We start from the raw sequence: 72,089 nt of genomic DNA, 5'->3' as shown, positions 1-72,089 counted from the left end.
TGGATTTCACAGGTTGACTCATATGTTTGTTCTAGCAAAGTCACGTTGATCTTGTATAACTTCTCAACAGTCACCTATGATGACTTTCTTTTTTTACCAAAGATTGTATCCAGCTCTTGTAATTGTTTTGATACTGGCCTCTTTGGATCTTTTGAAGAAATAAGAAATTAACTTTATCTTGAACTTTGCTAGCCACTTGAATCGCTGTTGCATTAGGTCTTAGTTGTTTGAAACAATGCCTTTACTTAAAGATTTCTGGAGAAATACAATAAGTCTGAGAAGGAACTCACTCGGGTTTTATACCGATGCCTTTACTTAAGGATTTCCGGAGAAATACAATAAGTCTGAGAAGGAACTTACTCGGGTTTTAAACCGATGCCTTTACTTAAGGATTTCCGGAGAAATACAATAAGTCTGAGAAGGAACTCACTCGGGTTTTAAACCGATGCCTTTACTTAAGGATAATTCAAAAATTCAATAAGTCTTGAAGGAACTTACTCGGGTTTTAAACCGACGCCTTGCAAAAGGAACTCACTCGGATTTTCATCCGATGCCTCGACTTAAGAAAGTCCAAAATTTTCCATAAGTGTTGAAGGACCCACACGAATTTTCATCCGATGCCTTATAGTTGGATCTTGTTCTTGAATGTGGTGTATGATGCCCCCCAATCAAAAGATAGTTTGTTGAAAGCCAAAAATTGCATTGATTGAGTTGAAAATGATTACATCGCGAACAAAATTGAGATCATCCTCAAGGATAAAACTTTTTGAGATGCCTAGCATTCCACGAATGATCCAACTCTTTCTGGGTGTTGATGTTCTTCAGCCTATAAGCTCCTGAACCGACCGGTTTCACAACCATATAAGGTCCTTCCCAGGAAGGGTCTAATTTTCTTTGGTGACGCGGGTCGGAAGCTAGGGTGTTTCTCAACACCAAATCTCCGGCTAAGTACCGACGATTCTTCACTCGAGTATTATAATGAGACGCTATCCTTCTTTGATAATGTTGAGTTCGTGCTATTGCCTTTGCCCGAACTTCGTCCAACAAATCAAGACTATCAAGCAGCCCTTGTTCATTTGCTTTTTCCTCGAACTCACGATCCCGTAATGTCCCCGCCATTATCTCCACTGGTGCCAATGCTTCGGATCCATATGCCAACCTGAATGGAGTTTCTCCTGTGGGTGTTCGAACCGTAGTTCTATAAGCCCACAGTACATTATGAAGTTCTTCGACCCAAGAAGCTTTGTCGCTTCGAGTCTTCTCTTTATTCCTTCCAGTATCGTTCGGTTAGTAACCTCTACCTGTCCATTGCTTTGGGGGTATGCCACTGAGGACATACGATGCTCGATCATATATGTTCCATAGAATTGCTCAAATTGTGGACAGTCGAACTGAGTACCATGGTCAGTGACAATAATCTTTGGAATCCCAAAGCGATATATGATTGATTCAAGCACAAATTTCTCCACTTTTTTCTCGCAATTGCCGCCAGCAGTCGGCTTCTACCCATTTTGTGAAGTAATCAATTGCTACTATCGGATATTCCCTGTCTTTGATGCCTTGGTGAATTTGCCCATGATATCAATTCCCCACATTGCAAAGGGAATGGGATTTAGAATTGAAGTCATAGTTTCCGCCGGGCGCTTCGACACTGTAGCATGAATTTGACAGTTACCACATCAACGAACGTACTCCATAGCAGCCTCTTGGACCTTAGGCCAATATAACCCAAGTCTCAGAATTTTGTGAGCCAGGGCTCGTCCACCCATGTGTGCTCCACAAATTCCTTCATGAACCTCAGCCAAAGCTGATTTTGCTCCTTCGAGGCCTATACATCTCATAAGGGGTCCAGCATAAGATCTTTTGTATAGTCTCCCATTCTGAATGACAAATCTAGCTGATCAAATCTTGATCAACCTTGCCTCTACTGGATCCTCAGGTAATTTGTCATCCCTTAGATACTCGATTATTGGATCCATCCAAAGAACGTTCGCTTCAATATAAGAAATTTCTCATGATAACTTGGAAAAGTTATCTCTTCAATGTAGACCGAAGGGTCTAGATTCTTTTCCTTGGCATTGGCTAGTCGGGATAGCTCATCTCGCCACCGAATTTTCATTCCTCGAAATCTGAGATATCTTCAAATTCTGAAATTGGTTTTGAAATGCATGCACTATCTCTTGATATTTCTGCAAGCGTGGTTCTTTAATACCATACTCCCCCTGGACTTGGTTGACTATAAGTTGAGAGTCACTATAAATAGTAACATCTGCAATAGATAATGCTTTTGACAACTGAAGTCCTGCTATCAGAGCCTCATATTCTGCTTTGTTATTACTTGCGTCAAATGCGAATCTCAAAGCATATCGAATAATAAATCCCGCTGGACTTTTTAATAGAATTCCAGCTCTGCTCCATCTTTATTACTCGAACCATCCACATATACCTCCCAAGTGGTTGGTATAATGGGATCCTCAATGGTGGGTTCCACTGGTGCAGTAGTTTCTACTACAAAGTCGGCTAATGCCTGAGTCTTGATTGCAGTTCTGGGCTTAAAGCTCACTTGGAACTCGCTGAGTTCAACTGACCAGGACACCATCCTTCCAGACAAATCAGGTTTGTTAAGAACTTTACTAAGAGGAAAAGTTGTAAATACCTCAATTGGATGAGCCTGAAAATATGGCCTTAGCTTCCTGGCGGCCATCATGAGAGCCAGAGCCTGCTTTTCAATCTGTGAATATCTTGTCTCCGCATCTAGCAACATGTGGCTTACATAGTAAATCGGCCACTGTTTTTTTATCTTTTTCCATAACAAGTACTGCACTGACCGCCGAAAGGGACGTCGCTAGATATAGCTGTAATATTTCCCCTTCTCTCTCGTCTCCGGACAGGATCGGTGGTTGTCCAAGTGCTTCTTTTAATTCCTCGAAAGCTTTCGGGCACTCTTCAATCCACTTTGCTTCCTTACGCCCTTCAGGTCTTTAAGTGCCTTGAAGAAAGGCAAACATTTTTCTCCAGACTTGGAGATGAATCGATTTAAAGCAGCAACTCTCCATGTTAAACACTGTACATCCCGAACGGTTTTGGGAGCCTCCATATCAATCAGAGCTTGTATTTTGGCAGGATTAGCCTCAACTCCCCTCTGTGATACCATGAAGCCCAAAAGTTTGCCCGAGGAGACTCCAAAGGCACATTTTTCTGGGTTTAGCTTCATTTGATGTTTCCGCAGATCGAGAATACCTCAGTCAAATCTGCAATATGATTTTCTTTTGTAAAGCTTTTCACTAGCATGTCATCAACATAAGCTTCAACATTCTTTCCTATCAGCTCTTTGAAAATCTTGTTGACGGCCCTCTGATATGTTGCTCCTGCATTCTTCAGGCCAAAAGGCATGACCTTGTAATAATAGCTCTCACGATCAGTCATGAAAGCCGTAAACTTCTCATCCTCCTTATTCATAAGGATCCGATTATACCCCGAGTAGGCATCCATGAAACTTAAAGTTTCATATCCTGCATCGCATCTATCAAGAGGTCAATCCGAGGCAACGGGTAGCAATCTTTTGGGCAAGCTTTGTTAAGATCTGTGTAGTCTGTACACATCCTCCACTTCCCATTCGCCTTTTTTACCATTACCACGTTGGCCAACCAAGTTGGGCACTCAATTGGTTCTATGAAACCAGAATTCTTAAGTTTTTCAACTTCGCTTCGAACGGCTTCATACTTTTCAATGGAGAAATTTCTACTTTTCTATATCACTGGTTTCGCCTTAGGGTCTATCCAGAGTTTGTGCTCTGTAATGGCCCGATCGATTCCGGGCATGTCCTCAGCAGACCATGCAAATACATCTTTATTCTGTTGAAGAAAAAACTTCAACTCATCCTTAAATTCTTCCAGCTGTTCAGACCCGATATAAGTAATCTTTTTCTCATCCTCGGTACACAGCTGGATTTGTTCCAGCTTCTCCACTGGTTCGGGTCTTTGCATCTCTGTCTCTTCCCGATCACCTCGAACTTCTATGGGGAGGGCAGTTACCTTCCTCAGGCCCTCCTTGTCTTTTAAATAGGCCACATAACACTGCCGAGAGATCTTATGGTCAGAGGAGACTTGACCAGTTCCCATATCAGTTGGGAATTTTATCTTCAGGTGCTTTGTCGAAACAATAGCACCTATCTTGGATAAAGATGGTCGCCCGAGGATCATATTATAAGCTGGCAGTTCCTGAACCACCAAAAAATTGATTCGGACAGTTGTTTCCTTAGGAAAACTTCCAATGGATAAATCCAACTGGACCGATCCTTCCGCCACTACAGATGACCCTACAAAACCATATAGATGTGTGGATGAAGGTTTCATCAAGTCCTGATCCACCTTCAATTTTTGATACACTTCGTAGGAAATTAGGTCAGCTGCAGACCCTGTATCAATCAAAACTCTATGCACTTCCTCGCTAAAGGTGATAGAATCTTCACCATTCAGCTTCTTCCGCTTCTACGTCTCTCCGGTTCCAACAAATTTGGATTTTGTTTTCAGACTCCGAAGTGATTCGGGCTCTGGTCCCCCGAAGATGGTAAGGATCAGTGACCGAGTAGCTTCAATCACCTCCTTGCCTTTCTTAGACTTCGGGGCCTCCCTTGATCGTTCCAAACTAACCGAACGATCCCTTTTAGGAGCAGCCGCACGTGGCTCACGTGGCTCCTCCCTTCTTCTGCTAACGAAACTAGATAGATGTCCCTGAGATATCAATCTCTCAATATCTTCCTTCAGATGACGACAGTCATTAGTATAATGACCATAGTCCTTGTGGAATCGGCAATACTTTTCTCGATCCTGCTGCTCTCCGTGTTTCAAAAGAATTTTAGGCAGCCACTTTAAAATATTTTTTCTTTTGAGGATATTTAAAATATCAGCCCGAGGAGCATTCAATGGAGTGTACTCACTTTTACCGGGGGACCTTTGGCGCAAAGGCTGAGATTTTCCAACCCGATCACGAACATTTTTCTTTGGCTTCTGCTTCTGCTCAGGAGCCTTCTGTTCCTTATTGGAGACTTTATTATCTCCTTGGCGCGCATCTAGAATCTCCATGACTTCAACCTCGCTTCGGCATCTCTCGTACCAACTCGAGCATAAGTCGCAGGGCATATCCCGTAGTAATAACTCCGGGAGTTTCCGATTAGTGATTCCCGTGAATAGAGCAGTTTTGGCTACTTGTTCATCCAAATTTTCTATCTCCATCGTCACTTTGTTGAATCTTATCAGAAACTCTCTGATTGATTCGCTCTTTCCTTGTTTGACAATAAACAAGGTTTCTTCCGTTTTCTTGACCTATATTCCACTCTGGAATCGCCCTATGAATTGGTGCGCCAATTCGTCAAAGTTTACGATCCTCCCAGAGGGGAGGTTCGAAAACCACTTTTGTGCTGCTCCAGTAAGTGATGAACCAAAAACCCTGCATAAAATTTCATCAGAATTACCCGATCTTGCCATGGTCTGTTGGTAATAGCCGATGTGAGCTGTTGGATCTCCGGAGCCATCGAATGTTGAAAAGGTAGGCAGACGGAAGTTACGGGGAAACTGATATCCCGCAATTGGCTCGGCAAAGGGAGTCTTCCGAATGACTGAGTAAATATCCTTAGTTATTCTTCCCTTAGCCAACTGCCCTAATTTCTCATTGATGTTGGCCAATTCCTGACCAATCTGGGTCGGGCGATCTTCAGCAATATGATCACGACCTCGATTAACACGATCATCCTGTGCTACTCGATCATCATGAAGTGCCCGTCCTTCCCGAGCATTCCTCTCGTCGCGAACTGCTCAATCATCACGAACGGTTCTTCTGACAGTGGGTGAGTGAGTTCTTACCCCTGTATCCAACCTTGTGTTTGAATCAGTTGTACTCTCTTGCGGTCTGTCGAACAGATCGTCTCGCCTCGGTTGATCATCGATCCTCCTAAGTCCTCGGTCTCCTTCATGGAAATTCTGATCGATATTCCGGTCTTCAGCCAATCTCTGGTCACTTGGCAATGCACGTCTCCCTGAATCGCGCTGATCAGGCTCTTGTGGTAAAACCACTCGTCTAGCATGCGGAGTGCTTGGCTCACCTCCAAGAGTTGAATCTTTACCTGATCCAATTGATCTTGGATTGTATCAGGAGGAGGATTACGTCCTCCCTGGCCACCATCTACCTCGATAGGATTTTGGCTTTCCTGGGGAATATCTGGATTATTCACTCCAGGGATCTGAACACCGGAATTGCGTTGTGCAGCGGCTGCTGCGGCTGCTGATCTAGTCACCCTGGCTTTTCAAGTTGTTTCCCACAGACGGCGCCAATTGATGCGTCCAAAATCTACTCAGCCCTTAGATCTCCTCGTGATGTCCTGCAAAACGAAAGCGTCAGATGTGGCCCGACCGCTGGGTTCGGGAGTCCACCTCCAAAGGCTAAGTCAGTTGATGAACTTAATCACAAACGGCTCTGCTAGAAGCGCAAAGCTTAAGGAATGAAGAACTGGGAAGGGTGATCTAGATAGCAGATCACTGATAGTTTAGGTCTATCAGTATGTATCTGAACTTGAGTCTCAGATAGTATTCTTTTTCAATCCCACACCTTGTATGGTAATGAGGTTTATATAGAGTGTACCTTCGAATCTCCTTCGTTGGATGCACTTGAGCCTTCTTCGGGTAGTCGTTGGATCTTATCAGTTAGATCCGTTGAGCAATAGACTTCTACTAGTTTGGGCTAGTAGAGGACTCCTGAGATAACCTTTAGGTTATGCGATGATTATCCCTTCGATAATGATTATCCGCAGCCGTCAATTCGAGTCTGCCATCATTAGGGTGATTACCGGGCACGCTTGCTGCCGAATAAGCTTTCTTCTTCAGCGAGCCATCTTCCGGATCCGGTTCGCTCGGGAGCGAGTCGGATCTCTCCGTCTCGACCGGGGTCAAGGGTCAGACAAGGTATGAACCCGGTCTGATCATAATCTCTCCATATCAGAAAGAAGAGAAAGCAGTTTCTGATACTCGGGTGAAGTCTTCTAAGGAGAGAATAGCCGACCTTGAGCTCGAGAATGTAAAGCTTAAGCAATCCTTGGAGGCTAAAGATGTCTCTTTTGCGAAGCTCGAGCAAGAGAAGTTGGAAAAAGATCAGTACATAAGAGATCTGACCGACCAGATTTCTCAAACTTGTTCTGCTTCCTTCGAGAACCTTACCGAAGAGTTAAGGCATGATGTGATTCGTCGGTGGGTTCGTACAAAAGGATGTATGGACTTTGTCGCCAAGGTAGCAGCTCCTGGTTTCAAGTATGGTTGGCGGGATGCTTATTCAAAAATAATTGACAAGTTCCCGGAAATCAACCTTGAGCCTTTGCAAAGGTTTGTTGATCCTGGAATATTTGATGAGTTGAAGCTTCCCCGTCCTTCATGGGCGGTAGGCAAAAAGGCCTTTTCTTTGCCGAAGAAGGTGGATGTCCAGGATTTTCTTAACTCCGATTGGGAACCGCCCCTGAGGAGGAAGATGATGCCGGTCTCTCAACCAACACAGAAGTTGTGGCTACCGACCATGCGAATGTTGATCAGTTGTGTTCGTCTTCTGTAGCGATCGAGTAGATCCTTTTCTTTTGGTAGTTTTTTTATATGTAGACCACTTTACGTATGCTAGCTTTAAAACAATGACAGAATTTTTTGTAATGATACTCTTTATTTTGGACAAGTCTTCTTGCTTGATACTGATGATGAGTTATTTTTATTCTCAAGTACGATTATTGGTATCATATTCTTGTCTGGTCGGTATGATAGGATCTGTTCGTTCGTACCATGCATTTGTATCATATCAAGCCATGATGTTCGATGTAGTAAGGTTTGTTTGATCATGAATTAAGTAGTTGTCCGTCAACAACTGCTAGTTCATAACCCTTACCTCCCGGGCATGATTATGAAGTTTTCGTGCCTAAGGAATGTTAGGGCTTTACTGCCTATTGAGTGTAGGTCTTTTTCTGCCTAAGTAATATCTTAGGTCTTTTATGCCTTAAGATTTGTAGGGCCTTCCTAGGAATCTCAGGTCTTATTTGCCTAGGTCTTTTTTGGCCTGAGAATTTCAGGTATTTTCTGCCTGAGAGTTTCAAGTCTTTTCTACCTGAAAGTTTCAGGTATTTTATGCCTGAGAATTTCAGGTCTTTTCTGCCCAAGAATTTAAGGTTTTTTCTGCCTGAGAATTTAAGGTCTTTTCTGCTTGAAAATTTCAGGTCTTTTCTGCCTGAGAGTTTCAGGTCTTTTTTGCCTAAGAGTTTCAGGTCTTTTCTGCCTGAGAATTTCAGGTCTTTTCTGCCTGAGAGTTTCAGGTCTTTTTTGCCTGAGAATTTCAGGTCTTTTCTGAGTGTCCTATTGAAGTTGAGTAGTAATTTGTACGAATGTCTTTATTTATATATAAAAACTAATCTGACCTCTTGGGATTATGAATCTCCCATGTTGTCGACACACTGAAATAAATAGCAAAAATGGAATAAAACGCTCAAAATTTGTCATGTTCACGACTTTCTCAGATACTATTCTTATTGATAGTATTTCCTGAGATTGTTTGAATTCCATGATCGGGGGATCCTATCGCTCGTTTCCGGATCTTGTAAATGATATGCTCTGGGGGCGACTTGTCGTATGACTATGTATGGTCCTTCCCAATTTGGGGATAACTTCCCTTGATTGGTTGGATCTGAAGCAGCTATTTGGCGAAGCACCAGTTCACCGAGCAAGTATTGTTCATTTCGAACCTTGGCATTATAATATGTCGCTATCCTTCGTTGATATTCTTCAAGTGGGAATTGGGCTTTGTCCCTTACTTCGTCAATCAAATCCAGATTGGTTCGCATTCCTTCGATTTTTGCCTCTTCTTCGAATTCTATTTCTTTAAGTGATCCAATTTGGATTTCTACTGGGACTCTAGTCTCTGCTCCATATGCTAGTCGGAATGGGGATTCTCCGGTGGTCGTCCTGGGAGTTGTTCGGTACGACCACAGTACACTAGGTAGTTCATCTACCCATCTCCCTTTGAGCTGGTCAAGCCTCTTCTTGAGCCCGTCGAGCATGGTTCTATTAGTAACCTCGACCTGGCCGTTACTTTGGGGATAAGCTACTGAAGAAAATCTATGCTCGATCCCTTGTTCTTTGCAGAATGTTGAGAATGCTGCATTCTCGAATTGTTTTCCATGGTCGATTACTAATATTTTTGGAACTCCATATCTGTACGATATGTTATGCTTGACAAAACGCTTCATCTGCTCGGTATTGATAGTTGCAAGGGGTTCAGCTTCTACCCACTTTGTAAAGTAGTCTACTGCCACTACCAACTATTCTCTCCCTCCCGATGCTTTAGGTAACTTCCCTACCAGGTCTACTCCCCACCTTGCAAAAGGTATTGGGGATAGAGTTGATGTCAAAGGAACTACGGGGATATGGGAGATCTTTGCTTGTGCCTGGCACTTGTCACACTTCTTAATGAAGTCTTTGGCATCTTCTTCTTAGGTTGGCCAATAGAATCCTTGGCGTATAATTGTATTAGAGAGTGTTCGGGATCCTACGTGAGATCCGCAGGTCCCTTCGTGTACTTCTTTTAAAACATTTGTAGCTTCTAATGGTCCTAAGCATCTTAGAAGTGGTCGGGTGAAGGATCTTTTGTATAATAGTCCGTCCCTGATCGTGAACCTAGCTGCTCTTTGCCTTATTGCCCATTCAATTTTTTGGTCTTCTGGGAGCTAGTCGTTGTCAAGATAATGTATGATCGGCTCCATCCACCCCAGCTCGGTTGAAATTTGCATGTGGTCGACCTTGTTTATGCTAGGACTATCAAGCTCTTCAAGGTAGATCACTGGTGCTTGCACATCCATTACTTCCGTAGCCAAACGAGATAATGAATCAGCCTGGTCGTTTTCAACCCTTGGTACTTGAGTTATTTCTAGCTCTTTAAAGTACTGTTTGTAATTGTTGACCAGGCTCAGGTATTTCTCCATCCTTCTTTCTTTGGCTCCATAAACTCCCTTCACCTGATTTACAATCAGCTATGAATCACTTTTAATTTCTAGATGTTGAATGCTTAAAGCTTTGGCCATTCTGAGTCCTGCTAACATGGCTTCATATTCAGCCTCATTGTTGGATGCTTTAAACTTGAAGCGAATGGCATATTTTATTTTAAATCCCCCAGGACTTTTCATTAATAGGCCTGCTCTGCTTCCTTGCGAATTGCTCGATCCGTCCATGAACAAAGTCCATCTTTTGATCGATTCTACCCCTTGCCCGTCCTCCTCTTGACTTGTTTCTTGTTTTTCAACAATGAAGTCTGCCAGGGATTGAGCTTTGATGCTTGGTCGGGGTTTGAATTTTATTTGATGTTCGCTCAATTCCACCACCCATGTCACAATTCTTCCGGCCAGGTCTGGTCGGTGAAGGATCTTTTTGAGTGGTAAATTCGTCATCACTGTAATGGGATGAGATTGGAAATATGGATGGAGCTTTCTGGCCGCTATAACCAGTGCCAGGGCTTGTTTGTCCACTTCTGGGTAGCGAGTCTTGGCATCATTCAGGACATGACTGACATAGTAGACAGGTCGTTGTATATTACCCTCTTCTTGCACGAGAACCGCACTAACTGCTACCGACGAAGCGGCTAAATATAGTTGTAGCTCCTTCTTGCTGGTCCGCATAACGAGCAAGGGTGGTCGGGATAATTTGTCCTTTAGCTCTTCAAATGCTCCCTGACATTCATCATTCCAGATGTTTCCTTTTTGACCTGCTACCTGCTTTAAAATTTTAAAGAATGGCAGGCATTTCTCCCCCGATCTAGAAATAAATCTATTCAGTGCTGCCACCCGACCAGTTAGGCATTGGACTTCTCTGATGGTTCTGGGTGCTTTCATATCCAAAATTGCTTTGATTTTCTCAGGATTGGCTTCGATTCCTCTTTGGGATACCATGAACCCGAGGAATTTTCCCGAAGACACCCCCGAAAGCGCACTTTTCAGGATTGAGCTTCATCTTGTATTTTCAGAGTACTTTGAATACTTCTGCCAGGTCAGTTAGATGATCTTCTTTTGAGATGCTTTTCACCAGCATGTCGTCCACATATACCTCCATATTTCGACCAATTTGATGTGTGAAGATTTTATTTACCGCTCTTTGGTATGTTGCTCCTGCATTTTTTAGACCGAAAGGCATTACTTTATAGTAATAGTTGTCCCTGTCAGTCATGAGTGCTGTATGCTTTTCATCTTTAGGGTGCATAAGGATCTGATTGTATCCTGAATATGCATCCATAAAACTGAGCATTTCATGTCCTGCTGTTGCATCTATGAGAAGATTGATTCTTGGAAGTGGATAGTGGTCCTTCGGGCAGGCTTTGTTGAGATCTGTGTAATCAGTACACATCCGCCACTTCCCATTTGCTTTTTTGACCATTACCACATTAGCTAGCCATTGCGGGTGGTCTGTGCGCTTTATGAAGCCAGACTGTCTTAGCTTTTGCACTTCAGTTTGAATGGCTTCATGTTTTTCAATGGCGAAATTTCTTCTTTTCTGAACAATCGGAATTGCCTGTGGATCAATACAGAGTTTATGCTCAGCCACCTCCCTGTCGATCCCTGACATGTCTTCAGCCGACCAAGCGAAAACATCAGAGTTTTTCTTTAGAAACTCAGTGAGCTCTGATTTGAAATCTGCTTCTTGCTCGAAACCGATCATGGTACCTTGCTCCTTCTGGTCCGGATTGAAGTGGATTCTTTCTAGCTTTTCCACTAGTTCAGCCCTTTGCAAAGTTTCTTCATCACAGTTGTCCCTGACTTCAATAGTCATGGTCGAGTTTGTCCTTCTCTTCTTCTGCATGTAGTTGTTGTAATTTTGCCGGCTACTTTTCTGATCGGCTACACATTCTCCAATTCCCTTTGTGATCAGGAATTTCATCTTCATGTGTAGCGAGGAGACCACGGCTTCGAGTGCGCAGAGGGTTGGTCGTCCTATAATAGCATTATATGCCGATAAGTCTCGTACGACCATAAAATTGGTTTGTACAATCCTATCCCTTGGGTGCTCTCCGATTCGTAGTTCTAATTGGATCGTGCCTTCTGCTCGGGTCGTTGATCCTGTGAAACCATAAAGCTGGGTTTCGCATGGAACAAGCCTACTCTCCTTCAACTTCATCTTCTTGAATGCCTCCAATGACAGTATGTCTACAGAGGATCCAGTATCCACTAGAACTCTATGGATCTCAGTTCCTTCTAGGAGAACTTTGATTACTAGGGCATCATCATGAGGGATAATGATGTTCCGTAGATCGTTGGAAGAAAAAGTTATTGACTCAGAAGATATATTTTTATTGGTTTCAGTATTCCCAATATATCGTGCTTTTCTCTTTGTCTGCCGACTTGATTCTTCCGTTGGGCCTCCAAATACAGTATACACTGGACTTCTTTTTCTTTGACCTTCATCTGCCTCAAGTCGGCGTTTGGCCGGACTTCTTCTTTCTTCCCTGTGGTCCGACCTTTCTCTCTTCGGGGTAGGTTTGTCTTGTGGTCGGCCTTCTTGCTTAGGTTGGATATACTTCTTTAAGTGTCCTCGAGAGATTAAGTTTTCTATCTCCATCTTTAGATTTTTGCAATCATCCGTCCAATGACTGTGATCCTTGTGATATTCACAATGAAGTCTGCCAGGGATTGAGTTTTGATGCTTGGTCGGGGTTTGAATTCTATTTGATGTTCGCTCAATTCCACAGCCCATGTCACAATTCTTCTGGCCAGGTCTGGTCGGTGAAGGATCTTTTTGAGTGGTAAATTCATCATCACTGTAATGGGATGACATTGGAAATATGGACGGAGCTTTCTGGCCGCTATAACCAGTGCCAAGGCTTGTTTGTCCACTTCTGGGTAGCGAGTCTCGGCATCATTCAGGACATGACTGACATAGTAGACAGGTTGTTGTATACGGAATATCGCTCGTCCTTCCCTGTCACGAACCTGCAAGATACAAGCTCGACCTTGGGGGGTCAAGGTAGGTCTCCGACGAACAAGTCAGTACCAATAATATGATCTCAACTACTCAATGGAGAATTCAAGTAATTGATCACACAAAGTGTGAAATCCCGCCTAATCCTAACCTTGTTGCTGTACCAAATGCATACCTACTATATACATATTGTTAGATTGATTCTCTGTTGTATGAGTTGCCTAGTTTCATTTGGTAGAAGTTTATTCAAAGCTAATATTTTTCCCCTGCTAAATTCTTCCCTTTGATGACTGAGTAGATGACTTGCATTGGGCTAGGCTTTACTGTGACATGCGCCAATACTCATACCAAATGGTGATGTGAGAGAGCGGTGACCGATTCCCTTACCATGGTTTTTGAGATGACTTTACCGATATTCCCCGGGCATTCCCAAGATATGGAATGGGAGAGTGACAAACGACCCAGAGAAGTATGGTGCTATGACTTAAAGCATGTCTGTGAAATCCCCCAGATTTCTACCCCTTTAACCCGTGGTTTTAAGACCGAGAACCTGGGCCTTGATTCGGCGACAATTGTGGACCATTCAATTCGAGCCCGAAGGATTGGAAATTAAACAAATGTTAGTAGATGACCCTTATAATGACTCAAAAACTCTCCTAAAGTTTAAGTGAAGAGAGAAGATTAGTCTCGATAGTGTAAAAGGGTAATTTTGGAATATCTGTAGATCAGTGATGGAGAATCCAATTGACGTAAATAAGATATCAAATCGAAGATCGTTGAAAGACCTTTCCAACGAGCCAAAGATCATCAAAATCGGAGTTCGTTTGGGGGTCCAATCATGGACGGAAAGTTGGGCCGGTTGGGTGAACCAATCCCCCACCCTATTTTCTATTTAGGGGCAAAAACGGAATTTCGGATTCTTAAACCCTATTTTATGTTTTAACTCATCCGTAGCCGCATTTTATTTTACAAGAACGACTCTGAGGCTGCGGGAAGAGGAGAAACGAAAGAGGGGGCGATTTCCATTCTTCCGGAGGCATTCTGTGATTCGAATCTTCAAGAAAATTTCAAGAAAGGTTAGTTTTATTTAATTCTTCTATTACTCACAATTTTGTGAGTATTTTCTCTCCTTCCCTTTTGAGGAATCTTGAAACGGAAGCATGTTTAGGTTGATAGCTTATTTCTCAATTTTCATTTTAATGTCGCTTTCTAATAAATGAGTTATTGGTGCAATCCCATGATAAGGGTGATTCATTTTGACTCTCTAGGTTACCCACGGGTGATTTATGAAAGCCAATTTGGGGCACTTTGATTTAGGTCAAATTAAATCAAATTGAGAACACCCTTGTGATCTCTTTATTTCCAATTAATTTTTCCCCACAATTTCATTTCATTTCGACTTCAATTAAAGACAAAATTATAACTTTTAGCCGATTTAGGTTAAAAGGGTGAGTTAAAACCTAGAGTTCTATTTGGGGTTGTTACGGGAATATTTTTACATATTTTACTAAACCCAAATTAACTCTTATTTTTATTTGGTTAATCCTTTTGCATGATTAGGATAAATTACCCAAAGGTTATTTCCTTGTGGGAAGAGATATTGATCTGTGGAGAAATATCAAAGTAAAAGGTGAGGAATAACCAACCCATTATATTGAATTGATTGTTGTTGTTTTATATCTTTTGATAAATATGAATTGTCATAATATATGTTTATCATTATTACTTATGATGTTGCTTCTTGCTGTGAAGTATATTAATGTTGTTATGATATGGAATGTGAATGTATGTGAAGGGAGAAGAGAAATATTATTATTTCTTCTACCTTGTATTATCTGTTTGGGTTGTGGGTTCGCCCATCGCCCTAGTTATGTGATTGCTTAGTTGTGGTTGGAGAATGGGGAATGCCCTTTTGGCATTTCTGCCATAGGATACCAGAGGAGGCGGTATGGGACGCATTCCTATGGTGCCCTTGGCGCTTTCCCTAACTACTTGGTTGGCATATTTAGGGCATGTCTAGAAGTGTTGGGCTAGGTGACCTCTTGAGTACTACTACTCTTCCGGCAGGGGTATTGAAGCCGGTTAACCCGTGATGGTAGTGGCTGGGTCCTGTGTCGAGCAGGCCCACTATCATCATTGAGAGGTAGGGTTGCATATAACAGATAAGGGCTCATGGGCACTCAAGACCGGTGAAACGACCCGTGAGAGGACATGGAGATCATCCCGTCTATCTATTATATGTGGATGATCACCGGGTTAAGGGATGTAATCCGACAGATGCCTCCCTTTGAGGATTACATTCATAGGTGGGAAGGTATTGAACCAACAGAGCACTAGGCGTGAGGGGAGATATCCGGACCATTGTAGTACGAGACTGTATGACCCTGCACTGGGCTTAGGTTTGTCCCTGACACGCGCCAGATCTTATACCAATGGTGATGTGAGAGAGTGGAGACTTAATCCCCAACCATGGTTCGATGAGACTTTACCCAACAACCGCGGAGAACCCAACAGACGTGCTTAAGTGCCGTGAGGGAAGAGTGATGAGACTGCCCAAAGAAGACTGGTGTTTGACTTAATGCGTGTCTACCATAGAGACTTCATGATAGAGTTAGGAGCATAATTATTCACATATCATATCATTATCATTAATTACATTATTGATATTCATGTTATATGTGTGGTGTGAAATCTTGAAAATGAATGTGTGATATGATGTTGAGTTGACCTCACTGAGTTCTGTTGAACTCATTCCTTTTATATGTCTTTTTCTATTAGATTATACTGCAGGTTATGAGGACTTCTTCCAAATGGAGGATTCGTTGCTAGTATATCTTCTTGAAGGAATGACCGAAGAAGAAGTTGACGCACATGGAGCTTCATGCCAGTATCAAGACTATTCTTTTGGGTGGGATTCCATTAGAGAACTAGTATACTTTAGTTTTCCGCTGCGTTGAAAATTACTCTCTTTTCTTTTAAAAACTCTGATGTTATATTTTTATTTTGAAGTAATGGATGATTGTAACCATTATTTCGGTTTTGATAACTTAGTATGATAAACTTGATTTATTCTTGTCCATTTAATTATACTATATCATGTTTTGTATGGATTTGTCACTGAACCTAGATCTTGCGGTGTATCACCCCCACGGGCATTCGGGTATGACCGGACCCGGCTGGGTGGGGTGTGACAATGTCTACCTTAGAGACCAGCATTCATAGAGTTAGAACCATATTTGCATCATATGTTCTATATCATATTGCATCATGTTATGGCTTGTATCATATGGTTTATATTTTATGGAATGACTACCTTGCTGAGTTCTTTTGAACTCACTCCTTTTGCAACATATTTTGTTAAACTTTTCTACAGGTACTACCACTGTTGACTGTGACAGTCAACCCTCTGGAGGCCGAGTTGAAGACTTGAATCATACTGGTGGCAATGAACCAGTTGATCAAGACGAGTAGACCGAGATCGGTACTTGTTTGTAGAAGTTCAGCATTATATTAAAGTGTTAGGGATGGGATGTCGCCTCATTCCCTTTTTGACCTTTTATTTGAATTGTCAAGACTATAGCTTAGTTGTTTCACTTGTTATTTGGTGAATCGGTTGTAACCTTTACTTTAGTCGTTTCATCTTTCGCTAATATTATAGGATGGGTTTCCTCCCTCCTTTTCACACTTGATGGTTTATCCTAATTGAATCATTTCCGCACTCTGATGTTATTTGTGAATCCTTCTAAGATCTTTTATCGACTTTTATTATTAAATTAATTGAATATAAAGAATTGTTCTTGCTTTTGATTATATTATTGTGCTAAGTGACTATGATCGTTCCTAAACTTGATCGACGGGACCGTAATTCACTCCCCAGGTAATCCAGATAGGGTACCCTTAGGGTGGATGTGACACAAAGTATGAATACCTACCTCATAGTGTTTACCTGCGGTCCTTATATAGTGTATGTTGATAGAGTTATATTCGAAATATGACTCTGATATGAGTTGTACTCAGAATGTAACTCCATAAAGAGTCCCTTTTCCTAGTTAACTCTCTTCTCCAGTTGTTAGATGATAGGAGTCTAGCTTCGTGGGGTTTCCTCATCCTACTTGATGAATATGCTTACCACTGTGGTCGGACCTACCATGAACCGCCTGGTCGAACCTTGCTAGGTAACGAACCTGGTCGGATTGTGCAACCGCTGGTTCAGACCGGAAGATATAGAATGACCATTTTAGTCATTAACAATTATAATTAAACAAATGAGTTGTAGTGGAAGAAAACACATTAGAGATGGGTTGCAGAGGGAGGAGTATTGGTGGAGAGAGAGAGAGAGTATATATATATATATATATATATATATATATATATATATATATATATATATATATATATATATATATATATATATATATATATATTTACAAATAAACCCCCTCCATTTGATTCTCAACTGTTCGATCTTATTCTGATTACATGGCGCAATCACCACCATTGGCAGCAGGCAGCAACAACTACTATAAATAAAAATCCCCTTTACCCTACTCACAACCCTTTGCTTTTGTCCTCTGTGCCCTTGAAAACTAAAATTTTCATAATTCAATTTAGAATATTGTCAAAACAATATCATTACATGCTTTTTTCTAAGCAAATAATGGTTTTTTTTATCGTACGAACATGAAAAAATGATTTTATACAAACATATATTTTTGATTTATACAGGCTAATATTCTGTCCATTACTAACAAGGGAATGAATCATCTATTTTCTTGTAGATGTGTGACATGTGTCCCAACATCACATCAAAAAGTTGAGGTCTATTTACAAGTTACGTTATTTTATTTTTTTCAAATTTTATCACAACTCTATGATGTGACTTATAAATGGATTTCATCCAATTAATGTAATGTTGAGACACATGTCATACATCTACAAATAAATGGATTAGATAAATTTTCATTTGGATTGTGCCCAACAAGAAACTCACTAGGCCCCACATTTAGTTTATTTTGTTGGCATTGCTCTTTAAAAAAGATTCACATTGCCCTATGAATCTCTCTATTATATATTGCAGAGCTTATAAGACAGGAAATTTTATCAAGTCCATCTATTACAAACCATCCATGTCCATTAGTCACATCTAAAGACTCAGATTAAATTAAAATAAAAAAATTTATGTTTTTAAATTTTATCTCAACCTTTGAATGTAATTAATGGAATCTTGTTTTTTATCAAAAGGGAAATAATGATCCATTTAATCACGATGAGTGGTTCAGTTGGCAAAGACCAACGCATCCATATAGGAGGTCAGTGTTCGAATCCCCTCGGGCCAGGGGCGAAAACCCACCTATATTAATTATAAAGCGTATTGATGATGTAGTCGTGGTGCGCGCAAACTGGCCCGGATGAACCTCATTCCCAAAAAAAAATCGACCCGATAAACACCCTATAACAAAGTAGTCATTGAAAGGCAAGAGACGGGACAAGAGACGCAGGCATCGGTTGGTACAGTCATCCGAAACTGGTGACGCTATTGAGCTCCCCCTGAGATGCGACGCCCCTTGCTCCTGGATTTGCCTCGAAACCTGCGCCCACCGACAGTTATCTTTTCCTTTTATTTATTTATTTTTTCTATTTCATTTCTGGGGCTCCAGCGAGTCAGCGACAGAATCATCGAATAGCCAATTCATGGATTTGTATCAAAACCAGGGGCCCCAACCAGAAGGAGGCAATCCAAAGCAAAACTGCGTTTCTCTCGCCACTTTCCACTTAAACTCCTTTATATATCCATGCCTGAGACCAACCATCTCTCCCTCTCTCAGTTCTCACTAGTCAATCCAAAACCCGAAAAATCAAACCCAAAAAGAAGCACTTCCTTCTTCCTTTCTTTCTCTGTTGGTCTTCCATCTCATTAATTTGGTCGGTTAAGTAGAGAAATTGAGTGTTGTATCAAGCAGGGATGCCAGCGATGCCAGGAATTGAAGATCAAGCCTCCATTAATTGTGACTCTAGACTCAAATCTCTCAACCCCTCTTGCTCCTCTGCCAGTTCCTCTTCTAAACAGGCAAGTCGTTTCTCGATTGCCCTGAATTCCACTGCTTTCAAGGACGACAAGATTGGGGATACCAAGCTGACGCTGAGACGAGCAGAGGAATCCCTCAGAACTGTTATGTATTTAAGCTGTTGGGGCTCTAATTAAAATCTCTTTTGTTCCTTTTCTCCATCTATCGATCTCACTTGTAAGTTGTAATTCGATGATTTGGAGATTATACTATGCTGCTTGCTGTACATAAAATTATCCCCTTATTCCAGGAGAAATTGTTTTTAATTATCACGAAAGAATATTAAGAACTGCTAAACCTGGTAACCGGTTCGGATGAATCTACATGCTTTTCTTTCTATTTTGAGTCAAAAGATAACAGGATCAACCCCGATGAGCACCCAAGCAGCCCTAAACCGAAGCAAGTGGGCATGGCCTTAGCCTTGTTTGTCATGTGGCATGCCGCATGCCGCATGCCCGACTAAGGGTCAGCGTAGAACAAAAAAAAAGATGGCCCTATTTGATTATCTAATCCAGGGTTTTAAATCCTAGATTCAAGAAAATTTATACCAGTTTGATTATAAAACATCATTGGATTCATGAAATTTAAGGATTTCATTTTTTGGCCTAAACTTAAATTAAGTTATTTTTTAGGTATTAGGTGAATGAAGGAAATTTGCAGATTCATGTAGAGAAAACCTTATGAACTTCAATAGATTTGAAGCTAATTAAATAGTTAATTTTTTGAACCATGAATCATAGATTTGAAATCTGTAAATTTAAAATCTCATTTCATTTCAAATCCCTAGATTCATGTAACCATAGAACAAAATTTCGTACATATCGCCTGATTCGTTCATATCTCGGCGATATTTCACCATCTGGTTCGGTTAATTTCACCCCCAGTTTCGGGGGGGTATTTTTGGTCAAAATGAGCTAAAATTTGGTGGGTAGCCTAATTTGATGCCAATAAACACAGTGGAATGACTGGTTTTGTCTAAAAGCTCACCCAAATTGGTGTTCTTGATCGGCATATACTTGATTGTATATACCGGTAAAACTATAATTCTACAACATTATTTTAAACAATTAAACTAACATAAATATGCACAATGATAATAGAGTGATAAACATCATTAAAAAAACTATTATATTAGTAACAAATACAAGTATACAATACGTACCATTCAATACTCAATACCAAATAGTATGCCTTAGTGGATCCACGTCCCCAAGCTCTGTGTCCGTTGATAGTTGGGTACAAAGCCCAAAGGCTACAATGTTAAACTTACGCTCCATTATTTTCTTGAAGTCACTCCAAGATGTGTCATGCTGATGGTTGTTGACATACAAAGAAACTAGGCCTCTGTAATTTTCATCATCCATGACTGTAAAACTACCTCTCAGGGGGGGTAACGTGAATGGAGTTCTTCAATTGACATCATATGATCGAAAAGATATCGGTATGTTGCCTCCAACATAGCGGTTCTCTGCGAGCCAAATGGAGGCATAAGCGGGACACCCTGATGCTGATAACCCTAACTATCATTACCCCAACCACCATACGTGATGCCTTCCTATGAACCCAAGCTCATGGAAAATCCATCATTATATCCATGGTAGTGCAAACTCCTAGAAGACAGGTGTGTATCATCGTGTCCATAAGCAGAAGGGACACCATAGCCCATAAAAAGGTGTGGAGCCTACAAACTACTCCAAGGTCATGGACCCCATCACTCCCGACAACCTGTCCATCGGATCGAAATGGCCGTATAAGCCATACGATCGAGTATCGTCACTATAACCAAAGCCATATGACCCATACCCATGCATGTGCTACTGCTGCTCCCCCCATGAGCCTCCCCCCTCCCTGGCCGATTGTAGCTCGTAGGACGACCACGATAAAGCTCACCACCATGATCATCATCCTGGGTGGCATGTGTGTACTGAGTCTCTCTAGTGTATCTTTGAGGGGGATGCTATGCCTTTGATAATGGAACATGATATCGCTCATGTACTCCTCCATCACCACCACCACCACCAAGACCGTCGTCGTCGTCATCATCCCTCCAAGTATGACTGGGACTAGGAGCAAGGGTGTCATATGGATCATCATCCTGTGTGCCAGGCTGCACCATCCAATCCTCATCCGTCGTGGCTACAACTGCCTGATGTACCTGCCCCTCTCGAGATGCCATGTACTCATCTACATCAACTCCTACAGCTTGAGCAATGACTGGGTCTTGCCTACCTCCAGGCTGGTCTAACACTGGCTCGCCCCTATCCAACAACCAATCAGTGAGTGGATGTTGGTCATCTGCATTGAGCTTGAAGATATCATTGAGCTGGATGTCCCTGTCTGTTTTAGTGTTAGCCTTTAAACGGGTATTCTCTAACTTCAACCTCATGTTGTAGTGACAATACACGAGGTCATTCAGGCGTTGACTTCCCAACCTATTCCTCCTCTAGTAGTGAATCATCCCAAATGTACTCCAATTCCTTTCACACCCAGAGGTAGAGCAAGTCTGGGAGAGGATCCTCACTGCCACTTTCCGGAGGTTCATTGCATCGCCCCCATACAGAACCCACCACTCAGTTGCATTATCACAAATAAATTAAGTTAATACTTTAATGTTTAACAAAAATCCTACTTATATAATTATACACTTATATGTAAAATGTAATCATGCAGCTAACCTGGATCATAATTTTGTCGGTTTTGAGCAGCAACAACTGAACCAAAGGTCCCCCAGTGCATCCCTAAAGTATTTAATCTGCAATAATTTTTATTGATGGTTAGCTAAATTCTTTCACAAATAAAAAGCAAGTACTAAGTTCTAAGTTTCTAAGTTCTAACTTCCATATGGCAATTTGATTAGACCATTGGTTTGGCTCTAACTTCGTAATAACCTCCATAACGGCACCGAGCAGGTCTGACCTCAACCCCAAATTTTCAATGTACTAATATTTTGGATTGAGATAATAGGCTGCACAATTCACAAACTCACAGTCAAAGAATTAATATTTACTACAAGTTACAAATTGATAATAATAAGTAGTAACCCACACTAATTACTTACCTATGCATCGGATGCATTAGATGAGCGGTCCATCTAGCATCAACAATGTTCGAGTACACAATGCAACCTCTGGGGTTAGCTCTTTGGATTGCTACTTTCATTTGCTCGAGGGCTGAATTTATGTGCGGCATAGTGGGCCCCCTAAGGGAGGAATCAACTATACGTAAGACCTTTATTATGGGATCTAAGGTCTCCAGCATAACTGTCACATTCCTCCAAAACTCATCAGACGAGATTGTCATCTGTGCGGTGCGCCCATTACTAGTACTGAATTATCACAAACACATTAAGTTAGTAATAAATACTACATACTAGATATTCATATTTCATAGTATAAATGTATAAGAAGTTAACAACTTGTTAAATCAAATAGTAGAGACTAGGGATAAAAAAAAATACTTACTTTGATCCAACCCATGAGAACCACTCCTCTGATGAAAACATCGATCTCAAGTCTGCCTTCCGTTCCTGAATACTGCGGGCGACGAAATTGGTGGCGAATCTTGTAGGATCGGGTCGCACTAGCTCACCACCGCATGCTCGCCTCATCATATGCAGAGCAACAATATGATTGTAGACGAAATTTGTTACCTGCCTTGCCCTCTCCACTGTGCTCTGGATAATATTGATCTTGCCAATGTCCTTTAACATGAGATCGATACAATGAGCTGCGCAGGGTGTCCAATATAGGTTTATCTAGCTGTATTCATCAGTACCTCACCGGCTTTCTTGAAGTTGGCGCCATTGTTAGTGACAATCTGCACCACATTCTCCTTCCCAACTTCATCAATCACATCCGGCAAAAGCCCAATAATATACCTGTGGTCTTTTGTATGCCCAGTAGCATCCACAGATTTTAGAAACACAGTCTTCCAATCACAATACACCATAAAGTTGATGATAGACTTTCTTGTCAGACCGGTCAATCCATCACACATAATGGTGCATCCATATGTCTCCCAAAATATTTTCAAACTACTGATGTACTGCTACAGCTCCTCCTTCTCCTCAGTCAGGAAGCTGGTCAACACCTCGTTAGGGGTAGGACCACGATATCCAGGACCTGCCTTTGCAATAGTGTCAACCATATTACTGTAATAAGGACCCTGTGCCGTATGTGCTGGAACCGAACTGTAGTACATCCACTTCGACACTTCCCTCTTCACTTTCTTCGCCATCCCTTTCCATGCACCTGTGATCTTGGGCTGCTTGGCCCCCTTATTTTTGAAAATATCAGGGTCTTGCTCTAGGATAGGATCCGACATCTTTGGATAGTCACGTGGACGTGATCCCCGTACATTAGCTGTAGAAGGGACCCTCTGACTCTGTGATCGGCTGAACAAACCACGTATACCACCCCTGTCCCTAGATTCAGATGCTCCAACCCTTGATCCAGATACTCCAGCCCCTACAGGCCTAGAGGTACCAGCTCCTGTAAATCTAGCTCTGGCCCTCTCCTCCTCCTGGTACTGCATCGCCCTACTCTCAGCCATCGCCCGTCTAATGTCCCTCTCCTCCTGCTCTCTCAAATCAATGAGATCAACCTCCTGATTAGAATCTGAATCAACTCTGTAAAATGATGGTGCCCGCAGCTGTCACACCCCACCCGCCGGTCTCGGTTACCCGCCCGACAACCCGTGGGTGCGATCCGTCACAAGATCCAAGGTTTTAGTCTATCAACAATATTTACGACAAATAAAAATAATCAAGAGCAAAGACTATTCAATAACTGAATTAAATGAATTACAGGAGTCCAAAATACTCCAATAACAATAATAAAGGAAAGAAATAATGAATAAAATGAATAAAGGTTTCAGCGGAAGTAAACAAAAAGGTTATATCAATTTCTTCCCAGTTTCCTTTTCTAAATCTAAAAAGTGTTTTTCATGGATCTCACGGTAAGGTGTTCTCCAATTCAACTCTATTCGCCGAGCAAACTTTCTGACCACCCTCCGCCTTTGATCATCAATAGGTGCGATAAGCGCACTCCATGCAACTACAGGAGCTCCCGCACATGCTATTTCCATTTCCCACTGATGGTGCCACATCTTCTTCATACGGGATGGTTCCTTCATAGGAAACCAGTCCATCTTCCTGTAAAGTTCCTTCTTCTGTGCAGGCTAATAAACAAAACAAATTAAAGACGTGAGTTCTAGAGAACTCAGTAAGAAACAATCACAATCCTATCAATTATCCAACAATGCCAAGATACATGAATAATATGAATAAATGCAAAATATGAAAGATACTATGATTTCTAACTATGCAGATCTCTAATAGTTGACATGCTTTAAGTTATACACCAGCCCTCCTCTGGGTAAGTCTCATCACTCTGATCCAGCAAGGACTGGCTACCTCTGTAGGGATCCCAGGAAAAAGGGAAAAGTGCACACCTGGCTCTCAATTCCATGGCTGGGGTTTAAGTCAACACTCTCTTACCACGACCATTGGTAATGAGTACTGGCGCATGTCGGGGTTTCTAATCCAATGCAAGGTCATACTGGTTACAAGTCTACATGAAGTCCAGATACATGCCCTATGGCACCAACCAACTCGGTTCAGTATCCTTCGCAACCTAGGAGAAATAATTCTCATGGACTGGCTACCGCTGTTGAACTCCACTCCTTAACCCTATGGTCATCCACATATTATTGGGGCGGATGCTCTCATGATTCCTCACGACACCCGGTCTGATCCTTGGACATCCATGAACCCAACCCTAACATATGCAACCCTACCATTTATATGACTAACAGTGGACCACAATGTCACCTCACTGTCATCACGGGTCACTCGGTTTCAATCCCCCTATCTAAAGGGTAGTAGCATGTGGGGTACCTAACCATGCAAATCTAGACTCTACCTAAATAATGCCATCAAGTAGTAAAGACAGTGCTGGAGACATCAGCAGGCATGTGTTCCATTCCAAAGCCTTCTGATATCCCTAGCTAAGATATCCCAAAATAGATACCTCATCCATCAAAACCATATACCAACAACCATCCATACATAACATTCATAATCAACACAATATATATATATATAAGTAAGACAAACAGCAGTAAAGTAATATGATTTCTATATAAGACATATAAACAGTAGCATATATAAAGAAATATGATTTCAAATATACACTAGATTAACATATTATAAGTCTATTTAAGAGATAGGATGAATTGTCCTTACTTGCATATAATAAGATTGTTCGTAAAATGAAATCCGATTACAATTATATGACTTTTCTTTCAAACAGTGTTTACCTATATACAGGGTTACAGTAACATATAAGTTAAATGAATCAATTTGAATCAGAACCAAAGACCATTTGGTCTCTGTTTACCAACCAGTCGCTTGGGTTGAGCGACCGCCACTAGTGACCGCCCCAAAAACAGTGAGTTCCAATCTGAAACTCAGGCCTCTGATTATTCATTTTCAATCCGGATTTCGAGTAATCTTGACCTAAGTCTCTAATCTAACACTCCCTAAGCCAAAAGGGTGAGGGAAAACTAACCATTACCATCAATAGATTACCCATAACTCTCCCCTTGACTGGATTAACCTTCTCACGAAAACAGGGTTTCGTTTACGGTTAATTCATCTCAAGTAGATTAAAAAGAGAGTTAGAAATATCCAAGGGGGTAATCACAAAGACGAGGGGATGGGTTAATACTAATTTAACGAACAAAGAGGGTAAAGAACAAAGGATTAATTCATTACCTTACGTCAGAGAGTCAGAGAAGGAAAGGACTGATCTCCAAGTCACTGCCAGCACTCCAGAGTCTCTTTCGGATCTTCCCCACAGCCGTCTAACCTCCCAAATAAGCAACCACGAATAAAGTATTCGTTAATTAGACGAGGGTTGCCTTTTATAGAAGTCAGGGGGCAAAATAGGGTAAAATTCCCAAAAATAGACCGAGCAGTCGCTCCAGGCGGTCGCTTGGTTTGATCGACCGCCACTAGCAACCGCCCCCATGTAATTTTCCATACAAGGGTGCTTTTGCTAGGGGGTTGATACCCAAGGCCAACCTAGCCCTAAAGAAGAGATGGGGGAGATCTTACCTTCATTCCGGACATCTCCGAACAGCACTTGACTTCCAGAATTCCAAAATCCAACCAAGGCAGGCTCTTCAGATAAAGGATCCAGATCCATGGGTTCAGGGTATGGATCATGGACTTCAATCTGGACACTCCACAAGTTCACCCGGCTAGACCTTCGGGTTCTCGGACCTGGAATACGGATCTCGGGTTAGAAATATGGGGGTTGTTACAGCACCGCCTCATCCAATGCATCATTTACCCTTCTCCTCTCCTGTTTCTTCTTCCCTTTGTCTTTCTCCATCTCTCTAACTGCCATCACGATATCCATATTAGCCTCAGTACAGGTGGGTTTGAATCCTCTGCGGCCAACATAATAGCAGCCATCTAGCTGCATATCATTAGAGAGTGCCACGTGTTATCTAATAATTCCAGACGGTTGGATGATAAAAGGTTGGCGAACCAGTTTATCTATTTGGTTCATTGGTTGAACCGAACGCTGAATGAACCTATTTTCACTCACCCTTCGTTGGTCTTTCTCCTTCACATCATCCCTAACACTGAACGGCAGGAACTTGCAACTGCAACTATGATTTGTTACTCATTCCAGGTGAGTGTCATGTAAAAGGAGGAAAAGTTAGAAAAAATTAAGCAAATGATACTGTCGGTGAGATAAAATACATGGGAAGGAAAAAGCAGAGCCCATAGGTGGTGAAATAAAATCCAAGGTGAAACAAAAACTTCAAATGGTGCGACCAAAATTCACAGAGAGAAAATCCAAAAGACGGTTTTCAGCCACTCTCGATTGGTCTCTCCCCCCCAGTCCTTCCTCTGTTTCCTTATGGTCCTCTCATTTGTATTCGGATTTAGAGCTATGTCGTTTTGAACCTTTATGCTCATATAGATCATCAGTCAACGCTGTTAATTTACCCCTTTTGTTAACAACTGTAACTACTTTCAGCTTCAGGAATTCGTATCGATCCTGCAGGCTGCTGCCGATTAGGGGTAGGGATGACAGGAAGGAGAAAGAAAGATGACGGGTGTGTGAGGATAGAGATTCATTCCCCTTGTTCAGTTCGATCAATGAACCAAACGAATAAACTGGTTTAAGAACGTTTTTATTATCCAATGATTATAAATGATTAGAGAACACATGGCGCTTCCTAATAACATGCCGCTGGATGGCTGCTATTGTGTTGGCTGCAGAGGATTCCAACCCCAGTACAGGTGGCCACATCCTTTGAACTACCAGTGATGTGAACCTTAAACCTACTTATGCCACCTGAGTTCAACACCTTACCACAGAAGTTGCATTCTGTTTTACTTTTGTTGCCATCAATTGCAACACAATATTACCATGTAGGATCAGCCCTCCCTCTCCCTGTAGGACCCACTCCCTGTGTCTGTCCCTGTCCCTGGCCCTGTGAACCTGTTCCTCTCCCACTGCTAGACATGATAACTGTTGCAACAAAAATGATTTCATAAACAATTAAACAATACCAATATAATATTTTAAACAATATTTAATTTTTTTCAACAAAAGAAAAGGCTACCATATCAAAACCGACAATGAAACCACACAAGAAGCACTTGAAAATAATTATATAGGTATTCCATAATTTTCTCTAATTTTGGAAATCATTTCCTTGATTTATTCCTAATTTTTCTCTTTTTTCATAATTATTTATATTTTATATTCATATTTTAATAAATTTCAAAAAATCAAAAAATTATTTATTGGGTCGAAAAATATTCCGACTCTGTGAGTCTATAGATCGACCCATGGAGATCCACATATATTTTTTCAATCACGATACAACACATATATCATGCAAAAAACAAGTACTTAAAATGTAGAAAGATACAACTTTTAACGCCCGAAAATAAATAAATAAATTACTTAGTGAAAAAAATTATGACATCGTGAGTTTGTAGATCGGCCTACTGTATTCAACATATATTAATTTCATACCCATCCAACAACATTATGGCATGCATTAAAAAAAAAAAAAGAAACAGTTTAGAGAAGAACAGCTTACCTCTCAGATGAAAAACACCCAGATCTGTGTGAAATCTTGCTTGATCGTCGTGAATAATGCTATACCCATCAAGAATGAAGTGAGTACTACGGTTTTATGTCAAAGATCGGATGAAAATATGGCCAAAACACCTAAAAATTAGGAGAGAAGCTCTGGATGGTTTGGGTGAGGAGAGAGAAAATCAGATAAAATCAAATGATAATTCATTAAAAAATCTAGGGAACCCCCTTTTATCGCCGAAATTGTTGCGAATTTCGGCGATTTTTCGTTATTTATCGCCGAACTGGGGAGATATCACCGACTTATCGGCAATATCCCACAAGTATCGTTTCGCCCCCTGGTTTCGGTTCACTAGGGGGCGAAATCACCTAATTTCGGCAATATTTCGCTGAAATTTGGCGAGATTAAATCCCATGCATGTAACCAAAGAGGTTCTAAAGAAAAGATTTGCCATGGATTTCATTTCCCTCAAGGGTTTTGAATTTATAAACTCCCCAAGGTGTAAATTTGGTCCTAAAAACCCCAACCCACCCTCATCCGATTAGAATTAGTCCGTCTTTTTCACTCTCAAAGGAGGGTTAAGGTTGATAAATGCAAGCACTAGGTCTAAGGTTAAGATGGGTTAGGGTTGAGGCCTATGTCGGCCATAACCAAACCTAAACTTTAATGTCATTAATGATTAATGGTAAGTGAGCTAGTTACTACATGTTAGGACATGGAACTTCCATGTTTGATGTACATGATTAAGTTTTGACATCATATAATAATAATGGATGTTTAAATTTATTTTGAGTATGATTTGTACATGTAATTCCTCTTTTCAGTAGGTATTTTGGATGTGTTATATTTATTTAATTGTTTGGGTGGGTGAACATTTGGGTGTTCCCTTTCATTTTGAGGTTTTAAAAAAATATTATATTCAGATTCTTTGCAGCCATCTCGATGCTCCTCAACATCTTCAAGAATTCTTAGTTTGATGAAGATTTGGTTGAACACATTATGAACCTGAAAATAAGGTTTGGGCATTGTGTTGTGAGCAAATTGCATTGACACCCCAAATTAGAAGTCTTAAAGTATTGAGATTCCACTTTATCTTTAAAAGGCACAGAGACCCCAAAATTGGATTTTTATTAGATTTATTTGTCAAATTTAGTGCTGAAAACAGTTTAATTACTGTTTATTTTTTAAAATATCCCTATAATAAATTTTGTCTGAAAAGTATTCAGTGATAAATTGGACAAATATATCCAATGAAAATTCAATTTTGGGGTCTCTGTACTTTTTAAACATAAAGTAGAGTGGCAGTGTTTTAAGGCCTCCATTTTGGAGTGTCGGTGCAATTTGCTCTTGTGTTTTTATTCATTATGCCAAAGAACTAATACACGTGCAGACTAACTTGCAAGTTTGCTTCGATTTCCTACTGAGGTTCCCTCTTTGGCTTGTCACTTTATTAAAGATGATGCCTCTGGGAGGCCTATTTTCGTTTCTAAATTATCTTCTTTTCCCTCAATTTAATCAAAGCTACCTCTCTCCAAAAATTAAAACACAGAATTCTAGAAGTTGCATTTTAATTATTCTTTTTAATGTAAGGTTAAATCATGTGAGTCATGGCTAGTAGAGTTAATGTAGACCATCCCAGCCTGATCAGGGTCAACCAAGGTGGGCCTGGATTAGGCTAAACCCAGCCAAGCAGAGCTTAGGTTGAGACTATTTAACCTTAAGCTAGGATTACGATGGAGAGCTAAAGGGTCTTAGGGTTGGGCTTCAATTTGGAAAATCCAGCCCTATTTCACCCCTAGAAGAAATGAAGTGGTTTATGCTGTGCTGAATGCATGTGTACTAAGTATAAAGAATTTTACCACAAAAAAAAAAGTGTAAACAGTAGTTCAGCTTGTATCATTGCTAATGTAAATACGTGCATATGGTATTCACCAAAAAGATAGTGTTTAAGCATTTCTGGATAGGAATTATTTATTTTCTAGCTTTTGACTGAGACAGACAGCGCCGCAAAATCGCCGAAGTCTTCTCCGCCTTCTCAGTTTCCGGCTGTTTGAGGAGGAGAGACTCGCTGCTAGTCTCTCAGCCTCCTCTGTTTTGTCTTCCTCTCTCCTAGCTCCGGCTCTCTCGTCTCCCTCTCTCTCATCACCCGCCTCAGTCTCAGTCTTTTCTTCTCCATCTCTGTCTCACATCTCCCGTCTACCGCCTCCCGTCTCCCACTTCCCATCTCCGTCTCTCCCGTCTCCTTCTCCCTCTCTCCCTTCTCGGTATCGGTTTTGTTAACCATATCTGGGGTTTTTTCCCTTAGATCTGTGTTTGTTCTTGCCGATCTTTCTCCTCTGGATCCGATCTTGCCGTCTCCTTCTCCCTCTCTTCTCTCCGGTCTCCGCCTCCTTCCTTTCCGGTCTCTTCCACCACACGTTTTTTTGTCTCCGATCTCCGCCTCTCGCCTCTGCTCTCCGTCTCCTCTTCCGCCTCTCCGATATCCTTCTCCTCTTCCGCCTCTGCCTTACCGATCTCCTTCTCCGCCTCTTGCCTTTTTGCTCGAACACCCAAATCTGTAGTTTTTTGCTTCAATCTGTTTGTTTTTCCAGCCGATCTCTCTCCCTGGTTGCAGTACTTCTCTTTCCCTTTCTTCAGTTTTAAATAACGAATAATTTCTTTGGTTGCAGCGATTGTTAGTGCACACCGCGGATAAACTCCAAATCTGGATACAAGTTTTTTTGCGGCAGGCTTTAATGCCTTTACGGCAGCGCCGGATGGCGGCAGCGCCGGATGGCAGGTCTGACCCTCCTCTGCACTTTTGATGTTACCACTGCAACAACCAAACGACTTTTGTGTCCGCCCTTGAGGCGTGTATTTTGTTCCTCTTTGTGGGTGCCTGTGCTTATTTGGTGTTGTATTTGTTGCAGCTTTATTTCTAAGGGTATATTGGGTTTGACCCATCCCTTACTCAGGATGACCCTGTCTATTGCATGTATGACAGTTTGGTCGCTTTCTGCTCCTTGGTTCGGTGTGAACCTTGTGTTTTCATGCAGTTGTGTGTTTGTACTTTTCTTTCTTTAATGAATGAAGTACTGTTTACCAAAAAAAAAAAAAAATTTATGGATGATATGTAGTAGACTTGGTCAATTTTAGCCAAGTGGTTCAACCCTCGGATATAAATAGTGTTCGAAGCAAAGGATAGTTTGGGCAAGTGGACGAGCTTTTTTCTTTATTTCCTTTTTCTTTTTTTTATGAAAAAAGGAAAACAACTATTATTGAGTGATATTATTTTATGTAAATCCCATAGGGACACGTTAATCCAATTAAATTGTTTATTAGCACCTACTAAGGCCTCTACACCCCTGTTCTTAAACCAAAGGAGTAAAAAGTCATGTTTGAACCTTGCCAAGTAAAATTTCCTATGTGAAATCCACTAGGATCTTAACCTGAAATCCTAATTGCAAGCCCGAGTACCCGTAGATCCAATAGAGGGAAGTTGGGGATCATCTAGTTAGAGACCATTGGATTAGCATGTGAATCCATGATTTGGATGTTAGAGATCAAGGTTCTACGCTATATTAGAATTTGTAGAAGATTGGACTCGAATCCAGACGGATTGAGAAGGTAGATTATCAGTTTTCGGGGGATGAAGTTGGATGATGCTCAAGTTGAGATATGAGTCTTAGACTCTCCTTTAGCTTGCACTCATGTCTAGAACCACCCTAGTCCAACTGGCCCTTCTGTTGCAAGACAGTGGCAGGGGTGCTTGATTGCAGTTGGCCTTGATGGGTCATGACAGTATGGAAATTCAGGGTTTTAATGATCCCTAGCTGATATTTAGTGGCTTTAGACCCTGATTTTTTTAATTATTTTATTGTTAGACAGACAAGGGTTCTAGGGTGAGTCAGAGGTAGTGTTTCAGAGAGAGGAAAGGCAACATTTGCAGCGGAAAGTTTGGATCTCCGTGTGATTTTTTATTTTGAAGGTAAGAACATTGATCTCTTCTACTCCTTTCTGTATATTATTATTATTTTTTAAAGAGATCAAATGGATGAATCTATTGCAAAAAGTTAGATTTTATTGGAAAACCTATGTTTTCTATCAATTCTAATCAGATCTAGCATGAGGGAAGAGATCAACATCTTTCCCAACTACAATTTTCCATAATACGATCATCTTCTTCTGAATCGAATTAATCTTTAGATCAAGGTTGTGTTGTTGGTTGTTTGGACATGCATCAGAGTCGAAATCCATGCTTGAAAATAGCCTAGAACCCCTTGATGTTTGTGGATCAAAGGTGTGAATTTCGGATATAGGGTTTTGTTCACAACCCTGGGTAGTCAACAAGGCCAACTAGTCCCTCCCCCAGGCAATCCAACACCTAATTGTTGTCTTGGGGTTTTGCTTTTGGTCTAGAATGAATTCCAAACCTAATTCTAACTATACCAACATGATTCTAGGAGTTCCAGTGAGTTGATGTTGTGTTTAATTGTCATGTTTGGATTTACATTGAAGGTTTTGGAACGTCATTCAAGTGAGGGAACAATATGCATATCCAGGGTTTATTAGTCATGCATTATATATGCTTTCCATTACATACTATGATGTGTTGTTATGACAGCATATGTTGTTTAGGACGTACATGCATTGGGTGCATCATGGGGGATATGATTATTATGATGTTTATTTACTTCTTTTGGTATTATATGAATGAAAGCATGTTAGGCTAAGAGGTAGACATATTGCATCCATATTTATAATAATATCAAGGGTTATGGTTTAAGCCATTGCCCTTGGTGCCTACTGCATATCATGTGATGCATACGTGCATGTATGTGTAATTGTCTAGATGCACGGTTGGGGACTCTATACATCTTACCACCCTTTTAGCAAGCGTATTGAAGCCGAACGACCCGTGATAGAGTAGGTGATTGGTACATGTGTAACAGACATTTGAAAGCCATGAAGAGACAGTACTACTGGTGTCACATCCCCCCAGCCATTACCCTAACCATGATACTCGGAGGTGTGATCCACAGTCCCATGGTCAAGTTTAGGGTGATCATATACCCACATTGCTCAATAACATAATCACGAGCAAGGAATAATCAATGTATAAATATATTAAGAAACTAATCAAAGGAAGATCTCAGAACAAATCTCAAAGTATAACCAGAGTGCAGAATAAAATGATACCAATCAAAGAATAACTATAAAGTATGGCGGAAAATAACTCTATATATCAAATGCGAAATAGTGGATCAAAACTCTAAAGTAACTCTAAAACTATTACAATTGAAATAAACTAAGAATAAGAATAAGAATAAGTCTATTCCTACAACTTTGTAATCCCAAATAAAGTATCTTTAAATTCGAAGACTTCCGTATTCAAATATGGCGACTCTAGCTCCAAAATAGGGCTAATCCTGATATGCTCCATTGTCACACGGGAAATCTTCACTGTTATGTTCGTCACTACCAAGATCTTGCATGTAATACGGGTCACTCGCTGTGGCCTCCTAGTCCTGGCTCTCGTAGTCATAAGTACCTGCAATAGAATCTAAATAAAACATATCCCTTGAAGGGTGAGCTCAACAGAACTTAGCAAGTAGTTCAATCACAATAAGCAACTACAAGCAGTTCAAAACAAGCATGATGTAAATGATATGAAACAATGAATGCAAGTATGCTTCTAACTCTATATATGATGGTCTCTAGTGGCAGACACGCATTAAGACAGAACACCATACTCCTCTGGGTAGTCTCAGTCACTCTTCCCTCAACCACCTTGGTATCTTGGGTTCTCCAAAGTAATTGGGTCAGGGCATCCCTCTCGGACATTCCATGGATACGGTTTAGCTCACCACTATCTCTCTCCACCATTGGTATGAGTATTGACGTGTGTCAGGGTTATACCTAGCCCAATACAAGTCATCTACTAAGTCACATCTACTCGGAGTCGGATACCTCCCTTCCATGCACCAGACACTCTGTTCCAGTATGATAGCCTCCCTTCCGTGCCTAGGCAGTTTGTTCCAATACCTCCCTCCCTAGAGTCACCGTCTCCTTCTCTACTACGTAGACTCTTAACCCTATTGGTCATCCACATATAATAAATGGGAAGCTCTCATGTCCTCTCACGGGTTGGTTACCGGTCTGAGCGCCCATGAGCCCAGGCTTATTATGTGTGACCCTACCAATGAACAAGGTTTAAAGTATCGTGTATCGGTAGTGTAACGGTTGGGTGATTTTAAGAGACATTTCGCTTCGTATCGTATTGTATCGTTTCGCAGATACGTATCGATAGGTACATAATTAAAAAGAAATGACCAAAATACATAATTCAAGCAATGGGCAGGCTTCTATAATGTTATTTCAGTCTCAATGTCATACGTTTGGTTTTGGTTGGGAAGACTCCCGCAAGTATGTGTTTCTGTTGGGTTTTCGAAATTTTAATTTATGATATAATGTTTGTCTTGTAACTCAATTTCTATATTTTCCAAATTCTCCAATTATGCAATACCCTAAGTTAGCTTTGATGATTATTGATTACTTCAAGAGGAACCCTTTCTATCAGATGCAAATGAATTGCGCTTTAATTTCAAATTTTACATGGTGTATTGCAAAAGGAGTTCTTTGACAATCAAAAGGATTTGGACTTTTAATAGTCTGTTGAAGAACAAAATTGCCTTGCAATACTATAATAACACTAGTATGTCACTCAAAGCAAACTTAAAATCTTTTGAAATCAAGAACCTCATTTGAAGCCATCTCTGTGAAATCAAACTTTCTTGTCCAAATTGATTCAGCCTCATCATGCTTGGAAGCAAAGCCTTTCAATGCAAGAAAACAAGGACCGGAAGTAGCCCTACACCAAGAGAAAGAACCAAATAACTAGAATTCTTACAACCAAATATTCTTTATTATCTTTGTTTCAACAAGCAACAAGCACGAAGCACAAAGAAGAGAGGGTTTGGGGGGGGGGGGGGTCGCATCTTGATGTTGTACAATCATAAAAGCATACTTGTAAATAATAGAATTTCTGAAGTCAACATTATTATTGCAGCTGTACAACATCATAAACACACATAATTTGCACATAATATATGATAGCAAATGCATGATTGCAAAAACATTCTCAATACTTACTGTCATCTCCGGCCTCTGAGAATGTTCATCCTTTCCCCTTGTTTCCCTAATATAGTTGCCTATAGCTCGATTCAGGACACAAGTCCATATAGGTATACTCTTTGACATACTGTCCGGAAACCATTTACCTTTGCGCCTAGAATCAACTATAATGCACCCTCCATTCTGACCTACCCATCAAAAACGTGTAACAATTCGCTCAATTCCCAAGCTTGAGACTTGCTTTGAGTTCGAGTTCCACACACTGAGACGAAACCTTGCAAGCTGAAGCTGCTGCAGCCATGGCAGCAGACGAGAAGTTAAGCATCTATAAAGCGTCAAGATGTATAAAAAGGAAAGATAACTCACTGTTCAATGCTCTTCGATCTATCTACGAGGATTCAGTCTTCGTCGGAGAGATCAAACAACTCTGGCCTGACCTTCCTGTCTTAGCCAACCTTCGCTGTGGTCTCTGGTAATCTTCCCATTTCAACTACACTTGTTATTTCCAATCCACCGATGGACACTGCAATAACTGGTCTTTCAACACCTCTCCCCTCAATCTTCATGTCGTTCTCCTCGCTAGTACCATTAATTTCCCTCAATCTTCATATCAAAGCCTTGCAACTCGTCAGACTCACAAAACCCTTTCTCAAGAGCATAAATGAGAGAGTAGGTTGTAAACCTGCAACTCCGGTAGTAGGATTAGTAACTTAGAGCTTATCCGCTGCTGCTTCCAACCTCACTGCTTTGGAACTTTGAGAAAACTCGGGAAGAAGCAAACTTTGGTACTCTGTTTTATCATTTATGAGATTAGTTGGATATGTATCGAGTGTATCGATATGTATCGATATGTATTGTTGTGTATCGTACAATATATATCGCTTATTTTAAATTTAAATTTATATTAAAGAAACGTTTCTCTGTATCGTATCGTATCGTCACGTATCGGCCCGATACCACGAGAGACATGAGAGACGATATGACAAAAGAAAAAGTTGGAAACATATCATCCTGTATCATATCGTAAGCTTGCGATACCGATACGTATCGGTCGATATGATACGATACGGTGAGATACTTTAAACCTTGCCAATGAATGGCCCCCACAATGTGATTGTGTCCTCTCATGGTTGGTTACCGGTCTTGAGTGCCCACCAATCCCCATTGCTGCCACAGGTCACTTGGCCTCAATACCCCTTCCGATAGGGTCAGATATGACAGGGTTTCCCTAGCCAAATTGATCTAGACCAATCCTAGGTATGTCATCCAGTAGTTGCAGAAAGCGCCAAGGGGCACCATAGGAATGTGTCCCATACCACCTCCACTGGTGTCCAGTGACAAAAATGCCAAAAGGGCATTCCCCAATCCACAACCACAACCTAGGCAATCACATCTCAACATGATTCCATACATATATCAAAGCAAGGTCCATTCACAACCGAATCATTCCCATTCATAATAAATATGTAAATCACATCATGAAAAAATTACAAAAGTATAACAGTAGCAATCAAGTCTTAAACAGTAGTTAAATCATTCATACAAGTTCCATCAAAACAATGATTATAAATATGTGAGTGAACGTACTCACCATATAATCGATTCGTAAACTCCGAAGAAAGAGATCAGAGGGCAAGTCCAAAATCACCAAAACAACGGTAAACAACAAGTATAGAGTATAAGGATCAAACCCTAATGATCGGAGACGAAACAGATACAAAACTGAGGAAAGTTATTGTCACAGACCTACCATTTGGTTGCTTGGGGTGACCAGAGCAGGTGACCAAGCTTGTTGTGGCAAACAATAAACTCCAACTTTGGTCAGAATCTCTTCGTTCGAGATTGGAACACTCCGAAACTAATAGGAAAATTATAAAATAACATATGAAGACTATCTATGAAGATCTAGACATCAAACATGGTCATTGGAATAGAATAAACCACATAATAGGCTTGATCCACGGATTCATGGAAAGACTAGAATGAATGGGGATTCATTCTAGAAATAAGAAATCAGTAGATCATGATTAGAAAACAACCTAGGAACAGATCTAACATAGATTAGAAATCAAACAACTCAAGTAAGAATAAATCATGGTCATCATGCTAGGTTAAACACTAAAATCACACCATGCTTTCCATGGAAAGAATAAAGTGAATGGGAATTCACTATAAGACTATGAGTGTGAAATCTAGCCCTTACCTTGACCTAGAAACCTTGTTGTTTGTAGGTTCGAAGACCCGAAGTAAAGGAAGAAGTCACCTATGGACCATCTCAATGGAAGACATGGTGTTTGACCCAGAACCCATGGAAGTTGATGATGGTGTTCCATACTTGGAAGCTTTGACAGATTTGGAAATGAAACTGCACCTTGATGAAGATAAGGTTAGTTGATGGACTTAAAGCATAGTTGGACATGATTTGAAGGCATTTCTTTGTACTAGGTAAGTCATATGTTGAGTTGGGAGAAGCCCATTGGATTTGGAATAAGTTTAGGCCCTCATTTCCCTGTTTTGGACTTGTTGACATGCTTGGTCGACTGGGCCAGTCGACCAGCCAATCGACCAACAGGGACAGAATCTGCCAAGATCCTCTGTTTAGGTCTTTTGGTGCTCTATATAATAGAAATCCAAATTTCTTAGCCTCTTTTGATTCTAAAACCCTTAGAGAACATGGAGAACCCCTCTCAAAGCCTCTCTTGTGATTGAAGGAGATCTACTTGCAAGTTTTAAAGGTTTTCATCGATTGTTCCTCAATCAAGGTTAGTAATCTCTCGTACTTGTTTCTGATTTACTCTTGTATGATCTAATCTCTGTACTGTGATTATGAAGAAGGTATTGCATCCTTGCAAACACCTATTTTTACAGTATTCAAGGTTGGGAATGAATCTCCATTCATTCCAATGATTTTCATACTTGATCATAGCTATGATTCTTATGATTTCTTCATGAAGCCATGATCATTCTTTCGATTTGATTTCTCTAGCATGTTAGATCTGTTTTCATGTTAGATTCATGTATGATCTACTATTTATGTTCTACTAAAATGAGATCTTATCATCTCTAGTTCCTCTCTTGAGTTCATAGCTTGTTTTCATTGAAAACTAGGATTTTTACCAATTTAGAAAAGTCATGTTTCCAAATTAGTAAGTATTATTTTTACCATTGTTAGTGCTTAATCTATGCTAGGTAGTCTTAAATTACTGTCCTTAATGTTCCCTTGTGATGCGTCCAGAAATTGTTAAGCCTCCGAATTTGTGAAGATGACCTACAAAATAAAGTTAGACGTGGCATGACCACTGGAGTCGGGAGGCCACCTCCGAAGCTTAAGTTAGTAACTGGACTGATCACAAAGGCTCTGACTAATTGCAGAGCATAAGAATAATGAATACGTAATTTGGGAAAGGATTCAGATACCTGATAGGTTGTACGTCCTTGGTTTATATAGATTTTACCTCTAATCTTCGTATGTTGAATGAATTCTCGATCTCTTTCGGTGGCCGTCCGATCTTAGGGTTTTTCCCTAGATATTCGGGGACGCAAGTAGTTACCTATCTCAGCACGATTTCCTCACCGCTTTATGATAATTGCCTCCTACAAGTTAGCTTCATCTACCATAACAATCGGGAGGTCGTATTGGACTAGTAATCGATCTGCGGTGCCTTTATGATCATTAAATTAGGGTTTTGGTGGGTTCGAGTCATGGTTTGACCGGGACAAAGACTATGAACCTGGTCTGATGGGTTCGGTGCAATTTTCCTTGTATCATTTGCCCCACAGGCCAAGCGTTCGAGTAACAATGTGGAATGCTTGGTTTGGATTAGTGCCTTTATCAAAAGCGAGCGAATTCGGGATATCTCTTCCAGCAAAAATACCTTTGCAATTAATGCCCTTGACATCTCTCTCTAGTGAGGTGCCGTCGAAACATTCTAACGCTTCATTTCTTGTGCGTAATGGGCCACGTGGCAATCGGGGAAGTGTGCACATCATGTCTTGTCGTCCAAACCGTCGTGTCCTGAGTTTTTATCATCATGGTGAAACTTTTCGAACCGTTAGTGATTACAGACCGTTGATGGTTTGCAATCCAAGTCATTCGATCTTTTCTCTTGAATCGGTGCTTGCCTTTGTCCGTCGATTAAGTTCAATCTCACCTGTTCATTTGTATTTTGAATCTATAAATGATTCTTCCTGCCTCATTTCTCCTTTTCACTTCCCTGTGTTTCTTCAAAAGAACTTTCGCCTTGCATCTTTCCTGTTTGATTGTAAAGGTGTTTCCTCTGTTTTCCTGATCTGGATACCACTCTGAAAACGTCTGATGAATTTGCAAGCAAGATCGTCGAAATCGTTGATTCTTCTCGAAGGAAGATTCGGGAACCACTTCTGTGCTGCCCTAGTTAGGGAAGAAGCGAATACTCTGCAGAGAATCTCGTCGGAGTTTCCAGCTACCGCCATTGTTTATTGATAATATTGGGCTGTGGGGTCTCCCGAACCATCAAAAGCCATAAAAGTTGGGAGCCTGAAATTTTGTAGAAATTCGAACAGAGTGATTGCATCGGTGAAAGGAGTCTTTTGAATGACCGAATAAATATCATCAGCCTTTCTTCCTTGAGATATTTCCCCAATCTTTGGTTTATATTGGCTAGCTCTCGGCCAATATGTAATGATCGTCCATCTTTTGTTCAGATAGTTCCTCTTCCCGAACTTCTTGAAGTTGGTGAAGGTGCGGACTACCCTTCGCTGCCTTGTCGCTGTTCCCGTTCAGCTTGCCTGCGGCCTATCGTGCCAATCATCTCTTTTGGGTAATTCGTCGGTTCTTAATTCTCGGACTCAATCTTGACGATCTTTTTGATAGTTTTGGCCATAATTCTGGCCTTTGCCTTGTTGTCCGTCTACACGATGAGAATGTATTGGTACCTGATGTAATGGCACATCCATCACAAGTAAGTCTACTTTCCTTTCTTTTGTTATATCTTCTTTTTTTATTCTGTTTCTTGAATTCGAACAGTCTACTAGTCTTTTGCTGTCTGTTCCGACCGTGATAATGAAGCGGTTCGGACCATCAAAGCCATCTCTTGGCATTTGGAAATCCATGGGTACGCCATGGAGTACGAAGCGATTCTCCGCTACTGGGGTTTGAACCATGGTGAGCGCCCAAAGCTTTAATTTTCTTTATTGCGTATTTCCTTATTGTACTTGTAATAATTCTAATATTCTGTTGATCTTGTAGTGCCTCCCAGGTTTAATCGCAACACTGTCAGATCACTAGCTCAGCAAAGTTTGTCGTTGTTGAGAGAGTTCCCCGAAAGGGAAAAAATTGGGATGCTTCTGAAAGTGCCCCTTCCCCGAAGGGGGCTTCGTCTACTGCTGCCCCGAAGGGGGTAACTCCTTTCCCAAAGGGGCTTTTGAGGACCAAGCAGGATCATGATGCCAAGAAAAAGAGCCGGTTGGGGTCGAAGAGTCCACTCACGATAATGTTGCTCTTGTCAAGAGGAGACGGGAGCTAACTGATGATGCTGCTTCTAAAAGAAGCAAGGTCAACTAAGGGGAAGTTTACATCCCCAAATGGAAGGTGACTGTTCGGAACCCGATCCTCCTGGATACTGACGCGTCCATTGATTGGGTTGTCAATGCTCGAACTCCAAGTGATCGGAAAAGCCCTGAACGAAGTATCCGACAATGAGTTGGTGAATTCTAACATCAGATATATCCCAATTCTTTATTTCTTCTTTCGGCCAAATCCTTCGTATTCAGCTGACTTATTTTTGCATTGTTGACACAGGGTCCTTACTAAGAACTTCCATCATGAAAAGGAAGCGAATTTGAGGGGTTATCGCCTATGCGCTAGAGTCAAGCACAGCGATGATATTGCTGAGAGAAATCTCCAGGTTGGAGGAGATTGCTCGACTTCGTACCTCCACGAGGGGAACTTGTTTTAGCCAAGTCCCGAACGGAGGAGATGAAAAGGGAGCTGGGAGAGTTGAGAAAGTGTCTATAAATATCTGAATAGTCAGCCATTTGGTGATTCGCTCAACCTGTACAACCTAGTAGCTTGTCAAGCTGGTGTTAATGATGTTTGGAAGAGTATTCTGACGATGGATCCTTCCTTCCCGATCAAAGAGCATAAAGATCTCATCTATGAAGAGACTATAGAGGAGTTGCCACAGCCTACCCTGAGTTGGGTTGCGGAGAAGAACAATCCGCCGCCCGCTAATCCGACCATTAATGGATACTTGAGCAATGAGCCTCCGATATTTCCCAAACGGGAAGTTGTGGTGGACAATGTTCAAAATTAAGCTCATGAAGAATTGACTCCTGAAGCCGATGTTGACCAAGTCCTTGATCCTCTTGCAGGTTTGTAGATGTTTTTCCGGAATTCTTGTATAGGTTGGCCCCCGTTGGCTCTTATATGAATGAAAAGAAAATTTTGTGTTAATGATTGTCTGATTATAACACGTTCTTCATTCTCAGGGGAATTATCTTGGTCGAACTGAGCCATATCTGATTCGGCCGATAAGCTTTTGTAATTAGAGTTCGGTTTGTCCGAAGCATGAGATCCACAATAGTTTCTAAGAAATTCTTTCTAAGGATCCAAAAGTTATATTCGGTGTACATCCGATATACCCTGATCCCGAAAAATTCCTTAGGACTTTCGTGATTTTCGAAGGTCTCACTTGGTTTTACCCAATGCCTTGGACCAGAAAATTTTCCTTAGAATTTTTTCGGCTTTTGAAGGACCCACTTGGTGCTACCCGATGCCATTACCTTAGAAAGTACTTAGACTAACTAGGCTTTTAAGGTTCTGTTCAGAATTTATCCGATGCCCTTGACCTTAGAAAATTCCTCAGAATTTTCATCGAGGCTTTCGAAGGACCCACTCGGTTTTACTCGATGCCTTAGACCAAAAAATTTTCCTTAGAGAAATTTTTTGGCTTTCGAAGGATCCACTCGGTGCTACCCGATGCCTTTACCTGAAAGTTCCAGAGAATATTTTAGGATGTTCGAAGGACCCACTCGGTGATATCCGAAGGCATTTACCCGAAGCCTTGATGATTGAAGGTCTCATACGGTGTTACCCGAAGCCTTTTGATTCTAAATGTACTCTGCTATATACGGCCCCCAATCAAAAGATTTGGATGAAAAACCAGTATTCTGCATTGAGTAATTGTAGATCAACTAGATCAAGATTGATAATTTCGCCGATGCTTCTTTAGGAGGTCTCACTCGGACATAGCTGAAGCCTCTTGATTTGATCAGTGCCATCCGTGCTCCCTATCCTGTCATGCCTCTATTAGAAAGAGATTTGGTGTCTGAAGCTTGACTTGCATTGAAGCTTTTTTAAGATGTCTTGCATTCCACGATCGACAGCTAAGTTCTTTAGCTTATACGCTCCCGAACCAGCTAGTTTGATTATCATATATGACCCTTCTCATGAAGGATCCAACTTCTTTTGGTGATGCGGATCTGATGCCAAAGTGCTTCTGAGGAGTAAATCCCTTGATTGAAATTGTCGATGCTATACTTGGGTATTATAATGGTGTAAACAATCCACATGATCGGGCGAACGTTGCCTCCATCCTGAGCATTGTTTCCTACCTCGATCACTGATCGGCACCTTCGATCTTTGCCCCTTTTCAGGTATCTTCTGATCTTAATAAGTTCTTGATCGTAGTAAATTCTTGAAGGTAATAAATTCCCGATCCACTTTGATCATTGTAAATTCTCGATCCACTCGATCATTGATGTTCTTGGTCATAATAACATTCTCCTTCAGCACGATCATGCAACCCATGATCTTAGTATTTTTTCCACTCCCGAGGATAATCTTGATCACGATTCCATTCACAAACATCGCGGTCTTTGTTGTATTCTTTCTCCTCGTTCCTTAATCTTTTAAGTTGTATAGGTTCACCAGGGGGATGTATCACCAATTGATACGGAAAGATCATACCCAACTGGGTCTGAGCCGAACGTGGTAACTAGGCCTTTACCTGAACACCACCATTGCAGAATATTTTTTGAAGCTTTGAGGTCTCTTAACCTCGCTTGTTGCTAGTTTGCTCGCGTTTGAACTTGGCTTTGATTGCTGATTTTTCTTGTCCTCTTCTTGTGTTTGAGAGAACATGATATAGGTGGGCTCATCAGAGGCCATTAGATTTAAGTCCGGAAAATTGGTTGCAGAAATATTGAAAACATTGTAATTGTAGAGAAGCTCTTGTAGCAGAAACTTCTTGTTTGAGGTGTTGAACATTCTCCAGAATTATTTCCATAGTCTTGGCAAGCTTTTGCTTCAGTTGTGGAAGAAATAACAAGTTCCCTGAGCGTTGCAACCGTCTTTTCTTCCTGTGCCCAACAGCATGTCATGAAACCTTGACATGGCTTTAGCAATTCTTTTCTCAACCGCATGGATATTAGAATCATTCTGTGCAATCTCAGCTTCCTTGTTTCTTACTAGAGTAAGTAATTCCTTCAATCGCCATCTACTTTCTTTTCCTTCCTTAGCATCTCTTCGGATAAGGATATGAACAAACGAAGAATATGTATTCAGTATCTCAGTCAATAGCTTTAAAAGGAACAGTCTTTGCAAGAGATGCGGAAGGTTCCTGCCTATTGACTTCACACTCCTTAGAAAAAGTTGCAACAGCTTTCCCTTTGCTCTTATTTGCCTCATCATAAACATACTTAGAGGAATTCCGTAGAATTCATAAGCTTTCGGAGGACTCATTCGGGTTAGTGCCCGTGATGCCTCATCATCGTCTTCGGAAGTCTCATTCGGTCAAAACCGAAGCCTTTTGATTTGATTCTTATATTGCTATACCCTTCATATGGCCCCTCATTCAAAAGAAGTTTGGTTTCTAGAACTTGAAGTGTATAGGTTAATAAACTCACCAATCCAGCATCTACAAAAGTTGCTGAAGATTCAGCTCATCATATCATAGCCGGATGAATAGTAGGCTCTATCACGGTATATAAGAAGCTTTTTTCCCGTGTGCCCCTGAGTTTGATGAAAGCATAACCTCTAATTTTGTTTACCCTGCACTTTGTCAGTAATCACCTGAACCTTTTAAGTTGTACAGGTTCGTCATGAAAGATGTGTCACCCCCATTGCTAGAGTGGTGGAAACATATGAATGTGGTTGATTGACCCATTGTCGAAAAGACATACCATCCCCTTACCAGGGATTTTTTATTTTTTAAACAAAAATTAATCATGATTCATGAAACAAAATAATATCATAATATAGTCTGAAGCTGAGATTTTTATCAAGCTTGGAATCAAAATCAAATATTTGACTGTAAGATAATGCTTTGAGGTTTGCAGCCATAATTTGCCATATTCAATGCACTGCCATATTCAAATTTGGATTGAAAGAAATCAAAGTAATGGCTAACCGAAAGATGCCTCCCAGGCATACTGCTCCACTGAGACTCAATATGATTATCTGGAGGAGTATGATAATGGCATTTATTAACCCTACCCAATGCACAGCCTTCACGTGTGAAGCTCACAGACATTCATTTCAAGAACATCAAGGGTACGTCTGCCACCAAGGATGCAGTTACCCTCATATGTAGTGAAGCTGTACCATGCGAAGGAGTACAGCTCGTTGATATTGATTTGAAATCAAGTGATGGTGACAGCACCTCTGTTTGTGAGAATGCAAAAGGGGTTGCCTCGGGTGTTCAAATGCCAAGTCCGTGTTTTTGAGTCCATTCAATTTTGATTCTTGTACATCTGTGTACTTGGCTTCTTATGTATTGCTTTTAAAGAGTGATTCCTCAAGCTGGAGTATCTAGTTGTGTTTGGTTCAAGTACCTCAGCAAAGGAGAAACTATGGAAGGAGAAAAGCATATGACACCTTCTCCATTAAAACATAACTACCTGCCTATATTACTACTTCTCTTTGAATTGATTCAAAGTTCAATATATTGAAATTTAATTTCTTACTAAATATTCAATCTTTGATGGTCAATTTGTCTGGTTGCAGTGAAATTGAAGGAAAGGGAAATTTTCATACTTAAAAAGGCAAATTTTCTAATAATTCAAATTCATTACTCTAAGAAACAATATAAATAACTTCAAATAATTTAGAAGTTTATTATTAGATTTCACTTTACTTTGCATCCGATAAGCTTCGATTTCCAGAAGTAAATCATATTAACATACTACTTTTATAAATGCATGAACTCATGGAGGATGATAACATTTTTATTCCTAGAATACCCTCAATTACTCGCCAAAAGGGTTTGATTATTATGTAAAAAATTGTTATTGTACTTTCTCATTAATTAGTCTTTTATTCTAATTATATATTAATATTAATTGCAATGAATCCCCTCCATTAAAACCCAACTTATGATCTTCTTGATATTCATGCATAGATCCCAACTGTCTCAAATCCCATTAGAGAATTAAATCTATTAAAAATACCTCTACCCCACCCGACCCCTTAAATAAATAAAAAAATAATAATAAAATAATAATAAAAAAAGATGTAGAAAAGCGTCTCTATGGCATTACGAATATATCCAGTCGTATATTTATAGAAAAGGGAAAAGAAAAATATATTCATTTGCAATTTAGTATTAATTGTAATTAATCATCTCCAGTAAAGCACAACCTTTTGATATTCAAGCTTAGAATCAACCATCTCAATTCTCATACGAACTCCATATACTACAATAGCCGTCATTAAAAAAAAAAAAAAAATTGTACGAAAATGCCACTACCAAATGAAATCAAGTGAATTAATCATCTCCACTAAAGCCCAACCTCTAGATATTAATGCTTAGAATCAACCATCTCAAGTCTCATATGAACTCCATATACTACAATAGCCGTCATAAAAAAAATTGTAGGAAAATGCCACTACCAAATGAAATCAAGTGATCAACACACCTATACTTATTCAAAAACCAACAAAAACTCACTTGCATTGCATGTAGTACTTTACTAGTTATACAAAGTGCGTGTATTCCTATTTCGTGGCAAATTTTAACTTGACGAATTTATCCTCTATTTTTAATTGAAATACCTTTATTTTCTTATTACCTATCATTTATTTACCTATTATTTTCTATTCATTTTTTCAGTCAAATATTCTTGGTAATTGATTTAATACCTTTTAAAAAAATATCGTCAAAGTAATTTTGTGCCTCCTCCACAATTTCAAAAAGAAATCCTTATTGGAAATTTAGTTAAATTTCATTTCTTTTATTTTCCGAAGAAATCTTCTCTTGAATTTTATTAAACTCGAATAATGTGTGAGGATAGAGAAGCTCCGAGGGACATGGGGGCTCCAAGAGAATCTGTGTTCCAATGTTTGAAACATCCTGAGGAGGTGGTAATGAAGGTGTTGGTGGTGGGGAAGGGAAGAAGTCATATGCTGGTGTTGTGGGAAAAATCCAAGGTGCCCTAACATTGACTCTCTCCCATCTCCTGTGCATATTGGTTCTTATCGGAGAACTATGATACCCCAACAGGAGTATGATGAATTGCAAAGCATCCAATTTCGTTGTTCATTGATCAACAGATCCAATCTTCGACTTACTTCTATGGATGTGTAGTGAGATCTAGCGAGGAAATCCTGAAAATTAAGTTTGGGGGTGGACTAACATTTGTTGGGATGAATTTTTATAATTTTTTCTTTCATTTATGAGGGAGATATGTTAGAGGTGTAGCATCTTAAGTAATGGAAGGTGGCAAAATCAGTTTATTCACCTGCAGAGATGGCATCCGGATTTTAATATTCATGGTCCTCAACCAGCGGCCAAGCTGGTGTAGTAATTGAACCAATCCCTTGAGTTTAGAAAATAGATAATTGTATTAGCATAAAGGACCCATGCAACTTCATTATGGCATCGTGAAAGGACTCTAGAAAATATAAAAATACAATTAATCTCTCTTCATGATTAGTGGAATGAAGTAGAAGAATTAAAACCATTAAAACCCTTCAACAACAATTTCCTGTTTTGAGAAAGTCCAATTTGGCTGTGGATTCTCTCCCACGCAAGGCCATAACTTGTACGGCAGAGCTAGTTTTGCCCATATCCATTCCTTGGATTCTAGAGGCATGTAATCTAGATTTTAGGCATTTTTCTAGCAATGAAATTAGTCTACTCTTCAACGACAACCAAAAAGAAAAAAAGAAAGAAAGAGAATTAAATAGGTCCAGAGTATGCTGTGTTTGTTAGCTTAGTCTCCCCCTGTGTGATCCCTGTAACTTATGGTGATATTCGTGGTATGCTTTTGACTCAAGTGCTCTGACTCAAAGATGATTCGACTCTCCTCAATATACCTCAGGCAACTGCTAATATGGCTTGCAGTAGTCTGTCACGTAATTTTGGTGGCAACAATGCTCGTTGAATGGTTCCCGTTGCCATGGCTATTGTGGATATTTTGGCAATTATCGTGGTGGAATCTCAATGATCTTTTAGCCAGCCGCTCTTCTGACGATGTTGCCTCCCACTCTCACCATTGTTCTAGTTCTCATCCTTCATCTAATGAATGAAATATATTGTCAGATCTGCAACAAATGGCTCATAAGGACCTTGATTGTCGCTAGCGATCAGTCACGTTCATAAGGCCCTTCTCCTGTATAGAATGACATCATTATTATGTTATGTTTCTTAATGCTTTTAGTAATTTATTTGGGTGTATCCAATTGCCCTTAAATCTAAGGCTTTTCCTGTGTTTCAGAAATTTAAAATGTTGGTCGAGAATGAATTTTTGCCGCAAAAATTAAGAGATTCCATAGTGATTGGGCGAGGAGTACCCAACAATCTCTCACTTTCTTGACCAAGCTGGTATTGTACATCGTGTTACACGCCATCCTTCAGAAGAGAAGGAGTGAGGTGCAGAATGCCGACGTTGTCGTATTGTAAAGATTAGGCTAGCCTTACTTGCACCTGCCTCTATACCTTGAAATTTTTCGCAACAAGCATTAACTAAAGCAATTTTTTTAATCAGTCAGTTCCCACCCCTATACTACAAAATATCTCTCCAATGTTTTGAATGCATGGTGTGCATCCAACTTACGATCACTTACCAGTATCTTGATGTGCATTATACATTGGCATGCTTCAACCATCCCCTATTGCATCATCATTTCCCAAAACCTCACCAACCCCTCCACCTATTTCCCCTTCACCTAGTACATTGACTTCGCCCTCTCCTTCCCAAGCCACTCCCATTCCCGCAATGGACCGTGTGGTTGACCCACCTGCTCCTTCACCTCCTCCCAAGCATCATCCCATGGTAACTCGTCAACGCGATGGCACTCACGGTCCGAAAGTTTACGTATCTCGGCCCCTCTAATTGTTGAACCCACCTCCTTCACCATTGCAAACGAACATCCAGAATGGCGTCAAGCCATGGACAATGGGTTTAATGCTCTCACAAGAAATGGTACTTGGGCCCTCGTCCAAATTCGTCTGGGTTTGAACATCATCGGTCGCAAGTGGGTGTTTCGTATTAAGAGAAAGGTTGATGGCAGTCTTCATACATATAGAGCACGCCTTGCTGTCAAGGGTTACAATCAAGGAGGAGGCCTTGCTTATAATGAAACATTCAGTCCCGTTGTTAAACCCACTACCACTTGAATGGTCTTATCCCTTGCATTTTCAAAATCTTAGGTTGTTGGCCAACTTGATGTCCAAAATGCATTTCTCCACGGAGTTCTTAATGAAGTGGTATTTATGTCCCAACCTCCAAGGTTCATCAATCCTCTTCGTCCTAACCATGTATATTGACTCGGACGCTCACATAATGGCCTAAAGCAAGCCCCACATGCTTGGTTTGATCATCTTAGCTCCTTTTTATTTGAAAATGGTTTTATAGGTTTGAAGACTGATACCTCTCTTTTCATATGCAACAAGGTTGATGTGATGCTCTATATGTTAATTCATGTTGATGAGACCACTATCACTAGCAATAGTGATGCAACACTAACCCATTTCATCAGCACCATGGCATCTACCTTCACTAACAAGGACTTGGGGCCTCTATATTATTTCTTGGGAATTAGTGTGCTCCCTGCCTCTCATGGCCTTGTTCTTGCACAATGCCAATACATTCTAGATTTACTGGCCAAGATAAATGTGTCTCTTTGCAAACCGGTGTATACTCCAATGGCTACATCAGCCCAATTATCCAAGTTTTTTGGTACTCCAATGAGTGATCTTAATTTGTATCCTAGTACACGCGCCTTGCAATATGCCACATTTACTTGTCCAGATATCAAATCCACAGCTAATCAAATGTGTCAATCCATGCGTTGCACAACTCTCAATCATTGGGCAGCTGTAAATTGAATTATTCATTATCTCACGGCCACTGTTGACATTTGTCACGTCCTCCCAGCCGGTACCCTATCTGGCATACCCGAGAGTGTGATCCACAGCCCGAAGATCAGGTATCGAGTGATCAACCTCCCACATAAACAATAACATAATCATGAACAATCATAATAAAAGTGCGGAAGATAAACCATAGATCCAATAAGGAAAGAATGAATCATAAATAAATCAGAATAATAGATATAATCAGAGTGTCAAACAGATAAGTAAAGTGAGGCGAAAATCCCACTCTACAACCAGCGGAAAAGTAGCTCTAAAGAGAATAAACTAGATAAAATCTAATCCCAGTAGCAAGTACAATGGGTAACTAAATTATTCTCCACTTTATAGACAACATCCTTATAAGTGTAAATCTCATAAATGGCACAAGGACGCTTCCACTCAATGGTCGGACTAAGCATCGTACGGAGCATAACCAATCGCAGGATCTTCAGTGTAATTGTGGTAACCGCAATCACCTTCCTGGAGATATGCCTCTTCGCCTTGCGCTTCTTCATAGGGACCGTCATAGTACTCAGTACCTGCAGGATAGTCTAACAAACATTGTACAATAAAGGAATGAGTTTCAAAGAAACTCGATGAAAGGCGATTAAAATCCATAATAACATAAATGGCAGGATTCCAGAACAAACATAAATGCAATATGATATGAGACAAGCAATGAATGAATGAATCTAACTCTATGTATGCTGGTCTCTATTGGCAGACATGCTTTAAGTCATAGCACCGTACTTCTTTAGGAAAGTCCACTCACATCCTCAACCATTTAAGATATCTTGGATTCTCTCACGGATCATTTCACCGGTCTTGAGCAGCCGATTGGTAATGGGTCCTTCATCCCTCAGGACAAACCATGGCAGGGGGTTAAGTCAACACACTCTCTCACAACCATTTGGTATAAGTACTTGGCGCATGTCAGGGTAAAACCTAGCCAAATGCAAGTCTTCTACTTAGTTACATCAAGTCAGATCCAGATACGTCCATTCCTCGTCCCTGATGATCATTTCCGGTATCCTTCACACTAGAGTCCTCATAGTCCCTGACTACGGACTCATCAACCCTATTGATCATCCACATATGGTAAACGGGAAGCTCTCACGTCCTCTCACGGGTTGGTTACCGGTCTTAAGCGCCCGTGAGCCCAAGTCTAACCATATGCAACCCTACCAATAAATGGCCCCCACAATGTGATTCCTGTCCTCTCACGGGTTGGTTACCGGTCTTGAGCGCCCATGAATCCCCATTGCTACCACGGGTCATTCGGTCTCAATACCCCTCCGATTAGGGTCTGACATAACAGGACATCCTAGCCAAACACTCCTAGACAATCCTAGATATGTCATCCAACAGTTTAGGAAGGTGTCCATAGGGCATCTCCAGAAACATCCCATAATATTCCCGTAGTAGTCCAAGGACAGAAGTGTCAAAAGGACACCTCTCCTTTCCAAACCATACTTAAGCATACACAAGCATCAATTCATATCATCACATATATGGTAACATCATATATGGAAAGAAATCAATAATTACAATCACTTGTATATAATTGGTAAGTAAATCATACATGAATCAATTTAATATGATTAAGCAACGCTACTGTAATCAAAGTTATGCAACAGTAGTATATCATTGTAAGAATCTAATTTAGGAAACATATCAATGATATTCAAATATAGAAACTAGATTCATGCTATCTATGTAATTAAGGAAATAACCATCCTTACCTTTTATAACTCGCAAAGGAATCCTAAGAAATCAAGTAAGATCTTGGCAAACTTGAGAATAAGGTCCTAAACAAGTGTATACAACATATTAGGAAAGATCCCTAACAAAACAGATACCAAAACATCCAACACAGACCAATTCTGGAGTTGCGGTACTCATTGGTCGAGTGGATTGGTCGACTGGTCCAGTCGACCAATGCAGACAGTAGCCTAAAAAAAACAGAGTTTTAAGATATGAAATCCGAATTTGGTGGTTCAAAAGGGTACTAATCAAGGGGTAAACTACATCAGTAGTATTCTAACATATAGGGGACCTCAAAACACTGATCAAATCAAGACATCAAGATCCAAATTAGGAAACAAAAAGTTACCATAATTAGATCAACCATGGATCTTGATGAATTCGAAATAGAAATCAAAGGCAATAACAATAGGAGGATGGATCATTGCTTCAGGTAAAAGTATCATGAAAACATACTTAGATCTTAAAGGAAATAGGCCTAGAAGCATAAATCTAAATAAGGAAATAAAACCTACCATATATGTAACTACCATGATTCATGAAGAACACATAGTATGGTAGAAGAGAACAACTAGAGATCGATAGATCATGGATTATGAAAAGAAAACACAGCAATTAACTACTAACATGATCAATATTGAAGATCCAAGGAGATCAGAATTCAAATCAGAAGTTTAACAAGATTAGATCATGGTTTGATCATGATTCCTTCAAAAGCTTGCAATGATCTTGGTTAAGATCATTGTTCTAGCCTCTAATCCTTAGGATGATCATGAGAACAAGTCCAGAGATGTTTGCAACAGAGAATGCAGCATCTCCTCTACTGTCTCAACTCAAAAAGGAAAGAAAATAAGAGATAGAGGAGAAGAAGAGAGAGTAGACATACCTTTTGATGCAAAAGGAAGAGTTTCGACGAAGATCCGTCAAGAAAATCACCAAGGATGCAAGGGAGATGACTTGCAGAGGTCTTTGGTTCGTTCCAAAGAGTTTGGAGGCAGCAAATACGAAGTGGACTCGAGATTGGACTTAAATAGAGCAAGAAAAACCTAATTGCCAAAGACAGCACTCATTGGTCGACTGGCCCAGTCGACCAATCAGTGAACCAATGCTGACAGCAAATCCAAAACAGGGAATTGAAGACCCAGATCAAATCCAATCCTAAAGGGGTTCTGCACACATGTCAAATGACTTACCTAATAGGTAGAAATGCCTTCAAACCAAGATAGAGAGCACTCCAAGTCCATCAACTAATCCGATCTTCATCAAGATTCAGTTTCCATAAATAGAACTTCATCATCAACTTTCATGGATCCAAAGCCAGACACCAAGTCCTCTACTGGGATGGCCCAAAGCTGACTTCTTACTTTACTTCGGGTCATCGGACCTACAAATAACAAGGTTCCCAGGTCAAGGTTAGGGCCGGGTTTTACATTCTCCCCCCCTTAAAGAAATTTCATCCTCGAAATTGAAAGCGTACCTGTACTTCCAAAGGGGTAAGGAAACTTCTCCTTCATGTCTTCTTCCTTCTCCCAAGAAGCTTCTTCAGGGGTATGGTTCTTCCACCGAATCTTCACCAAAGGGATGGTGCGATTCCGCAGCTGCTTGTCCTTCCTATCCAAGATTTTGGCCGGTTCTTCATCGTAGGTCAAATCAGCACTAAGTCCTTCAGGTGCTTGCTACAAAATGTGTTCCGGATTCTCTATGTATTTTCGGAGCATCGAAATATGAAACACATTGTGAACACCAGCAAGAGGCGGAGGTAATGCTAATCGATACGCAACAGGTCCAACCTTTTCCAAAATCTCGAAAGGTCCAATGTAACGAGGGCTAAGCTTTCCCTTAACATTGAATCTCATCACACCCTTCATTGGTGAAACCTTCAGAAATACTTTCTCTCCAACTTGAAATTCCAAATCGGTCCTTCTCTTATCAACATAAGATTTCTGTCTTGACTGGGCAGACTTAATCCTTTCTCTTATCATATCTACCATAGCACTCGTAGCTTCAATCATTTCAGGACCTAAGACTTTTCTTTCACTTGTCTCGATCCAAGACAAAGGTGTCATACAAGTACTACCATACAAAGCCTTGAATGGAGCCATGCCTATTGTTGCTTGATAACCGTTGTTATAGGCAAACTCAACCAAAGCTAGGTGTTCATCCCAATTACCACCCATATCCACCACACAAGATCCGAGCATGTCTTCCAATGTCCGAATTGTCCGCTCGCATTGTCCATCGACCGTGGATGATGAGCTGTACTCAAGTTCAATTGGGTTCCCAAGGCCTTCTGCAAACTATTCCAAAACCTTGAGGTGAACCTGGGATCACGATCCGAAACAATACTCAATGGCACACCATGCAGACGAACCACGTTATCCACATAAAGCCTTGCTAGCTTATCCAGAGTATGAGTGATCTTCATGGGAATGAAGTGGGCTGATTTGGTCAACCTATCAACAATCACCCACACAGTGTCATTGCCTTTACTTGTCCGAGGCAAACTAGTCACAAAGTCCATAGAGATATCCTCCCACTTCCAACTAGGAATAGGAAGAGGCTGAAGTAATCCAGATGGAGGTTGTCGAACGGCTTTCACACGTTGGCAAGTCTCACACTTGGCAACAAAATCATCAACATCAGCCTTCAGACCAATCCACCAAAAATGTTCCTTCAAGTCCTTGTACATCTTGGTGCTTCCCTGGTGTATAGTAAAGACTGACTGGTGTGCTTCCTTCAATATTTCTTTCTTAACTTCTTCATTTGCAGGCACGCACAGTCTTCCTCTAAACAACAAAGCACCATCCATGGATGTACCAAAGTCGGGGTCCGACTCAGGATTCGAAGAAATCTTCTCAACTTTGACCAAAAGCTCTTGATCAGAACTCTGCAGAGCAACGATCTTATCTCTAAGACCAGATCTTGCTGTCATGGCAGAAAGAATAAAATCCGAATTCTCAGGGAAAATTTCCAAATCAAAACTCTCAATAGAAGACCACAATGGTAAACTCAAAGCATTCAAATCCAAAGTCTTCTTCTGGTTCTTCCTACTAAGAGCATCAGCAACAACGTTTGCTTTCCCAGGGTGATACTGAATATCACAATCATAATCGGAGACTAGTTCCAACCATCTCCTTTGTCTCATATTCAACTCCTTTTGGGTAAAGAAGTATTTCAAACTCTTATGATCCGTGAAAATGGCAATCTTCTCACCGTAGAGGTAATGTCTCCAAATCTTCAAAGCAAAGACAACGGCGGCAAGTTCTAGATCGTGAGTGGGGTAATTCCACTCATAATCCTTCAATTGCCGAGAAGCATAGGCTACGACCTTGCCATGTTGCATCAGTACACAACCCAAACCAATCTTTGACGCATCGGTATAAACTGTCATACCACTGGAACTATCAAGTATAGTCAAAACCGGGGCACTTGTCAATCTATCTTTCAACTCTTGGAAATTCTTCTCACAGGCGTCAGACCAAACAAACTTCTCTTCTTTCCTGGTCAACTTAGTCATAGGAGCAGCCAACCGAGAAAAATTCTCAATAAACCTTCTGTAGTAACCCGCCAATCCAAGAAAACTTCTTATTTCCGTTACTGACTTCGGTCTTTCCCAATCGGCCACAGCTTGAACCTTTTCAGGATCAACACGAATACCTTCGGCTGAAACCACATGACCAAGGAATACTACTCTCTTAAGCCAGAAATCACACTTGCTAAACTTGGCGTACAACTTCTTTTCTCGCAACCTTTGCAAAGTGAAACTTAGATGACTCGCATGCTCTTCTTCGCTCTTCGAATAGATCAAGATGTCATCAATGAAAACAATCACAAACTTATCAAGCACATCGTGAAATACTCGGTTCATGAGGTCCATGAACACCGTAGGAGCATTGGTCAATCCGAAGGGCATGACTCTAAACTCGTAGTGACCATACCGCGTTCGGAAAGCTGTCTTGAAGATATCACTAGACTTCACTTTCAATTGGTGATATCCGGATCTTAAGTCAATCTTTGAGAACACAACTGCACCCTTCAACTGATCGAAGAGATCATCAATTCTGGGCAGCGGGTATCTATTCTTGATAGTAGGCTTATTCAACTCACGGTAGTCGATGCACAAGCGCATACTACCGTCTTTCTTCTTGACAAACAAGACCGGAGCTCCCCAAGGTGACACACTAGGCTGTACGAAACCTCTATCAATGAGTTCATTCAACTGATTTTGCAACTCTTTCAACTCAGTAGGAGCCATCCTATACGGGGCTTTAGATACCGGAGCGGCACCAGGGACGAGATCAATAGAAAACTCGACATCCCTGTCTGGAGGCATTCCCGATAGATCATCAGAGAAGACATCAACAAAGTCACAGACAACCCTGACTTCATCGAATCTTTTCTCCACTTTACCCTTGCCTTCAGATGAAGCATCATCCACTAGGGCATAGACTTGCATCAGTGCGGACAGCACCTTCTTACAAACCCTTCTCTTTTCACCCTGAAATTCCAAGACCGGACTTCCACAGATATGGAACTGAATCTTCCTTGAGGAACAAAGGAACACAGCTTTGTGGGCTGTTAACCAATCAATTCCCAAAATAATATCGAAGTCCTTCATGTCAAGAAGTACAAAATTGGCTTCCAAGTTCTTCTCACCAATCAACACAGGACATTTAGATAACCCCTTATCTAGTTTAACAACGGGACCAGTAGGTGTACTAATCAATAAACAACTAGACAACTTCTCAGGGATTAGGTTAGTCTTCTTGATGAATGCAGATGACATGAACGAATGAGATGCACCCGTATCAAATAAGACAAATGCAGAAATAGAAGCAACTAATAATGTACCCGTAATCACTTCATGGCTTGGATCCCGCTCAAGACCGGAAATACTGAAAACTCTACCGGAGGGAGGAGCAGGAGCACTCTTCACCACCGGGGCAGTCTGTGGGCGGGCCGCTTCGGACAGTGCACGAGCGAAATGACCAGCTTGCTTGCAGTTGAAGCAAACAGGATTGCTGGATCCAACAGGGGTGGCTGCAACAGAGGGCTTCTGAACAAAAGGCCTTGCACTTGCACTTGCACTTGCACTTGCACTTGCTGGTGGTCGGTTTCCGCCATACTTGTCTAAACCGGCCGGGCTGCTGAAAACCCGTGTTCCGACCTACACTCTTAGCCCGAAAGGTAGGAGTGGGGGTAGGGTGTAGGTCTCACGAAACGACGGTCATTACGATCCACCAAACCAGAATTCCTTGATCGCCGTGGCTTTTGCACACGAGCACTTTCCTTCTCTCGTTTCTTCCAACTTCTTCGAGTTCTCGCACCACTTGAGCATAGCTCACAATAGGCTGGACTGTGAGGTAAGCTTTAATGGCAGGGCGCAGTCCTTTGAAGAACTTCTTTGCTTTGGCGAGGTCATCCTTCGGAGAATCTGGAGCAAAGAAATGAAGCTCCTCGAACTTCGTTGGTACTCCAACACGGACAGAGATCCTTGAGTAAGAATCATGAACTCAGCTTCCTTCGCATCTTTCACCGCCTCGGGAAAGTAATTCATACAAAAAGCCTCTTTAAACAACTCCCAAGTTACAACTCCCGCATGCAAACCTTCCAAGACAGCCGAGTGGAGATCCACCATGCATCGGCTTCTTGTTGTAACTTCGCTCAAAGAACAGAATCTTCCGAGCTTTCGAGCATTGCGGATGTCGGAAAGCCTTCTCAAACTCACGAAGCCACTTGTTAGGGAACAAGGGGTCCTTGGTAACTCCAGTGAAAGTGGGTACTTGCATCTTCGTAAAACTCTCCATCAAAGTAGTATGAGGAGTTCCAGCTAAACCTCCCGCATTCAGATCTGCGGCATGAGGATTCACATTAGCACCAGCTCGGGTCTCATTATGCGAGTCATGAAACCCACCAACATCTGGTTGAACCGAGCTGCTTGTCGCTGCATCATATTGCCCATAATATTGGCAATATCTCGGAAACTTCCAACATTCGGGGCACCGGGTATCTCATGGGTACCCCGATCAACATTAGGTATCTCACCACCTCCATGAGGTACTTCACCACCTCCCTGAGGTATTTCACCACCTCCTTGACCACTGGATTCACCACGCCCACTTCTCAGAGTAACCATTCTGCAAAACCGAGAACATCAAAATACCGAATTTCGAAGTTTCAACATAAACCACAAGTCCAAATGATTTGAAAACTTAAACCATGCTTAAATATATCCATATAGTCATCAAACAATAATCCATAAGGCAAAAATCACATTTTCCAAAAATTCAACAGCAAATGAGGTCTCTGTGACCATTGGTCGAGTGATTGGTCGACTGACCCAGTCGACCAATGAGTCGACCAATGCGCATGTAAATGCGAAAATTCGCATTATAAGCCTCATTTCCACATTCCAACCTCATTCTAACTTCTTCCAAAGGTGAGAGAGCTCTAGGGAAAGTCTCCAAGAGTTCTCACAAGTGTTCTTGAGGTGATTTGGTGCTTCAACAACAACACAACAACACACAACCATCACAAACAAGGTAAATCTCCTATTCTTTCTTCCATTTTCATCTTCTCATGCTTGCATTTCATCATAACCATGCTTTGCTTGTATTCGATGCTAGAAATCATGCTTAGGAATGCTTAGAAACATATTCCCTAGGTTTTAAACACAATGCCATGCATAGACAACAAGTTTTAACATATTGGTGTTCATCTCGCAACGTTTTCATACCGAAATCGATATCTTTAGAAAAATTCCGTTTTCTCTCAAACCGCTTGAAATTTTCGCACGAGATCAAATGCTACATGCTCAAGATGACATTGTAGATAGGTCCATACAATTTTATTTAACCAATTTCAACTTTTCAAAAATCCAATTTTGACCTAAATTGCAAAATCCCCAAATTTCCTTCTTGCTGAATTTTTCGCTTTAATCCAAGTTTTCGATCGATTTTCTTCAAACAAACTTCATAGACATGAAATTCCAAGTATTGGGCACATGCTAGTATGTTCAAATCAAATTTCCCCCAAATTTGAATTTTTTCGAAAAATTACGAAAATACCCTTTTGGCTCAAATCTTAAGGTAGCACTAACTGGAATTGTCTCTTGTTTCAGATATCCACTATGCAGAGGGGAGGGCGAGGACGAGGTAGAGGTCGTGGTCGCATTGTAGGTGCACTTAGGGGCAGAGGTCAGGTTCCTTCAGAGCCTAGACAGGAGGTTAGGAGACCAGACATGTTTGACACACCTCAGGCCGAGTTCTTGTACGAGGCCTACTTCAGCTATTGCAATATCGAGATGGGACGTCTACTTCACTTACGCCAGCTCAGAGTCTTTAGGATTCGGCAGAGATTCGACACATTGCAGTGGACTCATCTCTTCACCGAGGATCTGCAGGTATACCCGGAACTAGTGAGGTTGTTCTTCAGCAACCTTACCTACACGAGGAGGCTCGAGGCCAAGGACATCCACTTAGACTTGTCCTCGGGAGCAGGGTCTTCCGGACTCGCATTCGCTTCTCCACCCGGACACCGGCTGAGATCTTGCAGGTTCCTTACTATCCACAACGTGTGTGTGGATACCGCAGCAGGAGCGGATCCGGGACAGCCATCCGATGCGATACGAGCTTCGCGAGATATGCTCTACGCTATGGGATAGCCGTCGATGCTTCACTCCGTGGACCAGCGGACGGATGACGGATTCTGCACGGATTATCGGTCGCATAGTCGGCCGAAACATTATGCCGAAGGCCGGACATCAACATCGGGTCACAGTGATGGAGGCCTTAGTCATCTACCGCATCTACATGGGCTTCGAGATCGATCTCTCCTACATCATTCAGCAGGTCATGCTGGACTTAGTTCTGCGGCCTAGCATGCGGAACCTTTGCTATGGGAGGCTACCGACCTTGATCTTCGGGCATTTTGGGGTGAGTTTCGAGGATACACCGGTGGACACCGGTTCACGGGGATACTCTATTGGGACTCGGACCATTTGTCGATGAGACTACATCGCTCGAGAGAGATCTCCCGGTCCGGAGGGTGAGGATGATGATGAATCGGAGGATGAGGATCGGGGGTCGGAGGATGAAGGAGAGGATATCGGTCCCGATATTGATGATCGGCAGGAGATGATGCGGATATGCACGAGGCTGAGCCGGTGCATCACGAGTTTCCTTCATCACACTTCGAGGCAGGTGGCCCTTCACATGCGGTTCCGAGACTTCAGATCTTGGGGCACGATGAGATCGATGACTTCCATGCTAGAGAGGATGGAGGTCGACAGAGCAGATGTATGAGAGGATGGAGTCACGACAGGATAGGATAGAGCATCGGGTGACTCGGCTAGCGGAGGAGTTCGAGCATACAGAGAAGATCACCTAGATAGACTGTACCTTAGGATTTCCATTTATGCATTTCAGATGTAATCGTTGTAAAAACTTTTGAAATTAATGAAGTTCATTTTGTTTCACTTAATTATTGTATATTATGCACCTTTCTTTTCCTTGCATTAGTGACATTTGTTCAAGTATAATTATGGTATGTTATTCAGAAATGTTCTGTTATGCCTCAAAGGTTAAGTTTCTAATTCAGTGTTCTATTATTCTCTTCTAAGAGTAGAAGAGTCATTTCAGATTAATGACTCAGGAATGTTCAGTTATTGTCTTTTGTGGTTAGGATCTCCTCGAACCTTGGGCTCTGATACCAATCAGTCACGTCCTCCCAGCCGGTACCCTATCTGGCATACCCGAGAGTGTGATCCACAGCCCGAAGATCAGGTATCGAGTGATCAACCTCCCACATAAACAATAACATAATCATGAACAATCATAATAAAAGTGCGGAAGATAAACCATAGATCCAATAAGGAAAGAATGAATCATAAATAAATTAGAATAATAGATATAATCAGAGTGTCAAACAGATAAGTATAGTGAGGCGAAAATTCCACGCTACAACCAGCGGAAAAGTAGCTCTAAAGAGAATAAACTAGATAAAATCTAATCCCAGTAGCAAGTACAATGGGTAACTAAATTATTCTCCACTTTATAGAAAACATCCTTATAAGAGTAAATCTCATAAATGGCACAAGGACGCTTCCACTCAATGGTCGGACTAAGCATCGTACGGAGCATAACCACTCGCGGGATCTTCAGTGTAATTGTGGTAACCGCAATCACCTTCCTGGAGATATGCCTCTTCGCCTTGCGCTTCTTCATAGGGACCGTCATAGTACTCAGCACTGCAGGATAGTCTAACAAACATTGTACAATAAAGGAATGAGTTTCAAAGAAACTCAAGGTAAGGCGATTAAAATCCATAATAACATAAATGGCAGGATTCCAGAACAAACATAAATGCAATATGATATGAGACAAGCAATGAATGAATGAATCTAACTCTATGTATGCTGGTCTCTATTGGCAGACATGCTTTAAGTCATAGCACCGTACTTTAGGAAAGTCCACTCACATCCTCAACCATTTAAGATATCTTGGATTCTCTCACGGATCATTTCACCGGTCTTGAGCAGCCGATTGGTAATGGGTCCTTCATCCCTCAGGACAAACCATGGCAGGGGGTTAAGTCAACACACTCTCTCACAACCATTTGGTATAAGTACTGGCGCATGTCAGGGTAAAACCTAGCCAAATGCAAGTCTTCTACTTAGTTACATCAAGTCAGATCCAGATACGTCCATTCCTCGTCCCTGACGATCATTTCCGGTATCCTTCACACTAGAGTCCTCATAGTCCTTGACTACGGACTCATCAACCCTATTGATCATCCACATATGGTAAACGGGAAGCTCTCACGTCCTCTCACGGGTTGGTTACCGGTCTTAAGCGCCCGTGAGCCCAAGTCTAACCATATGCAACCCTACCAATAAATGGCCCCCACAATGTGATTCCTGTCCTCTCACGGGTTGGTTACCGGTCTTGAGCGCCCATGAATCCCCATTGCTACCACGGGTCGTTCGGTCTCAATACCCCTCCGATTAGGGTCTGACATAACAGGACATCCTAGCCAAACACTCCTAGACAATCCTAGATATGTCATCCAACAGTTTAGGAAGGTGTCCATAGGGCATCTCCGGAAACATCCCATAATATTCCCGTAGTAGTCCAAGGACAGAAGTGTCAAAAGGACACCTCTCCTTTCCAAACCATACTTAAGCATACACAAGCATCAATTCATATCATCACATATATGGTAACTTCATATATGGAAAGAAATCAATAATTACAATCACTTGTATATAATTGGTAAGTAAATCATACATGAATCAATTTAATATGATTAAGCAACGCTACTGTAATCAAAGTTATGCAACAGTAGTATATCATTGTAAGAATCTAATTTAGGAAACATATCAATGATATTCAAATATAGAAACTAGATTCATGCTATCTATGTAATTAAGGAAATAACCATCCTTACCTTTTATAACTCGCAAAGGAATCCTAAGAAATCAAGTAAGATCTTGGCAAACTTGAGAAGAAGGTCCTAAACAAGTGTATACAACATATTAGGAAAGATCCCTAACAGAAAAGATACCAAAACATCCAACACAGACCAATTCTGGAGTTGTTGTACTCATTGGTCGAGTGGATTGGTCGACTGGTCCAGCCGACCAATGCAGACAGTAGCCTAAAAAAAACAGAGTTTTAAGATATGAAATCCGAATTTGGTGGTTCAAAAGGGTACTAATCAAGGGGTAAACTGTGAAACCCAGCCCTAACCTTGACCCGGAAACCTTGTTATTTGTAGGTCCGATGACCCGAAGTAAAGTAAGAAGTCAGCTTTGGGCCATCCCAGTAGAGGACTTGGTGTCTGGCTTTGAATCCATGAAGGTTGATGATGAGGTGCTATTTATGGAAACAGAATCCTGATGAAGATCTAATTAGTTGATGGACTTGGAGTGATCTCTATCTTGGTTTGAAGGCATTTCTACCTACTAGGTAAGTCACTTGACTTGTGTGCAAAACCCCTTTAGGTTTGGATTTGATCTGGGCCTTCAATTCCCTGTTTTGGCCTTCTTGCTGCATTGGTCGACCGATTGGTCGATCGGGCCAGTCGACCAATCCACTCGACCAATGGGTGCTGTCTTTGGCAATTAGGTTGATTCTTGCTCTATTTAAGCCTAACCTCGAGTCCACTTCGTATTTGCTGCCTCCAAACCCTCTGGAACGAACCAAAGACCTCTGCAAGTCATCTCTCTTGCATCCTTGGAGTTTTCTTGGCGGATCTTCGTCGGAACTCTTCTTTTTGCATCAAAAGGTATGTCTACTCTCTCTTCTTCTCCTACATCTTTGTTTTTCTTTCCTTTTTGAGTTGAGACAGTAGAAGAGATGCTGCATCCTCTGTTGCAAACATCTCTCGAACATGTTCTCATGATCATCCTAAGGATTAAAGGCTAGAACAATGATCTTAACCATGATCATTGCAAGCTTTTGAAGGATTCATGATCAAACCATGATTTAATCTCTCGTTAATTTCCTAATCTGAATTCTGATCTCTTTGGATCTTCTTTCATTGATCATGTTAGTGGTTAATGGTTGTGTTTTCTTTCTATGATCCATAATCCATAGAATTCTAGTTGTTCTCTTCTACCTTACTATGTGTTCTTCATGATGCATGATAGTACATATATGGTAGGTTTTATTTCCTTATTTAGATTTATGCTTCTAAGCCTTATACCATGAAGACCTATGCATGTTTTCATGTTTTCATTACCGAAAGCAATGATCCATCTTCCTATTGTTCTTGTCCTTGTTTTCTATTTCAAACTTCATCAAGATCCATGTTTGATTTATTTATGGTAACTTTTTGTTTCCTAATTTGGATCTTGATACCTTGATTTGATTAGTGTTTTGAGGTCCCCTATATGCTAGAATACTACTGATGTAGTCTACCCCTTGATTAGTACCCTTTTGAACCACCAAATTCGGATTTCATATCTCAAAACTCCGATTTTCTAAGCTATCGTCTGCATTGGTCGACTGATTGGTCGACTGGACCACTCGACCAATCCACTCGACCAATGAGTACAAAGCAACTCCCGAATTGGTCCGTTTCGGATGTTTTGCTATATTTTCTGTTAGGGATCTTTCCTAATATGTTGTATATACTTGTTTAGGACTTTCTTCTCAAGTTTGCCAAGATCTTACTTGATTTCTTAGGATTCTTTGCGAGTTATAAAAGGTAAGGATGGTTATTTCCTTAATTACATAGATAGCATGAATCTAGTTTCTATATTTGAATATCATTAATATGTTTCCTAAATTAGATTCTTACAATGATATACTACTTGTTGCATAACTTTGATTACAGTAGCATTACTTATTCATATTGAATTGATTCATGTATGATTTACTTACCAATGTTATACAAATGTTTGTAAATATTGATTTCTTTCCATATATGGAGTTACCATATATGTGATGATATGAATTGATGCATGTGTATGCTTACGTATGGTTTGGGAAGGAGAGGTGTCCTTTTGACATTTCTGTCCTTGGACTACTACGGGAATATTATGGGATGTTTCCGGAGATGCCCTCTGGACACCTTCCTAAACTGTTGGATGACATATCTAGGATTGTCTAGTAGTGTTTGGCTAGGATGTCCTGTTATGTCGACCCTAATCGGAGGGGTATTGAGACCGAACGACCCGTGGTAGCAATGGGGATTCATGGGCGCTCAAGACCGGTAACCAACCCGTGAGAGGACAGGAATCACATTGTGGGGGCCATTTATTGGTAGGGTTGCATATGGTTAGACTTGGGCTCACGGGCGCTTAAGACCGGTAACCAACCCGTGAAAGGACGTGAGAGCTTCCCGTTTACCATATGTGGATGATCAATAGGGTTGGTGAGTCCGTAGTCAGGGACTATGAGGACTCTAGTGTGAAGGATACCGGAAAGGATCGTCAGGGACGAGGAATGGAAGTATCTGGATCTGACTTGATGTAACCAAGTAGAAGACTTGCATTTGGCTAGGTATTACCCTGACATGCGCCGGTACTTATACCAAATGGTTGTGAGAGAGTGTGTTGACTTAACCCCCTGCCAAGGTTTGTCCTGAGGGATGAAGGACCCATTACCAATCGGCTGCTCAAGACCGGTGAAATGATCCGTGAGAGAATCCAAGATATCTTAAATGGTTGAGGATGTGAGTGGACTTCCTAAAGAAGTACGGTGTTATGACTTAAAGCATGTCTGCCAATAGAGACCAGCATACATAGAGTTAGAATCATTCATTCATTGGTTGTCTCATATCATATTGCATTATGTTTGTTCTGGAATTCTGCCATATATGTTATTATGGATTTTAACTGCCTTACTGAGTTTCTTTGAAACTCATTCCTTTATTGTACAATGTTGTTAGACTATCCTGCAGGTACTGAATACTATGACGGTCCCTATGAGGAAGCGCAAGGCGAAGAGGCATATCTCCAGGAAGGTGATTGCGGTTACCACAATTACTCTGAAGATTCCGCGGGTGGTTATGCTCCGTACAATGCTTAGTCCGACCATTGAGTGGAAGCGTCCTTGTGCTATTTATGAGATCTACACCTACAAGGATGTCGTCTACAAAGTGGAGAATAATTTAGTTACCCAATGTACATGCTACTGGGATTAGCTTTTATCTAGTTTATTCTTTCGAGCTACTTTTCCGCTGGATGTAAAGTGGGATTTTTGCTTCACTTTACTTATCTGTTGACACTCTGATTATATATTTAGTATTCCGTTTCGTTTACGATTCATTCTTTCTTTATTGGACCTATGATTTATCTTCCGCACTCTTGTTATGGTTGTTCATGATTATGTTATTGCTTATGTGGGAGGTTGATCACTCGATACCTGATCTTCGGGCTGTGGATCACACTCTCGGGTATGCCAGATAGGGTACCGGCTGGGAGGGCGTGATGATTGGTATCGAGCCCAAGTTTCGAGGAGATCCTAACCACAAAAGGCAACAACTGAACATTCCCGAGTCATTGATCTGAAGTGACTCTTCTACTCTTAGAAGTGAATAATAGAACACCGAATTAGAAACTTGAACTTTGAGGCATAACAGAAACATTTCCGAATAACATACCATAATTATACTTGAACAAATGACACTAATGCAAGGAAAAGAAAAGTGCATAACATACAATAAATAAAGAGAAACAAAATGAACTTCATTAATTTCAAAGGTTTTACAATGATTACATCTGAAAAGCATAAATGGAAAATCCTAAGGTACGGTCTATCTAGGTGATCTACTCGATCTCTATATGCTCCGAACTCCTCTCGCTAGCCGAGTCACCCGATGCTCTATCCTCTCTGTCGAGACTCCATCCTCTCGTACATCTGCTCCTGTCGACCTCCATCCTCTCTAGCATGGAAGTCATCGATCTCATCTCGTGCACCAAGATCCGAAGTCTCCGGAACCGCATGTGAAGGGCCACCTGCCTCGAAATGTGATGAAGGAAACTCGTGATGCACGGGCTCAGCCTCGCGCATATCTCAGTATCATCTCCGGCCTGATCATCACTATCGGGACCGATATCCTCTCCTCCATCCTCGGATCCCTCATCCTCATCCTCCGATTCATCATCATCCTCACCCTCTGGACCAGGAGATCTCTCTAACCGATGTAGTCTCATCCGTCGAATGGTCCGAGTCCCAATGGGGTATCCCCGTGATCTAGTGTCCATCGGAGTATCCTCGAAACTCACCCCGAAATGCCCGAAGATCAAAGTCGAAGCCTCCCATAGCAAAGGTTCCGCATGCTAGGCCGCAGAACTAAGTCCAAGCATGACCTGCTGAATGATGTAGGAAAGATCGATCTCGAAGCCCATGTAGATGCGGTAAATGACCAAGGCCTCCATCACCGTGACCCGATGGTGATGTCCGGCTTTCGGCATGATGTTTCGGCCGACTATGCGACCGATAATACGTGCGGGAACCCGTCATCCGTCCGCTAGTCCACGGTGTGAAGCATCGGCGGCTATCCCATAGCGTAGAGCATATCTCGCGAAGCTCGTACGGCATCGATGGCTGTCCAGTGTCTGCTCCGGCAAGTATCCACACACACCGATGTGGGTAGTAAGGGACCCGCAGGATCTCAGCCGGTGTCCGGGTGGAGAAGCGAATCCGAGTCCGGTGGACCCCGCTCCCGAGGACAAGTCCGAGTGGATGTCCCCGGCCCCGAGCCTCCTCTCGTGTAAGTAAGGTTGCTGAAGAACAACCTCACTAGCTCCGGGTATACCGGCAAATCCTCGGTGAAGAGGTGAGTCCACCGTAAGGTGTCGAACCTCTGCCGGATCCCGAAGGCTACGAGCTGGCGTAAGTGAAGTAGACGCCCCATCTCGATGTTACAATAGCTGAAGTAGGCCTCGTACGAAAACTCGGCCCGAGGTGTGTCAAATAGGTCCGGTCTCCTAACCTCCTCTCCGGGCTCGAAAGGAACCCGACCTCTGCCCCCCCGAGAGCACCTACGATGCGACCTCTACCTCTACCTCCTCCTCGTCCTCCCCTCCCGCATGATGTATCTGTGAAAGAGACAAGAGACAATTCCAATTAGTGCTATACAAGATTTTAGCCAAAAGGGTATTTTCGTAATTTTTCGGAAAATTTCAAATTTGGGGGAAATTTGATTTGAACATACTAGCATGTGCACAATACTTGGAATTTCATGTCTATGAAGTTGTTTTGATGAAAATCGATCGAAAACTTGGATTAAAGCGAAAAATTCAGCAAGAAGAAATTTGGGGATTTTGCAATTTAGGTCAAAATTGGATTTTTGAAAAGTTGAAATTGGTTAAATCAAATTGTATGGACCTATCTACAATGTCATCTTGAGCATGTAGCATTTGATCTCGTGCGAAAATTTCAAGCGGTTTGAGAGAAAACGAAATTTTTCTAAAGATATCGACTTCGGTATAAAACCTTGCGAGATGAGCACCAAATGTGTTAAAACTTGTTGTCTATGCATGTCATTGTGTTTAAAACCTAGGGAATATGTTTCTAAGCATTCCTAAGCATGATTTCTAGCATTGGATACAAGTAAAGCATGGTTTTATTGAAATGCAAGCATGAGAAGATGAAAATGGAAGAAAGAATGAGAGATTTACCTTGTTTATGAAGATGGTGTGTTGTGGTGTTGTTGTTGAAGCACTAAATCACCTCAAGAACACTTGTGGGAACACTTGGATATTTTCCCTAGAGCTCTCTCACCTTTGGAAGAAGTTAGAATGAGGTTGGAATGTGGAAATGAGGCTTATAATGCGAATTTTCGTATTCTGTCTTCATTGGTCGACTGATTGGTCGACTGGGTCACTCGACCAACCACTCGACCAATGGTCACAGTGACCTCATTTGCTGTTGAATTTTTGGAAAATGTGATTTTTGCCTTATGGAATATTGTTTGATGACTATATGGATATATTTGAGCATGATTTAAGTTTTCAAATCATTTGGACTTGTGGTTTATGTTGAATCTTCGAAATTCGGTATTTTGATGTTCTCGGTTTTTGCAGAATGGTTACTCGAGAAGTGGGCGTGGTGAATCCAAGTGGTCATGGAGGTGGTGAAATACCTCGGGGAGGTGGTGAAGTACCTCATGGAGGTGGTGAGATACCAAATGCTGATCGGGGTACTCATGAGATCCCCGGTGCCCCGAATGTTGGAAGTTTCCGTAGATATTGCCAATATCATGGGCAATATGATGCAGACGACAAGCGGCTCGGTTCAACCAGATGTTGGTGGGTTTCATGACTCGCATAATGAGACCCGGGCTGGTGCTAATGTGAATCCTCATGCCGCAGTCCCCGAATGCGGGAGGTTTAGCTGGAACTCCTCATACTCGCTCGATGGAGAGTTTTCCGAAGATGCAAGTACCCACTTTCACCGGAGTTACCAAGGACCCCTTGTTTCCTAACAAGTGGCTTCGTGAGTTGGAGAAGGCTTTCCGGCATCTGCAATGCTCGGAAGCTCGGAAGATTTTGTTTGCTTTGAGCGAAGTTGCAACAAGAAGCCGATGCATGGTGGATCTCCACTCGTCCCCGTTTTGGAAGGTTTGCATGCAGGAGTTGTAACTTGGGAGTTATTCAAAGAGGCTTTTTGTATGAACTACTTTCCCGAGGCGGTGAAGGATGCAAAGGAAGCGGAGTTTATGATTCCGACTCAAGGAACTTTGTCCGTGTTGGAGTACCAACAGAAGTTCGAGGAGCTTCATTTCTTTGCTCCGATTCTTTGAAGGAAGACCTCGCCAAAGCAAAGAAGTTCTTCAAAGGACTGCGCCCTGCCATTAAAGCTTACCTCACGGTCCGGCCTATTGTGAGCTATGCTCAAGTGGTGCGAGAACTCGAAGAAGTTGGAAGAAACAGAGAAGGAAAGTGCTCGTGTGCAAAAGCCTTGGCAGTCAAGGAATTCTGGTTTGGTGGATCGCAATGACCGTCGTTATGTGAGACCTACACCCTACCCCACTCCTACCTTTCGGGCTAAGAGTGTAGGTCGAACACGGGTTTTCAGCAGCCCGGCCGGTTTAAAACGATATGGCGGAAACCGATCACCAGCAAATGCAAGTGCAAGTGCAAGTGCGAGTGCAAGGCCTTTTGTTCGAAGTCCTCTGTTGCAGCCACCCCTGTTGGATCCAGCAATCCTCGTTTGCTTCTCACGCAAGCAAGCTGGTCATTTTGCTCGTGCTCTGTCCGGCGGCCCGCCACAGCGCTCCCCCCAGTGGTGAAGAGTGCTCCTGCTCCTCCCTCTGGTAGAGTTTTCAGTATTTCCAAGATCGAGCAGGGATCCAAGCCATGATGTGATTACGGGTACATTGTTAGTCGCTTCTATTTCCGCATTTGTCTTATTTGATACGGGTGCATCTCATTCGTTCATGTCATCTGCATTCATCAAGAAGACTAACCTAATCCCCGAGAAGTTGTCTAGTTGTTTATTGATTAGTACACCTCTGGTCCTGTTGTGAAACTAGATAAGGGGTTATCTAAATGTCCCGTGTTGATTGGTGAAAAGAACTTGGAAGCCAATTTTGTGATTCTTGACATGAAGGACTTCGATGTTATTTTGGGAATTGATCGGGTTGACAGCCCACAAAGCTGTGTTCCTTTGTTCCTCCAAGAAGATTCAGTTCCATATTTGTGGAAGTCCGGTCTTTGAATTTCAAGGTGAAAAGAGAAGGGTTTGTAAGAAGGTGTCTTTCTGACCGATGCAAGTCTATGCCCTAGTGGATGATGCTTCATCCGAAGGCAAGGGTATAGTGGAGAAAAGAGTCGATGAAGTCGAGTTGTCTGCGACTTTGTTGATGTCTTCCACTGATGATCTATCGGGAGTGCCTCCGGACGAGAGATGTCGAATTCTCTATTGATCTCGTCCCCGGTGCCGCTCCCGTATCTAAAGCTCCGTATAGGATGGCTCCTACCGAGTTGAAAGAGTTGCAAAATCAGTTGAATGAGCTCATTGATAGAGGTTTCGTACAGCCTAGTGTGTCACCTTGGGGAGCTCCGGTCTTGTTCGTCAAGGAGAAAGACGGTAGTATGCGCTTGTGCATCGACTACCGTGAGTTGAATAAGTTGACTATCAAGAATAGATATCCGCTGCCCAGAATCGATGATCTCTTCGATCAGTTGAAGGGTGCAGTTGTGTTCTCAAAGATTGACTTAAGGTCCGGATATCACCAATTGAAAGTGAAGTCTAGTGATATCTTCAAGACAGCTTTCCGAACGCGGTATGGTCACTACGAGTTTAGAGTCATGCCTTTCGGATTGACCAATGCTCCTGCGGTGTTCATGGACCTCATGAACCGAGTATTTCATGATGTGCTTGATAAGTTTGTGATTGTTTTCATTGATGACATCTTGATCTTTTCGAAGAGCGAAGAAGAGCATGCGAGTCATCTAAGTTTCACTTTGCAAAGGTTGCGAGAAAAGAAGTTGTTTGCTAAGTTTAGCAAGTGTGATTTCTGGCTTAAGAGAGTGGTTTTCCTTGGTCATGTAGTTTCAGCCGAAGGTATTCGTGTCGATCCTGAAAAGGTCCAAGCTGTGGCTGATTGGGAGAGACCGAAGTCAGTAACGGAAATAAGAAGTTTTCTTGGATTGGCGGGTTACTACCGAAGGTTTATTGAGAACTTTTCTCGGTTGGCTGCTCCTATGACTAAGTTGACCAGGAAAGAAGAGAAGTTTGTTTGGTCCCGACGCTTGTGAGAAGAATTTCCAAGAGTTGAAGGATAGATTGACAAGTGCCCCGGTTTTGACTATACCCGATAGTTCCGGTGGTATGACAGTTTTATACCGATGCGTCAAAGATTGGTTTGGGTTGTGTACTGATGCAACATGGCAAGGTCGTAGCCTATGCTTCTCGGCAATTGAAGGATTATGAGCGGAATTACCCCACTCACGATCTAGAACTTGCCGCTGTTGTCTTTGCTTTGAAGATTTGGAGACATTATCTTTACGGTGAGAAGATTGCCATTTTCACGGATCATAAGAGTTTGAAATACTTCTTTACCCAAAAGGAGTTGAACATGAGCCAAAGGAGATGGTTGGAACTCGTCTCCGATTATGATTGTGATATTCGATCATCCCGGGAAAGCAAATGTTGTTGCTGATGCTCTTAGTAGGAAGAACCAGAAGAAGACTTTGGATTTGAATGCTTTGAGTTTACCATTTTGGTCTTCTATTGAGAGTTTTGATTTGGAAATCGTTCCTGAGAATTCTGATTTTATTCTTTCTGCCATGACGGCAAGATCTGGTCTTAGAGATAAGATTGTTGCTCTGCAGAGTTCGATCAAGAGTTTTTGACCAAAGTTGAGAAGATTTCTTCGAATCCCGAGTCGGACCCCGACTTTGGTATATCCATGGATGGTGCTTTGTTGTTTAGAGGAAGACCGTGTGTGCCTGCAAACGATGAAGTTAAGAAAGAAATATTGAAGGAAGCACACCGGTCGGTCTTTCTTCAGTACACCCGGAAGCACCAAGATGTACAAGGACTTGAAGGAACATTTTTGGTGGATTGGTCTAAAGGCGGATGTTGACGATTTTGTTGCCAAGTGTGAGACTTGCCAACGTGTGAAAGCCGTTCGACAACCTCCATCCGGATTACTTCAACCCCTTCCTATTCCTAGTTGGAAGTGGGAAGATATTTCCATGGACTTTGTGACTAGCTTGCCTCGGACAAGTAAAGGCAATGACACTGTGTGGGTGATTGTTGATAGGTTGACCAAATCAGCCCATTTCATTCCTATGAAGATCACTCATACTCTGGATAAGCTAGCCGGGCTTTATGTGGATAATGTGGTTCGTCCGCATGGTGTGCCATTGAGTATTGTCTCGGATCGTGATCCCGGGTTCACCTCAAGGTTTTGGAATAGTTTGCAGAAGGCCTTGGGAACCCAATTGAACTTGAGTACAGCTCATCATCCACGGTCGATGGACAATCGAGCGGACAATTCGGACATTGGAAGACATGCTCGAGATCTTGTGTGGTGGATATGGGTGGTAATTGGGATGAACACCTAGCTTTGGTTGAGTTTGCCTATAACAACAGTTTATCAAGCAACAATAGGCATGGCTCCATTCAAGGCTTTGTATGGTAGTACTTGTAGGACACCTTTGTCTTGGATCGAGACAGGGTGAAAGAAAAGTCTTAGGTCCTGAGATGATTGAAGCTACAAGTGCTATGGTAGATATG

This window comes from Hakea prostrata, unplaced genomic scaffold (assembly GCF_041222555.1).
Source record: "Hakea prostrata isolate BN-2017 unplaced genomic scaffold, UWA_Hpros_2 contig_23, whole genome shotgun sequence".
In the NCBI taxonomy this organism is placed as follows: domain Eukaryota; kingdom Viridiplantae; phylum Streptophyta; class Magnoliopsida; order Proteales; family Proteaceae; genus Hakea; species Hakea prostrata.
The sequence above is the reverse complement of the archived record's forward strand: the minus strand, read 5'-3'. Positions refer to the sequence as shown.